The sequence below is a fragment of the Atheta coriaria genome, unplaced genomic scaffold (assembly GCF_025399875.1).
Source record: "Atheta coriaria isolate IRGN ID8LTWV9N9 unplaced genomic scaffold, Caltech_Dcor_3.1 hic_scaffold_6_pilon, whole genome shotgun sequence".
Taxonomy (NCBI): Eukaryota; Metazoa; Arthropoda; class Insecta; order Coleoptera; family Staphylinidae; genus Dalotia; species Dalotia coriaria.
The window spans coordinates 780,859-838,111 of record NW_027045448.1 but is presented as its reverse complement, the minus strand read 5'-3'; the positions used below and the strand labels follow the sequence as shown (position 1 = coordinate 838,111).

Below are 57,253 nucleotides of genomic sequence, written 5' to 3'. Positions count from 1 at the left end.
CACTCAATATTAATAAATAATTATTGTGTTTTTTTTTTCTTCAATTAGCGCCTAGGTGGAACAAGTGAAGATTCTAACACAGCATCACTATCCACACCTGTAATCGAATTGAAGGATGACAAAGAAGATAAACCTCAGATGATCCATAAAAAGAAAGTGGAAACTTCACCTATTTTAGTTCCTGACCAAGATTCGGATAAAAGTGATGATCGAATTGAGGAATCATTAACTCCACCATTGTTACCTACAATGAAAGTGGCACAGGTGCATGCAGTTGAAGAAGAAAAGAAAGAAAAGGAAAAGGAAAGAGAACGGGAAAAGGAGAAACTGAAGACAAATCATTGGGACATGTTTGCCGAAGAAGACAACGTCAAACACTCGGTAAGTTTGTGCTTCTGTTTCTAAAATGATGTTTTTTTACAATAGAAGTTTGTTTTTTGCAGTCCCCAAGCACTATAGTACAAAAAGGATCTACTTGTGAGAATCCTGCACTCACAGATAACTGGGATGATGCCGAGGGATACTACCGTGTGCGCATTAGTGAAATTCTTGATAGCAGATACATGGTGTATGGTTACACAGGACAGGGTGTATTTAGTAATGTCGTTAGAGCTCGAGATCAGGCGCGAGGAAATCTGGATGTGGCTGTGAAAATTATCAGGAATAATGAAATAATGTAAGTATAAATTTTCGTCTAAGCTTTTCTATAAGAATGTCAGTTAATACAATTTTGTGCAGGCATAAAACAGGTCTTAAAGAATTAGAGATTCTTAAGAAGCTGAATGACGCCGATCCAGAGGATCGTATGCATTGTCTGCGTCTCATCCGCCACTTCTTTCACAAGCAGCATCTGTGCATGGTGTTCGAGCCGCTCAGCATGAACTTGCGCGAGGTGCTGAAAAAATATGGCAAAGATGTCGGTCTACACATCAAGGCCGTGCGCAGCTACACACAACAGCTGCTCTTGGCGCTCAAACTGCTGAAGAAAACTGGCATCCTGCACGCCGATATTAAGCCCGACAACATTCTTGTCAATGAGAGCAAATTGGTATTGAAATTGTGTGATTTTGGCTCGGGATCAACAGTAAACGAAAATGAAATAACGCCATATTTAGTGTCACGGTTTTACAGAGCACCGGAGATTATTCTCGGCATTCCGTACGATTATGGCATCGATATGTGGTCGGCAGCGTGCACCATCTACGAGCTGTACACCGGCCGCATACTATTTTCGGGCAAGTCTAACAACCAAATGCTTAAGTTCTTCATGGACGTGAAAGGTAAAATGCCTAACAAGGTGATACGTAAGGGCGCGTTCCGCGACCAGCATTTTGATGCAAACTGCAACTTTTTGTATCACGAAATTGACAAAGTGACTGAGCGGGTATGTATTACAAAAACACACTTCCTCCCAACAATCCAGCTTTAATAATTTGTATTATCTATCTATTCGCAGGAAAAAGTTGTGGTTATGTCAATGGTTAGAGCGTCTCGTGATTTACAAACCGAACTTGTAGCTGGCCAGTCTCTACCTCCGGACCAGTTACGGAAAGTGACCCAATTGAAAGATCTGCTGGATAAGGCCCTTTCCATGGATCCGGTCAAGCGTATTGGGTTAAACAATGCACTAACTCATCCATTTATCCAGGACAAAATTTGAGGAGGATATGCGGCTGCGTGCGACACAGTGTAGGGTTTAGCGAGGTAAACATGCAAAACAATACCTACCACATGGGGTATATTCGCCGGAGTTCTTTTCTTTGTCGATTAATCATAAATATTAAGTGTTTTAATTTGGATGCTGCGTGTTGCAAATTAGCACTTAAATTATTAAGTCATCAATAAAACATTATGTGAAATGTACTAGAAGTGATTACCGTATATCAAATTGTGTATAATTTGGTTTAAATTTAGCGAAACGCATTACTATGAATTATTTTTTTGTTACAGAATCATTCGGAATGTGCTGGCAATATTTAGAATGGATTGACTACTTCTGTCAGTAATGTTACTAATTTGAGGTATTGTTCCATAAGGTACACTATTTGTAATCCTATTTTATTATTGACTATAAATCGCGTTTATGGTTATACGGATGACAAATTTATAAACTAAACGAAATATTATTTATATGATTTATTAAGTGTATAAAATAAGACTATCATCGGGTAGCAAAAACTTTTAATGCTGGGGCGTTCTTAAATGGCGTTAAATGTTTATTATTTTCTTGAATACCACAATTAAATTCTGGAAATAATTTAACACCGAAAATCTTTACACCGTTACTAAAATTTAGTATTCGCGCCAATTCAGGGTAACACGCTTTTATTATTTTACCCAGAGAAATATCTTTAAAATTATATTTAAAAGAAATACTATATTACACTAAAATTATTCATGTTGACACCGTGAAATTTTTATTTTTGAAATCAGTGGATTTTCTCAGCGGGCATTTTTTTAAAGAAATGTAAAGAGAAATGAAAAAAAATGCTTGTTACTTAACATTATACAACTTTTTTTCATTAACACGTAAATGTATAATACATGTCATGACACAAGTATTGCCAAATACGCACTATCATAGAAAAATTGTCCGTGTTCTATATAATTTAATAGGAGTTTTTAATTGGATTCATTAAACTAAACTGCGATTTAAAAAATGTTTCCCATAAATTGCGCACAAAGTACCTGACTTTTGATTTGAGTAACATCACCGCTAATCGTTCTGTTTTATTCTTACAGTCCTAGGATGGGGCGGGACGTATGACAACCCATAACTTGTCCTGAAAATGAGTATCCGACAAAGGCTGAATGTAAATACAATATCTCTGGAAGAAACGTTTTATTAATCATGCACTTTTGTTACAGACTTATAATACTGACTTGACTGGCCCTGAGGGTCAGACTGTTAGGACAACTAGCAAAAACACTTTGTATTAAAATTGACCACACAACCAATATGAAGACTAACGAAATAGGTAAGTATTGTAAATAATACAATTATTATTTGACAGGCTCATCACAATAATATCAATAAATTTAATCCCTCGGCATCGGATAAAATTGTACTAAATTCGCCGTAATCTGTTCGGCGAGTTGGGGCGTGCTGGCGCAAAGGACGCGCCTTGAAAATCTGTCGAGTTCACCTCCGGATGGATCTATAACTACACCACCCGCCTCCTTGATAAGTAATTCTCCAGCGGCAATGTCCCAAACGTGGATACCGAACTCGAAGTAGGCGTCCGCACATCCCAATGCCACCATTGCCATGTCCAATGCAGCCGATCCCAGGCAGCGTGTGCTAAAAAAAGCATTTTTATTGCTATTTGTTATTCCTGTCGATGATGTGATTTCGTTTACCCGTGAATTTTTGGTATAATATTCTGTTGATTGATGAATAGGTTTTTCATTTTTTCGGGGTCTCGGCTGGTGCCGTTTTCTAACATTATCAGCGCTTTCGCCAGTACCGCCTCCTTGGATGCGTGAATTTGTTTTCCGTTTAAGAAGGCACCCTGACCCTTTCTAGCAGTGAAAAGCTGTTCCAGCATGGGATTATAAATAATACCAATTTGCGGTTGCTTATCGATGAATAATGCTAGAGAGATACAACTGTGGGGAAATGCATGTACAAAGTTCATAGTGCCGTCTATTGGGTCAATTATCCACGTGGGCTCATCTGTTAAATTGCATGATCCACCACTGGCAACGGTTTCTTCTCCGATGAATTTGTGGCTGGGAAATTCCGCCCCAATGCCATCCATTAGCAATTTTTCGACGGCTTGGTCTGTTTCGGTTACCAGGTCGATGTCGCAGGATTTAAGATCGGCAACCAAACTTACACCAACCTTGCTTCGGATTAGCTAATGAAAGGAGGGATGCCATATAAATATTTACAAAAATATTTGACCTATTGATTTAAATTTGAATGAACACATACCTCTCCAGCCTGGTTTGTCAATTTCAGCGCTACATCGTAAAATATATCTATTTCTTTAGCCATTTTCGGGACACGACTTGGTAAACACTTCAAATTCGCAAGTTGATTTATCTAGTTTTTGCTACTGACTAAACACCGTGAGGCGCTTGCTGCCGGCGGCGGAAATGGTGGTGGTAGTGGAGCCATGTGAAAACGCCGGTTGCCGTCAGCTTGTGTCGACAATCGCATGCTAACGAAACACGTGGTCGTTCGAAAATAACAGGAGCGCATAAACGCGTAGATGTGTGGCTGCAAAAGTATCGTTGAGTAGCTGGGAAGGAGGGGACGATTGGAAACCGCATGACAAACGCGCGCCGGTATTGATTTTCATGTGCGTCAGCGCTTTGCTCCAAGGTCATAAACAGAAAAAAATAAGACTTGCATGTCCATACTTTCAATAGATCCAGCGAAGTATTTACTTTCCTACTTAAATATGGATAGTGTTCGTATGGATAATGCGTAAATATTAATTCAAATGTTTTTTCTTTGCCATGGAAAAAAACAACCAATGGAAAATTACTATTTCAATGGAATTCAGTTGCAAAGTCCATTTTTAGTATGTGCGCTTTTATTTTAGGCGCTTTCTAAATATGGTATCATAACAAATGTCTGAATTACAACTTATTTTGATAGAAGCGTTTATTTAAAGTAATAATAAAAGTCCCGATGGCGTTACATTTTGCTTATTCATTGCCTAGGCTGTGAATTCAAAATAATTATTTGGTGATACATCTAGATCGCACATGCGCGCTGCTGATTTGCATCTTGTATTTTGTATTCGTACATTTGTTTATTAACCTAACCTAAAACTTTAGTTACCTTCAGTTCATGAGTTAAGTAAGCTTATATCTAATTTTACTTCAGTTCTTGACATCAAATCACCTGACTATGACATCATCTGACTATGGATTCTTCCTCTGAGGACCATCAACTTATGGTAAATTATTGGCAATTGTTTTGTTTGTGTGTGGGAATAAAATCTTGTAACAACATAAGAAAATAGCATGACCAAAATACATCAGGCACAAACAAAAACACCAAATTTAGCCCGGTTAAAGCAAAATAACTGAAATTAATTACAGCTAAAATAATTTTATTTGTCATTGTTTCACATGTTATATACTTTGTTATATATTTTCCTGTATATACACATTTATACATTATAATAGTTTTATCCTCTAACATTTCCGTATATCTCAATCCATAAGAAATGATATGTTTTGTGAACAAGGCAATGGGAAACAACATTCATTAAGTACACCTAGAATCAATGTATTTGTCACGTCGTGCAAACTAACATCGCCAGCATCCATGTTGATCTTTCTCTTTGTGTTTTCAATAACATATGCTAATCTATAGTAAAATCGTTTGTGTAACAATTCTGTGCTCCTTTATCTCGTACAATGTGTGCGTCCCATTCGAACCTAAATTAGTTTACATACTTCTAATGTATTATATTCGCTGTTCTCAGTTTTGTCTGTTGTATATTTGTATATATGTAAGTATAATTATTTTTATTCGTGATCCCTATATAACTAAAGATCTATCATCAAACTTAACAATTAAACTTCACAATTCGAGTGGCGCGTGTTTCGGACGTCGTAAAAACAAGTCGTAGTCAATTTTCATTGTCAACATAATTATACTTCCTCAAAATTTGAGGGAATTTATGTTGTTGTCAAATTAGTTTAGTTTAGTAATTTGGTAAACGTGTAATTTCAAAATATTACGTAATATTAGTACCACACATCACCACTGTGAGTAACACAACTGTTTGTGCAGTTGGAAATACATATTCGCCAACATTTACTGATAACACGTTTAGGTGTGCACGGACATAATATTGCCTACGTCATGTGCATTTCCGTAGACATACATAACGGAAACAATATCTATACTCCACTATATTAACTTTACAAAAAAAACAATCGATAGAAATAAATATTAACAAGCTTAACCAATTGTTTCATGAAACAATTTATGCGTTTACTGGCCGATTTGCAAACAACTCCTCAACTACGCCGCTATCGGCCAATGTGCTAATATCACCAACGTCACGGTCGTTCACCGCCACCTTACGCAATATTCGACGCATAATTTTGCCGGATCGCGTCTTCGGCAAACCGGGTGCGTTCTGCACGACGTCTGGTTGTGCGAATGGACCAATGCGCTCACGCACCAATTTCTTTAACTCATTGAGTAGTGTTTGATCATACTGGACACCATCGTTGGTTGTAATGAAGCAATAAAGACATTCACCCTTGACTGGATGTGGTTTAGCAACGACGGCTGCCTCTGCCACACCAGCATGCTCAGTGAGAACTGATTCCACCTCAGCAGTGGACATCAAATGTCCCGAAACGTTGAGCATGTCGTCGACGCGTCCTGTCACCCAAAGGTATCCGTCCGCATCTCTACGAGCGCCTATAAAAATCGAGTGTTTTATAATGGCATGATATTAAAAACGTGCCGCGCAATTTACGACCAGTTTAATACGCACCATCGCCAGTGCAATAATATCCGGGGAATTTCGAGAAGTACGTCGTCTCATAACGATCATGGTTGTTGTATAGTGTTCGCATCATGCCAGGCCAAGGTCGGGAGAACACTAAATATCCTTCGCCTTCGCCTTGAATTTCTTTTCCGGACTCGTCTAATAGCACTGGCTGCACACCGAAGAACGGGAATGACTGCAAGGACAATAGAATTAATCAGAGCGTGCTCGGCTTTCACGCAGTTGAATTGAGTGACATACCGCCGCGCCTGGTTTCATCGGCGTTGCGCCGGGTAACGGCGTCAATACGTGCCCGCCGGTCTCTGTCTGCCAGAACGTATCTACAATCGAGCATTTTTCGCCTCCAACCAATTTATAATACCACATCCAGGCCTCGGGATTTATCGGTTCGCCGACAGAACCCAGGACTTTCAAGGATGATAAATCATGTCTGTGAAATCAAAATCGATTCCGGTTAGAATCCTGTTGAGGTTTATAATCCCCTCAGCGCACTAAGGAGATGAGAGGATTAAAGTTTTTGCGTATTCTTACTTCGTCACCAGATCGTCCTCGAATTTCATGAGAGCACGGATGGCCGTTGGAGCTGTGTAGAATTGATTCACCTTGTACTTCTCCACCACTCCCCAGAAACGGTCGTTATCGGGGTAGAATGGTGTACCTTCGTACTATAAATAGATTTAGAGTCAATTCAAGTTGCACACGATTAAAATCAGAGTATAGCTATAAAAGTTTCGTCATTAATCTTACCAATACAGAGGTTGCACCATTGGCCAACGGACCATATACAACATAGGTATGACCAGTGATCCAACCAATGTCAGCAGTGCACCAGTAGACATCATTTGGATGATAGTCGAATACGTATTTGAATGTAGTGGCAGCGTACAGTAAGTACCCTCCAGTGGTGTGCAGGACGCCCTTGGGCTTTCCGGTCGAACCGGATGTGTACAGCATAAATAATGGATCCTCAGCTTGCATCCATTCGGGATAGCAGCTTGTAGACGCTTGTGGGACGATGTCATGCCACCAAATATCACGGCCTTCCTGCATCTTAATCTGCGATAAAAAATTGGCAATAAGTTGACAAGCTGACAATGATTGAAGAACAGTCATACTTTATTTGTCTGGTTAGACGCCGCTTTGCCGGTCGGATCGGTGACGCGTTCCAGATGAGAGATGACGAAACAATATTCCACATTGAAGCCATTCTTCGAGCATTTGTCCATAGCTTGGTCGCAAATATTCTTCAACGCGAGATGTTTCTCCCCGCGCCAGACGCCATCAGCGGTGATCAGAACACGCGCTTGGCAGTCCGTAATTCGTTCGGCAAAGGAATCTGCCGAGAATCCTGCAAACTAATTAAATTCGTGTTTTGAGAATAATTAATTCCAAAGTTCTATTTATGTCATTATTTAATTATTTCCTAGTTAAACTAGTTGTGAGTAAATAAAATCAACAACATAGAATTTTATTGACTTTTTTTAGTATTTGTCATAATAATAATGGTTCCTCATTATTTCGTCAAGGAACATATTTGTGATAGTTATTAGTAATATCTGAACATGAATCTGAAGCATATAACAATTTAACCGAAATGCCGTTTGTTGTTAACAAGGTCAATGTAATGTGATTTGTTTTATGTTTCTTACAAGGCAAATATCGATTATTTTTATAAGTAACCAGGAACTAGTTTATCTATGGAGACAATAGCTATTAGCATATAGGTAAAGGAAACAAAAATAAACCAATTTACTTGAATTACCGGAATTGTCGTGTGAAATTGGAACGCAAACATTGTTATTTTGTTGTTGGTCATGCACAAAGTTGACTTGCCAATTTATCCATCACTAGTTAATTTAAAACGCTTTAAATGTTATTTTCATTCTAATCATCATTCTAATGCATAAATGCATGTAGGAGGTACTTGTCAAATATTCTAATTATTTCTTATCGTAAAACGCGGGTTTTGCATTATTTTACGTAATTAAAAAAACAGCTACTCGTTTTCGTTTTTATAAATAATAATCTGAAGGTTATTCTTGTTTGAATTTACTTTTTATTCACTTGAAGCATTCTTCACATTCAAATAATAATGAGTCATTTTAACCCAGATATTGAGAGTCTCCAAAATTCTAACTAGAACTAATATAATTGAAGTATTGTTAAAAGTTTATGTAGATAGTCAAGGTTTTTGTTTGTTCGATTAAATGGAAATAATTAAATATTTTTTTCAGAGATGTTGGAGCTTCTGCGCGCGTGCTTTACGTGTAGTTGTGGATTATACGACTGAGGCGCAATAACCCTTTCATATTGATGCTAATCAACTGGACAACTAAATTGGTAAATTATAATAAATGTTTGTCTTTGGTATGTTTATCGGATAATAATCTTCAGCATTGAATTTCATTACTATTCGAGTCTCCCTGTTAACCATGAAAATGATAATAAAACATGTAATTTCCATATAGATATAGATATAAATGGTTACTTTCCGAAAGTAAAAGTGAAGTAGTATTAATAATTGTACTGTCCGCTGTTCATTAACCTATCTGTATTAGTCAGTTAGATAAATAATCTCTGCCTTCGTCATACCAAATATATCTTATCTCACATTACTATTAACTTACCACGAGTGAATGAACGGCGCCAATGCGACTGCAAGCCAAAATCGCCACAATCGATTCGAGAATCATAGGCATATAGACAGCAACACGATCGCCCTTCTTGATGCCTTTGCTTTTTAGCACATTTGCGAAACGACATACTTCCTCCAACAACTTTTTGTATGTCAAGCGGCTATAATCGTCGGGATGATTGCCTTCCCTATAAAAGAAACAATTAAATTGCCATTAAATACGCGAATATAATCTATCCACGTAATGTGTATCGTAACTTGCTAGCGTCTTATTTTTGCAATTATGTAAATTAATCCTCAATACTTGAATTATGTATGTACTAGACAAAGCACTTTTAGCATACTACTAAAAACTCTGCGTGACTAGAAATATTTAATATCGCAATTTACTCCAATTGAATAGTCTCGCATCTATCGCTTGGTAAGCAAAAAAATTAAACTATTTCATGTCTGTCTGTCTATTAAAATTGCCTTGACCACGAAGAAAACAACAATTAAGTATCATTATACTATTTTTATATTTCGGAATTTATTTAATTGCTGGTGGGGACGGTTACGGTCGTTGTTCCCAAACATATGAATTTCATCCTTCATCTGCGATGTTACGTGAACTTGCAATTTATTGTTAAGTCATGAGCCGGTACGATAACACGTGTACTAATAGATCCGCGTTGAATAAACGCTACACGTTAGAATAATTCAAATTTATTTAAAAGCCAACGTCTAAAGTCAACATATGATGGCCGAGTAGAATATTCAATATTTATACATCGTCGCATAAAGAGTGTGTCAAATTCGTCCAGTTGACGCACTTTTCGCGCCTTGAATACGCGTTCATTGTTGCCTTCATTGATATGAGCCACCATGCGCCCGTGCATCCATACTGTTAAGTCACGGTGACTATTATTCATTTAATTATGGTCGCTGTGAGGATTAACTTTTACTATGTTCGCGATTCGCGATTTTAACAATGCTCCTCTCGAATGGCATATCGTTTTATAACAAGCGTATATACGCGAAAGTGCTTAAAACCTTTCGGACGTCGGTAAATATTAGTCGATTATGAAACTCATTTCTCATACTCGTCGTGTTTAACTTTGACGTACGTTTGACTGTTAATGAGTTATTGCGTTGGTGCAAATATTCGGCTATACGTTTGCAAAGATGTTACATGACACAGGATTATATTATATTAATAAGTATAAAATTTTGCTTTCTAATTGTTATCTACATTGCGGAAGTGTTTGTATGAATCATTTGCTCTTAATTCAAGTACCGCCGTAAAGTGGATATTAATAAAATTTTGATTATTGATAGAATTCACATAAGTGGATGAATATTATTAAAATTTGTATTTGTTGGCAGCGTGCTCCAAAAAGTGTTCGTGAATCGACCGGATTTCCAGCGCAGTCGCTGGAATACGGGATTTCCCGACCCCGACGCCACCCGTGCGGCGAATCCATCGACGCCATAAGCACGGCCAGCCAATGAGATGCGCCTCGCACTGACCTCACCTCATACAAACGAAAAGGTAGATTTCGAATAAATTATTCATGTCTAGCAAGAGACAAGTAAAATTGCGAAAACTAGAAATTCAAACATGCGCCCACGATTACGTACCAATAGAAAGCGACTTTATCGCCGTGACCATTACGGACGTTGCGATCCAACAAATTATAGGAAATGTTAGTGGTGGCACCGTCCAACCATTTGGTGAAAATAGGACCCTTGCAAATGTCGAAATTGTAGGTGAAAAAGCGATCGTAATTGATCGGACTCTCCCAGTGAAACTGTTTGGCGATATCGCCCCAGAACTCTTCGGGGTTGTCAATCGATTGCTGGTACAATTCTTTGTACTGCGCGAATGTGGAAATGTGCGCGTTCTTCGCGAGATTCTTATCGGGAAGGTAGACCGATTTTTCCGACGGCATCTTGACGGTTGTTATCTATCACTTCTTGTCAGCAAACGGTAGACTGTGTGTATCGCACGAAGGTGCGATTTGAAATGCCGCGCGCAAAATGTACACGCTTCACGGCAGAGAAGTAGGAGCAGAGTGAATGCGCGTGCCGCCGAGCGTGCGTACCGGTGGTGAACTCGCGCCGCTAATTTCGCTCCACTGCTACGATACGCGCAGCGCCGAAACGATGACTGAAAACAAGAAGCGACTTGCGCACTCTTAAATAAATTTCCTCCCGTAGGGAACTCCCGGTGAGCGGGCGGTTGGCGCTCCGCTCGCGTTGTGACTTTTTCAAAATCTTTTCCTACAGGGCCACGAACTTATAGTGTGTATTTGATACGATCATGATCACGTCAATTACATCCGAATTTTAAACTAATCGTACGCTAATCATGCATCTAATTGGTGCCCGCATCTAATCGGATGAAACATTCGGCAAACAAACTCCACGTTAGTTGTTGATAACGAAAATCACCCGACTCACGTGTTGCGACCGTCTGATTGCGACTGGTTGGTTACATGGTTACTAGCCGCCGGCGGAAAGCATGCGTGTTTACAATGCGCTATTTCGTGTCAATTTTTCGTACAGCCCGAATACGAGTCACATTGTAAAATTATCGCAATTTTGTCAATTTTATGGTTTGCGGTCAACGTCGCATGCTGCACACCCAAATACATAACACACGAATAAACGTATTGCGTAATATTCAATTTTATAGACCGTCTTTTGATGTTTGTTTATTTCTATTATATAAAACTTTAATTGATTAATTGCGTTGGAAATAAACTTGACGGCAACTTTAATTTTTTACGGTGTCATTCGTCCCGTTAACAATGCAGTCTAATAAATAATTTATGCGGCAACAAAACGAAAATGTGTTTTTTTCATTGAAATTTCAACTTGTATTTAATATTTATTTGTTGCGCAGAATGTTGAAAAACGTTATCAAAGCGTTGTGAAAAGCTAAATATGTCTATAGTATATTCGTAATCAGTTGTTTTGATGAACATATTTATGCCCGTGCACCCAATATCGATAATAGTGATTAAAAGAGTGCAGCAAGAAAATAAAGCCGTTAATGTTCGAGGTGATGCGTTCATAATCTCAAAATATAAAAAAAAGTTAAAGGTGGTGTGTGGCAGAGATAACGGTATCTCTGCAATTAAAGTTACTTTAATAACATTATAAAACGTCATGTCACTAGAACATTAAACTATTACGCATAGTGCTATTTTCGGTGTAAACGTCACTTATCAGATTATGCTTTCAAAATAGAATTATCTATCTTCATAGCAAGAATAGGATATGCTGCTTGTAATACAAGTTAGAGAGGTTCATATTAAAGTTATAATTTGAATTTATAAACCTTATATATTAATGTTTTTATCATTCTACACTATACGATGGCACACACATTAATGATCAGCGGTTTTCAAAAATTCCTTGTACTTCTCCTCGGTCATCAAATTTTTCACCTCGGCAGCATCTTTTAGTTCTATTTTGTACAGCCATCCTAAAACACGCAATTTTGTTGATCGTGCAATGAAAATTCTATCGCAGTATCACCTTTTTCATAGCATGAATTGTTGATTAGCGCCGGTGTGTCTTCAACGTCTTTATTTTTGGCCATGACTTTGCCGGATACCGGGCTGTAAATTTCACTGGCGGCTTTCACACTTTCCAACGCTCCACATTCATCTATAGAAATAAAGGAGCAATGATTATTAACTTTTAAACACAATTAAATTTCTAATCATACCTCCTCGGTTGAGTTCAGTAGCGGCCTCTGGTAGCTGCGCGTACACAACGTCGCCTAAAGCTTCCTGTAAAGCAGATGGCAGCGTTATACACAGCAAAATACAGATTTCTGTACATTAATGAGTATGGATTATATAAGCTGTTGTTTTATTCCATGCGGTCAACGAAATATTTTTGATAATTTCTGATGGTTTGCGTTTGTGGAAAATTGAGAAGAGAATAAAAACGCACCTGTGCGTATTGTGAAATGCCCACGATTCCAACATTTCCATCCACTTCAATCCATTCATGCTTGTCGGTGTAACGCCGTTCTAAAATGTCATAGTAACATTTCGCAAATTTACTTATTGGAACACCATGTCTTACCTGCACATAGCAGTCGTGCGGTGCTGATTAACCTTAATGTTTCACATTTGTTTACGTTCGCTATTTGAGAGAAAACCGTTTGGTTGATTAATTTGTTTGCACGGAGAACGATCCTTGGTAGTGCCATGTCGACGTTGATCACAGGGTCTGTATGAAAAGAATGTCGTTTGGTGATGTTTTGAATTTTATATGTTGAAGCGTAACGTTTCGCTCCGATCGTAAAACGGGACTCTAGATTGCAGGCTATGTCCTAATGTTGGCCCAGAGTCAGTGGCGTCTCACGTATAAGCAACAATTTTAATAAATAATGATGCAATACACAGATCTACGCCCACTTTTTCTGATATTTTTGATATTGTCAAATTTGACATGGTATTTTTTTACGTAAATTAGTAGATTCTATTTGTTTTTAAATTGGAGTCATGTGAATAATTTTGCTGCTATTTTTATATTAACCCGGTACTGTATGAAATGTATCTTTGGGATCAAAGGGTTATCCGGGCAAAAGCACCCCCCGTCAACAGTTTGCGAATAGTAGACGTTATAATGACCCAATAATTAAACAATATCAAGTCTACTTGTGTCGAGCTCACGCAACAGTTCACGTTTTGCGTGTCTTGTGATAACGAAACATCATTTGCCGCGTGACGATAGCGTTTTATTACATTTTCAATATCAGTTTTAATTATTAGATTATTGGGTCGTCAATAGTTCTTTCAGCATTTAGGCGCGTGCTGTTTTAATGGGAATCGTAAAATTAAACTAATTCAACGTATAATGACTGTGAACGTCGGTAATTGAGATTTGAAAATTTATACTTATTTATACTACATTTTCCCGGTTATGTGTACACAATCTATGAAGTCTTTGAAAATGTAAGTTGAAGATGTGCCATGAACACATTAACCAATAAATTTGATTTGGTCAAAGTGAATTTAAGCTCAATGACGAAAAAAGTCCGGTTTGGGGTATGCTACCCGAATGCTTAAATTGATTACAGTTATTAAATAAATGTCCGTAACGAGGGGTCAGAATGGTAAGAAAGGAAAATATTTTTCGTCGTTACACAGAGCGGTAACGCAATATCAAGGAAATGAATAAAAACCTACCCAATTGTACCTATAAATATTGTGGTTATACGAAGTTTATTACAAAGCGAGTCTTCATTGTAATGTTTTTTGTTTGAAAAAATCTGAACTTTTAATAATGCATTATCATTAGATCAAATCATTAGACAAGTAACAAAATATAAAAACTCCACAAAACGTTTTATTACTTATCAACGAAAATTAATATCAAGCATTTTTTAATGTTAGGTTTTGTTAATGCAAATTAAACATTAATTTATGTATTTGTATCCATTTATTAATCAATTGACCTTATCAATTAATGATTTTCAGATAAACAAGCCCAAACAACATTATCAAGTGTTTAAAGTTTGGTCACTTTGTGGGTGCCACCAACACCACGTTAATAGTTAATGTAATCTTTCATTCATTTTAATAATCTAAATTCCGAGACTCCTACCGCTATCATTCAGAGATGGCACTAGTTTGAACTAAAAATCATAAAATGGAATTGTATTGATTATTTTTATATTTATCAGCAAACGTGGGCATTCGGCACGAGAATTGTGTTTGTTTTGTACACAATTCCCGAGTGCCGTCGTTGAAATCCCTTCACACCGGATACAGCTTCTTCTAGTTTAGTTTAGATCGCAGGTATCGTGCCTATTGCGATTTGCGCACAAGGCCATCGACGCGCTTGTTTTGCACATCTCTTACTTTCTTATCGCAAACTGTCGCGTAGTTGCTTGCTAGGCTACGGCAGGCGCTATCGATGGGGTTTGCAGGCAGTTTCGTGCCGGTCGTCGGGTGATCGAGACGTGTTTTGACCGTCTCGTTTGTTTGTTCGGACTTCTGCTTTCTAAATTTGCATTATATTCGATTAATTATCAATCGCCTATTTCATTGTAAATACATTCTTTAGTAATGCTATTTATTATTTTTATGTACATAATTGTTCAAAAGTGGTAACTATTTGATTGCGTTTCGTGTGCACACTTATGCAAGTTACAAGGTTTGGTGTCGGTCGCAAATGAAACGGATATAGGATGGCCCCATGTAGATTTATTCATCATTACCCTTGTGTAAGTAACTAGGGTACACTAGGTACCTCGAAATACCCGCGAAAGTTGGCCCTTTTTCGCTTTTTTCAAAACTTTCGGTGGAAAACGGGTTATATCTCGGGAACCCTTCGTGATATAATAATTTTTTTTTCGGTTTCAAGTAGCTCAAGAATGGTTTTAAACGATACACCTCCTGCGAAATTTTGGGAATAACTCCTTTTGTCAGACTTGCGGAATGCGCAGGCGCTCGTTCAAAGTTCGGATCATGAACTTGCTTCTCCGCGCGCACACGACTATGCGTACGGCTATACGAAACTATAAGTGTAGAAATAGAATAGGTGGTTAGGTAGGTTACCTTGTTTGGTAATATTTGTGGGGCGCGGGGGTGGTAGAAGGGGCCGCTTAAGAGTACGGCGCGTACCTTGATACAATCAGAATGTCAGAAATACAGTGGAGTTGCGGTAATTCGGCCCCTGTCTAATCCGGTACCCCTTGTAATCTGACATGGTCATATGCCATATGTTTGTACTTCAGAGTACATATAGAATCTTATTGGATCTGTAATTTGTAGGATTACAAGGTAACCAAGGTAATCAAGTACAAGGTTTTGTAAAAGCTTCCGGACTGCAGGGGTCTTAGGCAGTCCTCTATAATCCGACACTGCCCTGCAAAGTGATTGTCGGATTACCGAGATTCAACTGTATTTGTTTATTGTAGTATAGTATTTGTTTATAGTAGTTACTGTATATGTTTTGTTTATAGTTTTTATTGCATTGAAGACTAGATTACGGTACTACGTATTATCCGGTCTATATCCGCACGACCTTCACCAAACTGGCCGTGGGGAGCGGGAGAGAGGATATTTTAGCGGTCTGCTAGCAGTTTCGGGCCGATTGTCAGCTGGTACGGTGGGTGATCCGCGTTCTTCACTCGCGTGTCTGCAGATACATTTTTTTTCTTTTCGATAGTTGTATAGGTATATCAATATTTTTAATATCAATTAAAGTGTAGCCGTTTCAAGAAGCGTTTTAAAAACATGGTGTGGAAAACGCCCAGAATCTCGTAAATTGTTTCACTTTTTACCGTTTTTTTTACCGTCGTGTTAGAGCGGGAGAGTTCCTCTACAAGATCCATACCCCTCTTACCAACCAGCCTTTTTGGAAGTGCCCCTAAATGCCCTTCAAAAATGAACAATTTTGGGAAGAGTTGAAAACATGGTGTGGAAAACACTTGGTATCTAGTGAACTAATTGACTTTCTTAGAGTTTCTCCACGCCAGAATACAGTTAGAGAGTTCCTCCACACGATGTATACCCTCCAACTTTCCAACTCTTCTGGAAGTGCCCTATAATGCCTTTCAAAAATGAGCAATTTTAGAAAAATTTGGAAACATAGTGTGGAAAACATTCTGTATCTCGTAAACAAATTGACTATTATTTGGTTTCTCTACGCCAGAAGAGAGTCAGGGAGTATGTCTAGAATTAAATTATCTATCAGAATCCGATTAAGAATTTAATATGAATTAGTAGTTCCATGCATAGTACGAGTACAATTCTTCTCATGTTCTGCAATACTACACTGAAAGTATCAGTGTTTACAAACAAACATGTTTCTTTTTCTCCTGCTGTTTCGTGCGGTCGCCACGCGGTTGGCGTGCGTACCACGTTAATCTCATTTTTGTCGTCAGGTGATCTGGACACACATTTTCTTTACAATATTTTGAGTTCCTTAATTTTTCGTCGCGTTATTACGTGCTGTTTCTAAATGCTCCTTCGATTGTGCGCGAGTGATGTGCGGCGTTCGTAGCGCGGATTGTACACACAATTATATTATGCGCATCTCGCCTTATCTTCTAAGTTGTAGAGTCAGCATTCTTCGCGACTACTTATGGCGCGCGTTGCAAAGCAGCGTCACTTATTATAAGTTATTATTAGCAGCTCGATCGATGCTGAGAATATGAATTGAAATTATTTATATTTCTGTCAATTACCAGAACATATAATCATCGAGTGTCCTCGTCAGAATGTAACTGTTATATCCGAAATATTGCTTGTATTGCAAGTCTATTATCTGACAGGACGGACTTTATTAGTACGCAGAGTATTATATATTTTGTTTTGTTTCAGCGAATTCCTAGATTACCCGATGCAGGGGTAAGTTTGTAAATATTATTACATCATTATTACATTTTGCTTTTTAATCGCGTGTAGTGAAAGTATCGTTATAGTTCAAAATTGTCGCGTGCCGTCGGATACATTTTTGACCTCGCTGCAGAAAGTTGGTTTTACTATCTTTATTCATCTCACATTTTTCTGTTGTTTTGCAATCTTTATTCTGCAATCGCGTTGATATGTCTAGTAGTTTGACAATTACTGTCCGTAAAATGTATGTAATACGCGATTTCAATATTTTCTTTCGCGTGTGCGTGCCGTCGGCCGGCACTTTGTCGGGAGATTGCGTCGCAAATATAATCTTTTAGTGGCATTGTTGTTGTGTTGCCTTCTCTTGCATTTTCCTTCGATATCCATTGTGAAAATTGTAACATTTTTATTTGACTGATGTTCTCCTTCGAGAATTTTGAGTTTTATTGTTATATGTAGAGATTTTCTTCTTATGTCACCCTATATATTACATTTTCCTGCTCCCTTACCAAGAGTTGATCAACCTTGTTAATTCCTGATATTTTTTGCTTGATCTGGGAATTTTCTTTTTAAATATTGTCATTTTCTTTTGGTAACACCCTGTATATTTGTTTTCTTTGATTCCCAATCAATCCTTGACCAATTTTTTGCTTTCGAATGTTTTCATTCTTAAACTTTAGATTTTCTTTTTGTAACACTCTGTATATTAGTTGTCCGTGATAAATTGCTATATTTTGGTACCTATGTGTTAGTGTTTATAATTTGGTATTTGTCTATATGTGTGCGATTATGCAGGTCGTAAGACTTGTTCCAAAATGGCGACTTGAATTTTCTATGTATTTTACATGCTTGTATTGAATTTGTAAATAAAGAATTATTAAAGGAGGTTATGACTAACATCATTTGTGCACCCATTCTATCATTTCAGGTCCAGGTCAGAACTTGTAAAAATATTTTTAATATTGAATTCTATTGTTATAAAAGAAACAGTAAAATATATTGACTTCTTTGATTTGTGTATCCCTTCTATCATTTCAGGAAGAGTTCCCTCTCTCAGGGGATGATTCCCACTATAAAAATGGTTAAGGTCTCCTGTATGATTTGCGTACTCCTTCTCTCATTTCAGGTACAGGTCAGAACTTGTAAGAATATTTTTAAGTGTCTCCTCTCTTGAGGCGACTTAAAACTTAGAAATATTTTTACAAGACCTTAAAGGATTGTCTTTATAAGGAATTCCCTCTCTCTGGGGGTGATCCCCCACCATAAAAATTGTTGATATGCCTGATAATTCCTGGGATGAAGCGTAGAGACATCGTAGCTGTAGGATGGGCCGGGAGCAACGGACGCATAGAAGCAGTGGGCAGTAAGACTGTCTTATAACGACACGCCGCCAAAAAATTTAAAAATTCTGTCACCTCTCTTCTCTTCTCTTTCCTTCCTGTATTCTGTTTTTCTTCTCTTCTTATTTCTTCTATTTCTGCTGCTCTCTTTAGTTACTTTTCTTCCTTACTCCTCCACTCTCTTCTACTTATTCTTACTGTTACTTCGTCGTACTCTGCTTTTCAAGTTTCTTCTAACATTTGAATCTTGAATTTTTGTGGTATGCAACCCACATTTCGTAAATTTTCTATTATTTAATAAAATTGTCTCCTACAACTGAGATTCGATCCAGGAACCTCCAGCATGCTAGAATATGCACATGCCACCTGAGCCACAACGCTCACTTATCAAACCCTATTCGTTTCAGGTATAAATGTTGTTCTTTATCTCCGCTTTTTAAAAACAACAACATTTATATATCACTTATACGCATTTCAAACACGAGTGCTAAAAACAACAACAAAAATTAAGTATGAATTTAAACCAAATCGATGGAAGCGCCATCTGGCCGTGGCGGCACAAAACAAAATAGATAGCGGACACTAGTGCAATCTATATGTGATAGAACAAAACATAGTTAAACAGGGCCCACTAGCGCCATCTAGTTTTGGGACTATGAAATAACTCTGAAATCAGCAATGCGCCTGCTTATATTTAAAATAACTAATTTAATTCATTTTCCATTGTATAAAGAATGATAATTACTTACGAAAATGATAAACAAATTCAATATTTACAAGCTGATGAAAAAATCGTTGTCCTTGGACATTTGGATTGCCTGCAAGACACCTAAAACAACCAAAAATTAGTACATCGATACACAAAAATGAGAGTTTCACGAGTATCTCGTGTGCTAATCACACTAATTACTTATGAATATCTTAGGATATTTTGTTTGCCCGCTAGACACCTAAAACAACAAGAAATTAGCACATGCAAATACAAAAATGACATTTTTGCGGGTTTCCCTTGTGCTAATTACACAAATTATATATGAAAATAGTTAACAAATTTAATACTTACAATTTGATGAAAAAATCGCTATCCTAGGATAATTCGTTGCCTGCTAGACACCTAAAACAACAAAAAAATAGCTCACCGTAACACAAAAATTACATTTTTGCAGGTTTCCCTTGTGCTAATCACACAAATTATATATGAAAATGGTTAACAAATTTAATACTTACAATCTGATGAAAGAATCGCTATCCTAGGATAATTCGTTTGCCCGCTAGACACCTAAAACAACATAAAATTAGCACATCGTAACACAAAATTATATTTTTGCAGGTTTCCCCTTGTGCTAATCACACAAATTATATATGAAAATGGTTAACAAATTTAATACTTACAATCAGATCAAAGAACCGCTGTCCTAGGATATTTCATTTAACCGCTAGACACCTAAAACAACAAGAAATTAGCACATCGTAATACAAAAATGACATTTTTGCAGGTTTCCTTTGCGCTAGTCACATAAATTATATATGAAAATCGTTAACAAATTTAATACTTACAATCTGTTGAATGAATTGCCATCCTAGGATATTTCGTTTACCCTCAAGACATCTAAAACAACAAAAAATTAGCACATTGTAACACAAATATGACATTTTTGCGGGTATCACATGTGCTAATCACACAAATTATATATGAAAATGGTTAACAAATTTAATACTTACAATCTGATGAAAGATTCGCTATCCTGGGATATTTCGTTTGCCTGCTAGACCCCTAAAACAAAAAAATAGCATATTGAAACACAAATATGACATTTTGCGGGTTTCCCGTATACTAATCACAAAAGTTATAAATGAAAATGGTAATCAATTTTAATACTTACAATCTGCAGAGAGAATCGCAATCCCAGAATATTAAGTTTGCCCCTAGACACCTAAAACAACATAAAAATTAACATATTGTAACACAAAAATGACATTTTTGCGGATTTTCCTTGTGCTAATCACAAAAGTTATAAATGAAAATAGTAAATAAATTTAATACTTACAATCTGATGGAAGAATCGCTATCCTAGGATATATCGTTTGCCCGCTAAACATCCAAACAACCAAAAATTAGCACATTGTAACACAAAAATGACAGTTGTGCGGGTTTCTCTTGTGCTAATCACACGAATTATATATGAAAATGGTTAACAAATTTAATACTTACAATCTGATCAAAGAACCGCTATCCTACGATATTTCATTTGCCCGCTAGACACCTAAAACAACACAAAAAATAGCATATCTTAACACAAAATGACATTTATGCGGGTTTTCCGTATGCTAATCACAAAATTTATAAATGAAAATGATAATCAAATTTAATACTTACAATCTGATGAAAGATTCGCTATCCTAGGATATTTCGTTTGCCCGCTAGACACCTAAAACAATAAAAATTAGCACATCGTAACACAAATATTAAATTTTTGCGGGTTTCCCTTGTGCTAATCACACAAATTATATATGAAAATGGTTAACTAATTTAATACTTGCAATCTGATGGAAGAATCGCTGTCCTAGAATATTTTGTTTACCCTCAAGACATCTAAAACAACAAAAATTAGCACATTGTAACACAATATGACATTTTTGCAGGTTTCCCGTATGCTAATCACAAAAGTTATAAATGAAAATGGTAATCAAATTTAATACTTACAATCTGCAGAAAGAATTGCAATCCTAGGATATTAAGTTTGCCCTCTAGACACCTAAAACAACATAAAAATTGACATATTGTAACACAAAATGACAATTTTGCGGGTTTTCCTTGTGCTAATCACACAAATTATATATGAAAATGGTTAACAAATTTAATACTTACAATCTGATGAAAGATTCGCTATCCTGGGATATTTCGTTTGCCTGCTAGACCCCTAAAACAACACAAAAAATTAGCACATCGTAACACAAAAATGACATTTTTGCGAGTTTCCCCTGCGCTAATCACATAAATTGAATGTGAAAATGATTAACAGATGTATTATCGACAATCTGATGAAAGCATTGCTGTCCTAGGATATTTCGTTTGCCCGCTACACACCAAAAACCACAAAAAATTAGCGCATCGTAACACAAAAATGACATTTTTGCGAGTTTCCCTTGTGCTAATCACACAAATTATGTATGAAAATAATTAACAAATTTAATACTTACAATCTGATGAAAGAATCTCTACCCTAGGATATTTCGTTTGCGCGCTAGACACCTAAAACAACCAAAAATTAGCACAATCTAACACAAAAATGACATTTTTGCGGGTTTTCCTTGTGCTAATCACACAAATTATATATGAAAATAATTAACAAATTTAATACTGACAATCTGATGAAAGAATCGCTGTCCTAGGATATTTCGTTTGCTCGCAAGGCACCTGTAACCACTAGAAATTTGCAGATCAAAGCACAAAAATGACATTTTTGCTGGTTTTCCGTAGCTATTCATACAAATCATATCTGAAAATGATAAGCAAATTCAGTACTTACAATATGATGAAAGAAATGTTGCCTTAGGAAATTTCGTTCGCCCGCTACACACCTAAAACAACCAAAACTTAGCACTTTCTCGGCTTCCCCGCAGAACATTGTCCATGTCCATTGTCCAATCCGTTGTGCAAGTAATAATACAACCAATATTGTGAGACGTTGCATGCAACCTGTATCTTGCAAACATGCAGTGTAAACAAGTTGATAGAACGCGGTCATCTTGCGACGATTGCAAAGAAAATTGCCGACTTTGTAATAAAATACTAACGTCAGTAATGGCTAAATGCAGTCGATGAACAATTGAAAAAACGCGATTTACCAAATTACAAACTCAAAATTAAATGATGAACACCCGCGAGAAACACGCCTGACCCTATCAACGACCGGCACAAAACTGCACTAGGAACACTAGGCAACACGATCAGCAACGGTGCACAACAACCCGCGATAATCCTGCGCGCACGCCGAAATAAAACGCGCACTATTTGCAACAGACAAAGTCGCATGCAGGATGGCAAACTCAATTAATGCAACTAGAAAACTTGTTTAATGGAATTTTGCGTGCAAAAAAAAATGTTGCTTATTTTTGAGAAAATCTAATTCGAATGCCTCAAGTAACGTGGATCACCATACGACTAGCCCAAATAGTGTTCGTCTTAATGATGTATAATTTTTTTGCTTCATTTTATGTTTAAGCCTATCTAGTTTTAAATTTCCAAATAAAATAAATTAAAGATGTACATAATTATTTACATCAATATCAATTTTCTATTTAATAAAATTACATTTTCTTTCGTTTTTATACCATATCGTTAAAGCCTCTTATATAATCACATGTTAATAATATTTGTAGTACGATGGATGCGCAGCATGGCCTAAATATTGAACATCGGCATTGAATCCATTGTGCTTATCAGCGGTGTAGTGAACAATACGAGTACGACCATCGGGTTGAACAAGCTTATAATGCCCTTTAACAACATCTCCATCACGATGTTCCTCTTGAGATTTAATGTCGTGAGTATGGGGATCCACAACACCGTATTTGTAGGCATATTGCGGATGATGATAGCCATCATAATGGTCATCGTGATGATTATAGTATCCCTCGTGGTGTCCACCATAGTATTCATTGTAATCGTCTCCTAAACCCGAACCATATCCATTTCCGTATCCGTAACCATAACCCGTGTAGGCAGAGCCATAGTGCGGTAAGTAATCATGATGGTCATCGTGATGGTAGTCGCCATGATGATCAAGGTGTTGGCTTATAGAAGCATACGAAGTTGCATAGGGTGCAGCTAGGGCACAACCAACAAGGGCAGCAAGAGCACAAATCTAAATAATTTACAATAAACATATTATACATTATTATATGAAATAAAAAAATAATATTAAACTTAGTTTTTACCTTAAAGTACATGTTTAGGTTTTGATTCGTAATGTTTCACGTTTTAATTGGTGAATGATTATTGGGCAGTATCTGAATCTTTTATAGTTGATATAATTTCCACCTCCAAGTAAACACACCACTTAATGTAAATTAATTATTGCGTTCTATATTTGGTGCACTGGACTTGTACTTGACTCTCAAGAATTTCTTGCTACATAGACTTAGCGCATTACGCAGCAATTTTTTTGCAAGTCAACGCAATGGGCATTACGTACAAATGTCGTAATTGACCATTGATTTTGCACTAAATTCCTGTGTATTGTTTATTCCAATGGCCGATTGCAGATTAATGTGTACAATTATTTTAATTCTTCAAGGTCATCTTGATATTTGCTACTAAAATTACTACAGACGTTATGCACTAATTATTTCATTATTTACTTGGTATAATAGTACATACATATAAAATTATGCAAAATTGTAATTATTTTAATGTATTATTTTTTTTTTCAAGAATTCTTTTTTCTGTGAATCGGAGGAAAACTTGAAATATTGAACTTTTAATTTTTTTCAGGAGAATTACTTGTAATGATTCAATTACACGAGCTGCAGCAGCGTCTGCTTCGACTTGTTTGACTGGCGGCGTATGGGATTTTATATGCTCTTGTGCTGTACCGTAGCAAATTCTCCCTAGACCTGGGCCGTGCGTGTTTAAAGTACCACTTTTTGTATCTAAAAAGGTGGAAAATCAGTTGGTGGAAGCAGAAATAAGAATTTTTTACGAGTTATAGGTTGTTTTGCACACTATGCTTCAAATTAAATAGAAAGTGCTGATTTGTATTTGCTAAGAGTATAGTTTGTTAAGAGAATATGTATCAAGCAAAAAGTAGTAATTTTTTTACAATATTCACCATAAATAACAATTTCGCCTACATGGTATCAATAGTGACTTTAGCTATGATAACATGAATAAATCACAATGCATTCAACTTGTCAGAGTTAGACATTGTTCTCATAAGAGTAAAAGCAGACACACCATTTCTCAATACCTAAAACCATTCATTAAGTAGAATTTAATGGTAAATTGAATGTTGTTACTAACGGCAAGATAACTCTCCAAATTTAAATCGTCCATGTTACCAATTTTTAGTTTTGGTGCTGCTTGAGCTCTCGCTATCATCAACAATACAGAATGACGAAAATCTGGTTGAGTTTTATACCACCAATCAAGATCATAAAAATGGTGTTCCATTGATTTACTCTAAAATGAAAATGTATGAATTACGAATGTATTTTATAAAATGTTGTATTTGTATACCTGTTCAAGAATGATAGTGCCTGCATAGCAAAATATTAAATATTGAAAGCAAACAGTGGTCAAAAGGCTGGCATATTTTGCTAGTACTTCAAATTTTGGTGGAATGCTACAAAAATAGAAATATTTATATTTCAAATATATTTCTTTGGAAAAATATTACCCATCCAATGTTATCATATACAAACAAAATATTAAACTAAACAACGATGATCCAGAATGCACCAACATCATAGGACTATAGAATTTATTAATTTCTTTAATAAACCTGTAAATAAAAAATCTTGTTTTTATTTAAATTTCAAACAATCGATAATTTTCTTACTGCATAACTTGTGCATGTTGTTCAACAATTTCCGTCAGATTGCTTTTCACCAATCTTTTTTCTTCTTCTGTCTCATAGCGTAAGTTTGGAGGTAAGTGATTCTTTTTAATCACTAAAGTCATTTGCTTTAAGGCAACTTTTAGCATCTCCAGATTGCAATATGCATATCCGATAAAACACACAAACAGTCCATCAAATCCCATAACAATGGGGAACAACTCAAAATAACAGAAATAAGTTTGCCAAACCATATTTATCTCATAACACGGACTGCTTTGCAAATTGCAGATATCATAACCCGGAAAAATTAATTCCCGGTTCAACAGACCACTGATCAACATAGAAAAAGCGGTACCCATTACAGCTGACGCAAAAAATTTTAAAGCAGCCATTGCGCGGTCTAATATTCCAGTTATGCGAGTTTCGGTATCAACATCAAACTTGTCAAATTTCCAAAATTTGCCGACTGTATTGATTAAGTTTAAAAGTTTTGACTGATTGATTGATATATAAATACATTTAGCAGCAAGCTACCGGCCCAAAAAATAAAATATAGTGTATTTATTTCAAATATGTAATTGGATCTTACTATAGATGTAGAAGATATCAAATGCACATCACCAAATGTCTCAACACCATGCCAATTAAGAAGTAATTCGAGCAAGTTAATTATAAAAACGGTGACCACTGACGTCCCATTAAGAAACATGAGTATTTTAAAGAAGCAGTTTTGTGTGGTTGGGTCCATACCATTTATGCGGAGCCCCACCAACATAATCTTCATCATATAATGCATTATATGTTTTTCGTTATGATTGTTTAGAAAGATTAACTTGCTAAATCTGCTTAACAATAAAAGGCTGTCAATTAATGGAAACAATTTATAGGCAATTATTAGGCCAAGCATGCAGTACACGTATGGGCAACTTAATTGTACGTTTTGATAATTATAGATGTGTACTATGCTGCACTATATTTAAGTGTTTAAAATCAAGGCAAATATAAAATTCAATCGAAACTGCAAAATTTCATATGGTATCTTATAATTGATACGTATCCGAAGTTCTAAAACTGAAGTTACAGTAATTAATTGGACAAATTTATGTTGGTTTATTTTTTTTAGTTTCAGAGAGATAATTAGTAGTTAAAAAAAATATTTAGTGTTATTAAAACAAAAGATATGTACATGTATAAACTAAGAGCCTCTCTAGACAGTGATTTTTTAAGTTTTTAAAAATTTATACCGCTATTTCAAATATTAGGCGCATCCGTCAAATTTGTACAAATTAGTTATATTCTTAAAGATATTAAAAAAAGCATAAATAATAAGTAATTGTAAATTGACTGGAAATATAGAGGATACACGACCATACTTATTTAAATAAATACAGATTAAATATAATCTTTACAACCCCAAAGACCTTAACAAAGCACAATTGACCAAAATTTTACTGTTTTGTTTACAAAAAATACTGATAGTATAGTTACACCGCACACCAAATACAGTGGATACTATATGTTGTGCATAAATAACATGCTAATTATCCTACAAAACATGTACGAATTTGTTCAAATTTGCATTATATAGACAAACAACATCATGCAGAATAAAATTTAGATAATGAATGATTTTCATTTGTTATTGCACTTTGAAAAATACAATACAGTCAAAAAATAATGAAATAATTAAACAACACAAATCTGCTAAAAAATACATATTTATTAGCAAAAAAAAATCACTCACGTTGAAAAATTTGCCTAGAATTTTCTAATGAAATATGACGTCTGATTTAGTTTGGAATACTTTAAAAACTAAATTATAATAAGTTTTAATTTAAATAAATTAAAATATTACGATTTGGAAATATGTATATAAAAGCGTGCCGAGTTGTAGAAAAAGTGGTGTTTTATCATACTCAAGCACGTCAATACCTTGGCACATAAAATTTATCAACTAAAATGGCTGCAAATAAGGCATTGGTGATTATTCTTCTCTTCACTCTCATTGCAGTTGTAAGTATATTTAAAGGAATTATTACAGCATTTGCATTAAATGTGATTTGATTTAGGTCTGTTCTAAAGCAGTAGCCGTTCCAAACAAAGCGGAAAGAATATGTATTGATTTACCATCGGTTCATTCCTTCCTTAACTACGTCTATTTGGGACTTGTTGGTGTATTGTTTTGCCCAGCATAATTCAAAAATCACACGAGATGCAAAACGTATGCTTTAAAATGGTATACGATTTATTTTTTATGGTATGATTTAATTACGGATATAATTGAGAAGGAAACTTTTCGAATATATTGATTGTCCCAATTTTAATACGTATTTCACATTTATTTTTTATTTTTTATGTTGAATTGCATAAACATTAGAATTATTATTAAGAAATCAATATGGTATAAAATAAATTAACAATGTACATAACACATTCAAAAAGATCTAACCTACTATGCAATTACACTCTCGAATAAGCAAGCTAGTTTGTAAAAGAAACACTGAGTTATTTTTATTACAATTAGGAAATGGCACTATGCTTTGAAAATTAGCATCAACACTTTGTTAGACATCAAACGCTTACTATATGGCATCATCGTCGCTTTCTGCTGACCTACTGAAGTTCTTTATTATTTTGTTCAATTTTTTTATAGTTACTTGAAGCTGTGCAACTTTATCTTCTAGAGATGAAATTCGTGATTGCAACCTTTGTTTTTCGTCAGGTTTTGTGACAGGCCGGTGATTTTCCGGTGCAGTACTATTATTCCCGTAACTTATTCTATCTTCATCAAATGTATGCCTACGGTTCCTTGCATTTAAACGACTGATTGTGTTCAACTGTCCCGAATATCTGCAATCAGTGCAGCATTCGGACCAGAAACTCAAATCGACTTTGGGTATGTTGTCACATTTCTCATAACCACCTTGGTGTTTAGGTAGCACAAACACATTTTCAGTAACATCAGTGATGTTATCGCCGTTGTCACAAAGTGCTCTAGCTAGTGAGTACTGTCTTATTTGGACTAATTGCTCTGGCTTAAAGGTGGATGGATTTTCGTACCAGAAACGATCACCGGCACGCAAACGATTAAACTGTTCGATTAGCAAACAGCGGAATAATGGCCCTACTTTACCACCAGCCACCTGGTCTTCCAAAATGCCACCAACCCATACGTCGATGTTACCCGGGTGACCATAGAGTTCACGTAATTTCTCTCGTACGTTAGGATCAGTTATTTCATTCGCTAGGTCATCGAAAGTTTCAACAGGACTCATATCGCATACTTTTCGGAATTCAACATAGCCGGGAATTGCATGATCCCTTGATCTATGAATATTGATAGCCGCTAAATCTAAAGCAACTGCATGTGCAGTTTCAAATAAACGTTCTGTCAGGTCAGTATTCAAATTTTCTGTAGGTTTCTTTAATTTGGCTGGTACTGAAAATAATCCGCGCATAACCGGATCAATACCGCCCTCATCAAGAATGCGCCACGGAGAAAAGAATGCTTTATGCAAATGTAAATGACCCTCTTTAATAGGTTCAAATGAAGAATTTAATCGATGTAGTATCGGGTTAATTAATGAGTGTCCGAAGCGTAGCGCAGCTGTAGCAAAAACGTTCGCAATTGACGGATTAATGCGTGGATTATATCCATCGTAAGCTCCTAACATTTTCATGCCCTCGTGACCTAAAATTATCGGCAACCAATGCGTGTACGTAATGTGCTGCATTGCGGCACCAACTATTTTCCTAGCTTCGTGATATATCATATCGCCCTCCCAATGTGGATTTAATTGTCGCAATTCCTTCGCTAATCTGTTATGCTCCCGGAACCACAATGTGTGCATTGATATTAAACCGGTTTGTTCATTCGCTCTGATATCACCCGCTAGGAAACAATTCACACTACTTTCGGATAAATCCCGTCTGCAATCCATTTGTCCACCGGAATATGGTAGCAGTGGTTTTCTACCAGGGAATGATACACCTTCACGGAGTTTTCCTAGGTCATTTGTAACATCCCGTAATTCACGTGCCAGTTCGTCTGAGAAACCATACACTTGGGAAGCGTCAATATAAGCAGTTAGTTGATTAATTTGCTCTCTAGGTTGCATATGATCGAAAAATACTGAAGTGATACCCGAACCGCAAATTGCAGATGAGCGGAAAAAATCAATACAACGCCTATTTTTTACACGTGGATCATTGGGTGGAACATCAATTGGGAAGCAGGGTGCAGAGTAATCGCATGATCGTTTACAGTCTATACCGTTCCAGCTTTCAGAACTAACTGCAGGAATAGCATGGTCCAAGTCATGATCTAAAAATTGTCCCCACTGCATAACCATATGAGTAATACGATCATCCGGTGTAATGTCATGGGTGGCAATCAATTTGGTTGATACCAATCGTGAACTAGGTTTGGAATATCCAAAATATTTTACATTTTTATCCCAACCGACAGGAGTGCTAAAGCCATTCTCATAAATGGGTTTTAACACTCGGCGGAATCCAGTAAGCGAAGCTCCCCACATTGGGTTCTGTAAGTTATTACAAGTGCCATCGATACTGCGGTACTTTGAATGGAAGCACATGTCTGTGCAGTTCTTTTTTGGTCGGTGTGCCATGCAGCCAGACAATTGCGCAACGAGATCCAAGTGGTCTGTCGACAAAATCTCCTTGTAATTGAAGTCGACCGTGTTGTTCATTTTCATGCCTTTCTGCACATGCTTTCTAATATTAATCAATGTGCGCTCATAAACTTCAGCGGCGCGAGCCAGCTCTCTAGCAGGCGCATTAGGATATCGAATGATGCGAAACAAATCGCCAACATTATGGTTTTTGTTCGCGAAGATATCCTGTAACGTCTTGTTAATAGCTTTATCCACCTCTTGAGAAGCTTCGACAAAAGCAATTTTAACAAATTTATCGCCCACGCTACCAAAGTTGCCAATGTTCAGTTTAGTATGCGAGTCTTCTTTTACGCTGACATAACCAGATGCAGTCGCACGTCCGTATTCGTTGATGGCAGTGCACTCGTATCTGCCTTGGTCTTCCAAAGCGATGTTGTAGATGTATAAATTACCGTTTATTGACTCCCGCCACCTACCAGTCCTTTGTAATGATGCCCCGTCTTTCCTCCATTGTACGCTCGGCGTAGGTTTTCCTTCGCCTTTGCATGGAATCTCAATAGTGGCACCAACCAGAGCCTCGACGTTGTATGGTTTATAAAGCAGCGTAGGCGCGCGGTATTGTGTTTCTTTTACTGATAAATTCGCATCGACAGTGCGCCTGCCCAACTCGTTTTTAACGCGACAGGTGTAGACATTGCTATCGGATTCACGAACATTCGGAATTTCTAACAACCTTCCATTTTCTCGAATTATATGTTTGTTTCCGTTCCGCAGCTTGGTGCTACCAAGGTACCATGCAAATTCAGGCTGAGGCGATCCACTTGCATCGCATTCAAAACGCACAGTTGTTCCAGCATCGACGTTCTGTGACTGTGGCAGTACAGTGAAAATTGGTAATGCTAAAAATTACATAAATGTTGAACCATTTACTTATATTAAGATAATAATTTATGAGACGCCTTTCTTGAGAATTGCCACTTTGTTGATCAGCTATTTTGGACTTGGCTGCAATTGCAACATTTTTGACTTTGAGTCAATAAAGCTGATTAACAGGTGCTTTTCATTTGTCGTCAGGTGTCTGCAACTATTTTAATAACTTACAATTAATTATTATTTCAGCAGTAGCTGATACTCTTCCTAGATTATTAGCAGCATCACATCGATAAATACCATAATCGCTTGGACTCAACGGACGTATCGTAAGACTCCCCTCCTCATCTTGATAATACCTACTTCTGATGTCTAAAGTGATGCCGTTCTTCGACCAAGTAATCTCCGGCTTTGGAGTGCCCGAGGCCTTACAGTCCAATTTCACCTCATACGTGTCTTCGCGGGCGGTGACGCTCTGAGGCGTGAGGATAAATTGTGGTTTACCTGCAGCGTATGCAAACAAGATGCGCATTTAATGAAAGTGCCACATACAACAAGTTTTACCGTTAGTTTCTTCAGCGGCCCGGCTCTCTGGTCGAAACACCACCATGCGTGCCTGTCGCGACTTAATTACACCATCGTTATTCTTGGCCATGCACTCATAGACACCAGAGTCCGACTCGACGGTGTGCTTAATTTTGAGGCTGCCGTCTTCGTCGATCTGAAAACGATCGTCATCTTCGGTCTGCAGTTCGTTGTCATCCTTCATCCAGGTAATGTGAGGAGAAGGATCGCCTTCTGCATGACATTTGAATACTGCTACGCCACCAAAAGATATTTCCAAATCATCGGGTCCTTCCATAATAGCAGGTGCTTCTACATATTAATTAAATTATTATAATTCAAATTCTAACACTCTATGCTTACATCTTGTTCGAAATCGACACTTACTGCAATGAAAGTCGGATGAAGCCATTCCCTTCAACGCCTTACCGTACATCTCATTAGGATATTTGCAATTAGCCGCGACAAGCATAGACTGCTCGTTAATCATGTTTGCCAACCAGGCGATTCGACAATCGCATACCAGTGCGTTGGAATCAAGGCGTAGGCGTGTGAGTTGTGGAAGATTTTCGAAAGCGCCATGCGGAATATGCTTGATTTTGTTTTCATACAAAAACCTAAAATTACGGCACGTCAATTAAATCAATTAAATATTCATAATGTGCAAATAAAGCTGAAGTTGAAAGCTTACAATCTGTCGAGGGACGGCAAATTTGAAAAGGTTCCCACTTTGAATTCCTCCAAATCATTATTGTATAAATATCTGAAAATATTTCGTTACTCAGGAATTTTACAACTTTACAAATTTAGCATGTGCAAAGATATAAAAATAGTTCTAAATGTAAAAACTACATAACTCAGTTCTAAACATCATAAACGCTTACTGCTCGGATTTATTCGAATTTCGATCATTTTCGAAAATACACTTTGTTTTGACAGAGCTCAAGCCGTCAAAATCAATATGCTCGAAACATTAAATAGAATGTACGCAAATATGAACCTGAGCAATGCGGCTAACGTAAATATCGCTATAAATAAAACAAATTTAGACGTAGGAATTATGTTTACACATTTGCATCATAACTTGTGATGCAACATCATAAAAATGCACATCTCGTTAAAAAAAAACATGTGCGTAGATCCGGAAACTTACAAGTGTTCCAATCGAGGCAGATTTTGAAAAGCATGCGCTTCGATGGTCCGGATGCGGTTCTTGTATAAATATAAATGCTTCAATTGTGGCAAGCCGGCAAATACGCCATCCTTCAGGGTCGTCAATAGATTGTTGCTCAGAAGCAAGCTGCGGATGTGTTTTAATCCTTTGAACGTGCCCGGCTCGATGTTGCGGATTTTATTGAAGCGTAAATCTCTGAAAACCCAATGCATTCATATAAATACAATCATTTAAACCAAAGTACATAAAAAGTGCCATTTTGTTGTGATATATCTCATTAAATCCCAGTACACAAGCATGCGGCGACTAAATGAGTCATTAAGTCATTACAGATCCGCGTTGTTCGAATACGCGGGTAGAGAGCGTGATTAAACGTTGTTAAGCTCAGCTTTGGCTTCCATTCGCTTTAATGCACTTTGATTGCGATAAGCTTTAAACTGAGCTCGATGACTCGAGCGCAAAGTACGCCACACGCTCACGTTCTACAACCTGAACATGATTCGTAATTATTTTCATTTCATATTTGCGACTGGCATGCGAAAGTACATGCAAAGTACTCTTACAGCAAATATGGCGTCTACCGCAGGAGACTTTAGTTGCCCTTTTATCTCAACTCACTCGCTTATTGCCTGAATTAATATTTATCATTTGTTGGTTTTACTAGATAGTTTTACAGTTTACCTTTACTTAATTTCGTTTGCGTTGCGTGGATGGAATTAATTGATTACTGAATAATAATGGCCCGAAAAGATATCCAATTACACCAGGGTATAATAAGTCTAGCACGCACGAATATCAGATTTTAAATTTACGATTTAGATTCAATCGCTAAACTCTACAACACGCTTGAAGTTGTAACATTTATCGCATACAAGAACTAACCTAAAAATATTTATATTTTTAAGGTTAAAATTTTATTGGTTATGAAACATGCAGTATTTATTATCCAGATTTCAGTTTAATCTTTAAACCTCTCATCGTGCGGTACACGAAGTTTGAAAACAAACACACCTAAACGCTGTATGAGATATGGCGTGTAACGTGCAAAGTAAACTCTAATCTCTAAATCAAACCCAATAACATATTTTAATGGACATGCCAAAGGTGCACCAACCAAAGGTGTACCTATATATTACCCGCGTTCTTGGCGGATCGTGTTTAGGCGATTATGAGCTTTCGCTTGTTACGAGCGGCCTTAAGCATAGTAGGTGCCTTACCAAAACACATAAATCGTTTCCGGCGATAGTTCTTGCACCGCGCTTCTCATTCTATTAAAAAAGAAGCGAGTTGTTTGTATGTAGATAAGTAAAAATGCTCATTGAATAGTTGCCTAATTTCGAATCATGGATAGGAATAAATGCGAGCAGTTCAGCAGATTTGTTTGATTCGTCGATTAATCCAAATTAATTTGCAAACGTAACAATTCGTGCGGTACGCATTCATTTCACAATGCAATCGCAAACAAATGCATTAATTTAATCGATGATTGAATGCAATAAAACGTAATAAGTGGTTAGACACAAAAATAAATCAAGTTCATTTCTTTGCTAATTGAATTAGACGCTTTTGAATTTGATTATTCAATTGTGGTGCGCCAAGGTTTATTTGACCATTAGTGTCGTTCGGAAATGTTTCAGTGCGTTGATTAATCGACGATACAAATCATACTGAAGTGTAATAGTGTGGTAAGCAAATAAATTTTATATTTTATGGCTTATTGATAATTGAAAAATTGCATGTGGCAAAGTTCTACATCTTTCATGTTGTAATGTATAATAATAAAATATATAAACATTTCTTGTTTTGAAAACAAATGTATGGTAATTACTTTTCGTACGTTTATATTTTTATTTCAGAATTTCAAAATTACACCAATCACAATAAATTTCATATATACTTATCAAGAGTGTTATTGCACCAAAATTAAATTTATGAAATTTCCGGAATGAAACAAGCATTGATTGCACACGATCTATTTAGTTGAAAAGGTCACAGAGCATTTAAATATTCGATAATTGATTGAATAGTTGAATTGAATGTAAATTCCTTCCTCAATCTGTACTTTTGAAATGTGTAACATGGATAACAACAAAGCCATTGAGCAAGTCACCCATGCGTGTAATTCTTTGGCAGTTCTGCCTAACGGGCAGGCAACTTTGTAGCCTGTCCGAGACTGTATAAAAACTACACACACACACACACATCAACTACAACACGATGCAAAAGTGACAGATTTTACATTTTATGGCAGGCGTATATAATGCCTATCATGTAAATCAATCAACTCTCTCTCTATCTAACTGATATATACCCGACAATTTGTGTTAATCATGCGAATTTGCACCATGCGGCACACACAAAGCAATTTTTAAGCAAAAATATATTCATGTAAATGCTTATTTTCTACTTGAATAAGTCACAACTCACTATCAATTTCCTAGACAGACAGTGTTATAAATTAAATCTAAGCGCGAACATATTTACAAACAGCGGGGTCTTCGCCATGTCGCTTTCGGCAATAAATTCTATTCATAGTAAACTATAGCAAAGTATATTTTGATGCTAAAGGCTAAGTATTGCTATTTTAGGTATTGCTTGATAGTTGCGCGAATATTCTTTGCTCAAATCAAAAATTATACACATGTTGATGCGTTTGTTGTTGTTATTTATTATAATATCGTGTGAGAAGCACTAACAGAGAGTACTCGTATATGCACACTTGGTTTGTACCAATTGATTAATGGATTCTAGAGAGTAAAGATCGTTTATTGTATTGTTACGAGTGACTTATAAGCTTATAAGTTATGGAAATCTGTTCATTATATCTCCTTCATTATTTTTAGATAATTCATAAAGCTATTAGCGTCTACTTCGAATGGAATTTATTTGAATATTAATGCATTAATAAAAAAAACATTAATGATTTATTGTAGGTAGGTAGGAAGGTATATATTTGATTATCTTATACACAGTTAAAGTAAAATTCTGTACAAAAAAATGACGAAACGTGTGGAAAAAATTAGTTTTCAAAAAATCTAAGCGGAAATTTCTTCACTGGAAAATATACTCGCGTTTTTTTTTAAAGTGAATAAAATATTAAATTCCAATTAGTTCCAGAAAACTATATAACCTTCATATCTCGGAACTGAAGTTGATGATTTTAGAATTATTAAAGTTCACAACTTTATGTTAACAAAACTGAGACACGTTTTAGTGCAAAAATAGTAAGAATCACTTATTAACGTATATTCCCAAGTTTATTATACTTTATTTAATTGTAAAATATTTACCATTAAAGCAATTATTACAAACATATTATACGAGTGATCAATCTGCGGTTGTAATTAATATATTAATTACAATTACCCACTCCTGTTAATAAAACTTCAACTTAGATGATTATCTTCCTTGATAAGTACCCAAACGCCTTTCAATAAACGCGCATCATAACTACTAGTGACTGGAGTCAGTTTTAATTATACAACAACAATAAAATTCGATCAACTCGCTAAAGTTCAACAAGAACTTTTTAATAGTTCAACTCGACGTCTTGCGCGTCTCCCGTCTACATAAATTCAGCGAGTGGCCGACTTACACAAACGGCACTGCCACACTAGCGAAATAACGTTCAGCTAGAGCTAGGCAGTAAAGAAAGATTACTTAATAATTAACAAAACGCACTTCGAAATCAATCATTCTCAATCAACGCAAACGAACGAGAGCGTATCCACAAAGGAGGCGCTCGAATGCCGAAGCAGTAAGCAGCGTGCTCCACACTGGATATTCAGCATACTCGAATGTCAAGTAAGATTTATGAGGTTATTATGGAGTTATATTTGTATCGCATTCGAATAATATATTGTTGATACGCGCGTTGATAGTATTGTGGCAATACACAAGCGCGTCCGTTAATTGATGATCTCAGTTCGTTTTCGCCATTCGTCACACATTACCAAATTGTGCGTAAGAGTGCGCAACGTGAGCTCCAATTCAGTTATCGATATGCATGCGCCATGAAATCATAACATTTAGAAACTAAAAATAATTGTAACTGTTGCATTGCCATACATAACGAGCATGAAGATAACCTTTTGAAAATTGTTTTCGCAAAAATTCGACCTGGTTACAGCTGGCGGTTAAGTGCAAACCTTCTGCCAAATAATTAAAAGGAAACCACATTCAATCATTTCAAAAATGCAGCAACGTTGTAAATTTAAAATAAACTTTATAAATCAACCAACATAAAGTAAAAATCAATTTTGATTTCGGCAAGAAACTATTAAAATTCAGTGCACAACTTATTTTGTGCACTTTGCGGCAATTCGCCTACATTATTATCATCCTAATCAGTAAATTACTTACGTAGTTATTATTATTTAATTTTCGCAATTTTTAGTGCACCTGGTTATGTGTAACTAATACTAAACATAAATAATTTCCGTAAATAAATGATTAACATTTCAATTTCGTTTTATTGCTTTCCTGACAGCTCGTTTTCTTCTTCAAAAAATTCAAAAAATCCAAACTTCACCGTCACCTCACGAAAAAAACTAATTCAAAGAGCATAATAAAAAACAACAAAACACGGGCAGATGTGTTAAGCACAGTACCAAAGTGTTAAATATTTACATACGAATGCTGCTTCCAACAGCTTTTTCAACCCATCACCGCGCGTAAATCACATTTTTTATTTATAGGTGCGCGTCGTTCCCACATTCGTCCAAACCAATTTCCATTCAGTTTTAAGAATACTCGCAGATGTAAATATTTCACTTCATTCTAAAATCCTATTTAGTCAAATACTTTAATCTCTAGGTTATGAGCGTCATATCTGTGATTTATTCCAATTTGATCGCCGTATTTATTACCTAAGTTATGACTTTAAATACATGTTTGTAATGTGTGCGTGTCACAATGTCCGAATTCAATTTCAGTCTAAGCTTTATGATGACATTCTTATATGATTACAATAATGCTATGACTTTTGTAACGGCAACAAACATAAAGATAATTTAAATTGAAAATGTGTTAATAATCAATTTTATAACACTGTTTGTACTGTTGGTCGCGATGCCATGCAATATATAAAACGTTTTATCGAGCGATAAATAATGTTATTCACTTAAGAATCGTGTTTTGGCCGTGGCGGGCTGAAACGAGTCAGGTTTTCGAACTTAATTACCGGTTGCTGTAAATGCTGGCGCGCTCGCTGTATTAATCGCCCATTCAGGCGCTAATTACGCGCATTATGGCCGAAACTTGTGACCGGAACACCATTTTACATCACATTAAAACCCAGTATTGAAGTACAGCTGTATATGAGTTGAAAAAAAGGCCAAAGTAGGGCGAGAAGAAAAGCGAAAGTAAGTAGGTACTACAGGGATTAATAAATTCAGAAAATATAAATATTTTCCCAAATCGAAGTCAAAAATATCATTTTACTGCATAGGGACAGAAGTGTAATTTGAAAACTTTCACCTTGAAAAGTAAAAGTAAAGAAAATAAATTCTTATTTGATGGTATGATGGATGACGAATGACTTTTGTTCTTCTTTATTTTGCTGAAAAGAAAAGTTGAGGTGCTTTAAATATGATTTGTGTGAGGTTTTAATTAAGATATCTTCTATTCAAACCGAACCATGCTGTGTTTCAATTATTTTCTTCTGAATGTATTTATAATTAAAAGTTTTCCAAGACTTCTTCATTCAATATAAGATCATTTACTTTGGTTTAAGGCTTGTTTGGTTTAATTCTGGTTGCGGAATAATATTTTCAATTAATTATTTGACAGTTTATTAAACATTTCAGCTCCTACCATAAATAAACATTCATATTTATAAGCAAATTCTAAATGCAGCGTAAAAATTGCATTCGACTTTATTTACTCAATTTGTCATCACTGGCAAAAGCTTGGAATCACAGTTATTTGATGTATATTATTCATTTTCCGGCACTGTAGTAAGTGGACCGTCTCGGGCCATTTCATCTATTTTAATAGATCGTAATTGTGTTGATTAAAATGTACGAGACACTCTTTAATTAAATTTAGAACGCTTATTTCCACGTGCGGAAGTGTTGCGTGCTGAATTGAGGCCAAGAGAACAATATAACGATGATACGCGCGACCAGTGCGTAGAGCAATAAATTCTTAGTATTGTGTCAATGGAAATATATATGATCTCAAAGAGAGAATGGAAACGAAAAAGAATTGCACTCTTTTACAGTACAGTAGATTTTCGCGTGCTCGTACGGCCGTCGTTATGACAACCCCGGATGGCGTTTACTTTCAGGCACGAATTGAAAATTGTATTACACCAGTGCCATCGCAGATGGAATATCGCATTACAACTCGCGACATAAAATATGAACGCAACAAAGCCGAGAATTGTCGGGACGAACTATGCGAAATCACAAAGTGAATGCCAAATAGACACGTTTTGTTGTTATAGCCGCTCGCAATCACCCGCTAACGCAATGCTGGCAAAACGAAGTTGGACATAATGGCGCACTTTGTTCTTATCGTGCAGAGCGTCAAACTTGGGTGCCTTCAAAGTCTAATTGAAAATTTAAATCAACGTCGCGAGCTCGTTTCAAAACAGACAAAACGCACTCCCGTCGTTTGGATTTGTTTGACTAAAGTTGATTTGTTCGTTTGGTGTTATGAAAGTTATCAAATTGAAAATGGATGTTATGTTAATTACGTGTTTTAAACTTCAACGGTTAGATATTTGGCCAAAACAGTGAGAAAATAATAATTTTGTTAATGTTTATTTTAAAAGTCTGCATTCAACAAAACGTAAAATTTTCTAGTATTTATTTTATTCGGTGAACTTTTATCCTTGAACAGTCGATGTTGCAAAGTAAACGTAAAAATCAAGCAAAAAGACAAACAGTCAGCATACCACATGACCATATAAGAATAGCAAAATATCTCTAGCATTACGAAGAATATAAGAATAGCAAAATATCTCTAGCATTACGAAGAATAGCATACTCTACGTTTCACATAAAGATAAGCGTTAAATAAACTGACAACTAAACGAAATTAAAAGTAAAATAAAAATTTGCTTGCTTACCGATATTATAAACGAAGTAACTTAATACGTAATTCGAAAATATTACATAGTCAACATTACATGACCGTACGCTGTTTGAATCTGGGAAGAACTATATTCCAGCGTTATAAATAACTACAAATATATTAGCGTTAAACTTGTGAAAGACATGCACGCCATAAATTATTATAATTTAATCAACTTATTAATTATTCACACATTCGAAGTTTAAAATTTTCTCACATCACTTTACCCATCCGCCAGTCCACCAGCTTAATGTAAATGTCATGCAGAAGAACTTCACGTGTGGTTGACAGCTATTAATGAATATAAATTAGCAGCGCCATTGATGAATTGTCAATGAGTCACGTTCGACTCATTAAGAGCTGCTTTACTCCCTGCGAAATGATCCAGGATAAGGACTAGGCATGCGTCGGAAGAACAAACTCAAAGGTAAGTACCAAAACATTAGTATACACACACATATTGATTATTTATTCTAAGCGGTACTTATTCACTTAACGCGATTCGCACATCTGGCGATAAATTCGCTGAATGTGTTTATTTAAATATTTAGTTAATTTATTTAAATATTCACACAGTCCTCATTAACTCATATCCTTCTTAACTGATAACATGATCTGCCTATTTAGGAATAAAAACTGCAGCTTAATTTAATGTTCGGCTCAGTGTGTTCTCAATTAGTGTCCAATGTCGATGAGAATATTCGCAATTACGCAACGACTAATTGAATTCTTTTGTGATATGTCGAATTGAGTTAAATATGCGCAGTGGAACGGTTGTAGTACTCGTATATGTAGTTTATTGTTTGCTATACGAAAATTCGGCCAGATGTTTAATATCTCGTTTCGAGTTTTTAAATTTTAATTACGCGCAGACATAACTCGCATGTGAAAACAATCCGCTGGCTTTGCTGGTTGTAAATATTGCATGACACAAACTTTAGGTCAAATATTGAGTTTGTGGCTGTTTATTTTTATTGCCGTTAATGTTTAAACCAACAAAGAAATGATTTGCTCAAATTTGTTCCCGAAGTTGGATAAATTTGCACTATAAACGAAAATATAAGTAAAATTTTGTGTGTAGATTAGTGCAAAATAATAACAAAACTTTAAAGGATACCAAATACTTTAGGATTGAATATTCCTATTATGCAACTTTTAAATTCCACTAAGAATTATGTATTTCACCAAAATACTTGCTCAATCAAAATTGGATTCTGATATTTACTTCGTAATCAAATCACTTTATATTCCAAGAACTTTTATAACATAATCCATTTAAAGTTCACAATTAATTATGTGCTGACATTTTTTGTCAACATTCAAAACTCGAAGCATCGCATCGCTCTTATTTATATTTATAAGAAGATTATAGATTACATCATTTGGCTGGCTGCGTATTTTGATACATCCAATTAATTATTTTCATTCGCATTAGAGTTATTAAGTGCTGAATATTATTATAGTAAATATAATAATAATTTAAAAGTTTTAATTTAATATCTTGGAAAGGATTTGTGCTCAAATTTTATCATCCTCCGTGAATTATTAATTCTATAGTTGTCTATATAGTGTAAGTATAGATTTTTTCATCAGATATTATAAAAACTAATAAAAATTAATTAAAGTTATTGCAAATTGTAGGGAAATAGTTCTGTTTAATATCTACTAAAATTTATTTTGTAAGTGGATAGATTTACGAATCATTAATTAAAATCTAATTGATGAATATAAAATTATAGTTGGGTTATCGTTAAAAAAACTTCTAATCATGTAAAAATTCAATAGAAACAAATTAAACAATTTTAAAAAATTGTACTTACAGTAAAGTAGTCTGTGATGACACCTTGGGCACCTCTTCCAAATTCAATTGCATGCATCTGATGGTTCGACGGAAGCAAACGCATTGGTCCGGACACGGTAAACTGGAGTAGTTCCGTTTCTGCCCATCGGTAAATCCGGCAAACACCGCGAGAACCACGATCGCAAACGCAGTGTACAGGCGCATTATTAGATAAATCGAATGGCAGTTATATATCTATTTGTGTTATTAAAATAACATGCTTCCCAATAATTTTGGAAACAATTTGAACTGGGTTGTTAAAAGTTCGCGCTTTGCACGTTTTTCACACGCACGGCGGGCGCGGAGCTGTTGCTGGTCCGTCGTCCCCGCAGAGACTGAAACGAGAAGTGGCAAAACGCAAACAACGCGCACTCCTGCTGCCAGAGTTGCCTCATTCGAACCTGCTTCGCCCGTCGTGCAGGCTCATATCGTCTTCTACCGTCGTTAAACTTCTCTTTTTCTCTTCCGTTGAAGAAGAATCAGAAACAGCAGCCGACCGTACGAAAACATAACAAAAACAAACATGCGCTTCGACATGGGCCGCCAGTTCTCCAGTCGGTAGTAACATGGTAGCGAAATGAACTTGCAACTCTTCCATCCTGCTTCACAGCTGATTACAATGTATTCAAGTCAACGATCAACCGGAACGTCATTACACACTCTCGCGGGTGGATTGTTTTCGAATGCGTGCTGCAAGCGCTTCCGTTGTTAATATTCGTCGCGCAGTTGATTGACTCGCTTAACTTTTCGTGTGTTGTTCTTTGCGCTGGCGTGATGTGTAGTCGTCGAGTCCTTGTGGTTATTTTCAGCGTCGAACGTGACATTTTGAAAAATCAACGCATGCACCACGCTTAGTTTCTTAACATTTGCTAGACCGGCCACGATTATGCCGTCTGCTTGTTGCGGATTTACGAGCACCGGCCTGACATTTCCCGAATTTTCCAGGTCAGTGAAAAGCGCGTTTTCGCGTGTTTATTTCGTGCTCGTTAAAATTATCCAAATACGAAACGACAACTGGTTGTTTCGCTTCGTTTGCATCAGGGGAGAAATATGTTTCCCGCTCGCACGGATCGCACATGTCGAAAACTATTTCCTTAGGAGCGCAAATTACACGAAACTAGGCGGCGTTTACGACGAAAAATATATATATATTAGGGTGTCCGTTATTTCCCAAAATGGATTTTATTTTTCAGACGCCCCTCAAACTTTTAGATTTTGACCTAAAAAAAAATATGAGACCCATTTCAGCCCTTAAAATTGATATTAAACCGTGCCTAAATCATAATCCTTTTCTCATTTAAATAACATGGGATTTCCTGACGTTTTGCATTTAATTTTATATCTCCAAAGTAAATAAACCTACAGCTTCGACAAAGACATATTCTAATGCAAAATTTTACCCTCTACAAAAAAGATCTCTTTGGTTTTTTGCTTAAAAACATTCCTGTAAAAGTTATTTGCGATTAAAGTTATACACATAGTTTATAATCTCATTTACAGCAAATTCTAACTGCGCCACCTATAATCAATTGATCGAAACTAGAGTTTATGTTACAATAATCGCGTATCGAAAACGCGACTTAATCTTTGAATAACTTTTACAGGGTTGATTTTATCGAAAAAAGTATTCAGACCTTTTTTGTAGAGCGTAAAATTTCCAACAAAATATGTTCCAGCGGTATTTTTAGCTATATTTGTTCCGATAAAAAAAGAATAACTGTAAAAAGTGCAAAAATCCCATGTTATTTAAATGGGAAAAGGATTATGATTTAGGCACGGTTTAATATCAATTTTAAGGGCTGAAATGGGTCTCATATTTTTTTTTAGGTCAAAATCTAAAAGTTTGGGGGGCGTCTGAAAAATAAAATCCATTTTGGGAAATAACGGACACCCTAATAAATATAAATATCATTTCGCAAAATCGGAAGTATCTTTGGAATATTAATAACTTCATCGTGTATAAGATCTGCTACCTCGCGGATGTCAATCATCAATCAGATATAAAACTAATTCCTCTAATAATGTTATTTTCAATTATATACAACAGGCAGATCTAAGTCATACATTCAGCGATCGAAATCATAATTTGTCATTAAGTTCTAAATTAAGTAACTTATCATTAATTCTTAATCAACTATAAACGTGTTTGTAATTTGGTTTGAAATGCGGTAAAAAAAAATCTGATTTAAATCTGTGCCATGTGAATTAACCGCTCCCTAATTCGCCTGCCTCGCGCCTGCTGAATAACGTGATAAACTTCCTCAGGGCTGTTAAAAATAATCTTGGCCTCGCCGGAAGGCAAGCCGTTCGCATTATATTTTCTGAGTACATTCTCGCCTGACACGTTATAGCTACCTAAGAAATTAAGAATCTCATCAACGCCCGCTTTGTACGGTACGTTTTCCATTAAGAGAACACAACCGGGCGGCGCTATCGCCTCGTCATCGTCGCAAATATTGTCATCATAATCCAGCTGCTGCAGTTGCGGATGATGCGGCTGCTGGTGGTGGTGATGTTGTTGTTGTTGGTAGTGGTGCGGATGCGGGAATCTGCGCATCAGTGGCATTCCGCGTCCTATTTCATTCATTTGCATCGGCATATGGTGAGGAGGAGGTCGAGGGCCACGCATTGGTGGGCCGTTAAATTGATTGGGATTCTGGAAGAAAGGACGATTGGAATGGTTTCCCTGTGGATGGTTCATGTTCATGCCGGGTGACGGCATCGCCCGTGAAAACTGCTGCGCCATAAGCGGTGGCGCTCCACTTGGGTGTGACTTTTTTGGCGCTTCATTAACCGGCTCATATTTCATACAGACGGTGTTATTCCCGAAAAGTGTGCCATTTTTCTGGAAACCTAGAATCGCATCGTCAACGCTGTAAAATTCGCAGATCGCCTCGTCGATAAAGCCCGAATCGTTTGGGACCATATTTATTTTCGCGGGCATGATACCGATATCCGAAAAGAAATCGATGATGTCCCTGTCACAGCATTTCGGCGGCAGACCGGACATTGAGAATACGTTTGTAGGAACTTGGACCGTATCGGTGCCGTGCTTGCGGGCGGCATCTTCGAACTCGCCGTCTGAGCATATAAATACATTGATCGGTTTGCCTTCAAATTGATGAGTGCTGTTGTCGGTAAACGCACTCTGAGCGACTTGCGGATTGTTAAATTTGATATAGGCCGAGCTGACACGCCCTTTGGGCTCGATAACAACCGCTAGCAGAGCATATTTGTGAAATATTTTGCGGATATCTTGCGACTTGATAAAGTTAGGAAGCGCATCTAGTTTCAAATGTGCAAAAACTATTTCATTCAGTCTCATATTGACGTCACAGTTAGGTTCTTTAGGAATTTGTACGTTTTTAGGATTAAGATACATATTGACAAACTCGTCATCACCAACATGCTCAATCGCAACGATCTGATTACGTATGCGATCACCGGATCGACCTAAAGCCTCATCTTTACCTCGAGCATACGCAAAATTGACAAAGATTTGACCATTGCGATTACCAAAGACATCATTAGAAAACCGCACACCGTCTTTGACGATTTCTAAATGGCCGAAAAAGCGTGTGATATCAGCCACCCCACCAAAGAAAGGAAACAACTTAATGCAATGATTTGGAACATTCGCATTATTGTTGCCGTTATCTCGCTGCTCAAAGTTGTTCTTATTCCTACCATTCGCATTAATTTCATGTCGATTGCCTTGATTCAAAGTGGGTACAATAGGCGCATTCTGCTGCGGTAATCCTGGTTGAACCAAAGGACGAAGCGGAGCATTATTACCTTGTAGCTGAAACTGTTCTTGTAAATTTACACCCGCTGCCGCGAGCGCTGCTAATTGATTAACATTGCCATTTCCATTGAGTATATTAGGCAATATGTTATTGGCAACAAATGTCGCTAAAAGATTGGCGGAATCAGCAGCATTCGCAAACACGGTCGGTGGTGGCGCTTCCCAAACGCCAACACGATGTGGTTGCGTCGCATTTCCTCGACCACCCTGCACGCTATTGCGTCGCTCGATAGACTTAGATCTTTCGCGACTCCGACTTCGAGTTCGACTGCGTCTTCGGTCTCTCGTGCGATCCCTGCTGTCCGATCGGCTGCGGTCGCGTTGCCTGTCTCTTCGATTAAAGCGCTCGTTCGACCTGGAGCGTGAGCGGGACCGCGACCTACGACGGTGGTCACGCTGGTCTGTCTTGTTGCTTTTGAAATCTGTTAGAGAGCTGGCGGTCGAAGGTACTGCGGTCGGCATTATCGGAACAATGGAAGGTTGCGACTGTTGTTGTGATGCGCCCAAGAACGCCGCCATCGATTGATTGCGGGCGGCTTCGATGACCTTTTGCATTTCGCTACGCGAGCTGAGCAACAAAGTGATGGGTGCGTCCTTAATTTTGCCATTGCTGCGATTAAAAGCTTGACGTGCGTCCTCGTCGGTGCTACATAAATGAAAGATTCAAATTGTTGTAATTAGTCATCTGCATTAAGTGCAAGACTGTGCGCACGCACGAATTATGCGGGTAGCAATCGAGTAGTACCTGAACGCAATGAATGCGTCGCCCTTTTCGCCGCCAACGATATGTACACCACCCTCGGGGATGCTCAGTCCATGAAAATATTGTCGAATGTCGTGAGCGGTGGCGGACCAAGGTAAATTTTGAAGACGAATTATCACGCTCATTGTGAAACCTATAATTAAACATTCCCGTTGGTTCCTTTTCATTTAGAAATGTGGACACCTAGACAGCTCAACAAAGTTCGCAGTGGCAAATATAGAATAAATTACTTTTGACCTTGCATAAATTTTGTTTAGTTCGCAAATATTTTTGAAATGTTTTATGACCAGGCATTTATGCACTTAATTTGTTCCAGAGCAGGTTTATAGTATTTTTGTTTATAAACGTTTGAAATGTGTCCAAGTATTATGAAAGTGGCAGCAAACAAAATTTTATGGGAATATTAAATATACGCTCCTAATAATCACAAAGATTTGTCAATAATTTGCAACACTTGGCAGGAAATCCTTCGTATAAATTAGATATAGTTTACGTTGCAACGTAACTTACGTTTGTAATAACTTTAAAAAATTATTAGTTTATTTAAAATGAAAGAATCCCGTTGCATGAAAACGTTATAAAATTAGATATGTATCTCCACATTTCTATTTTCGGATGGTAAACAGTATAGTGTATATTTTTGTTGATGTACTTAAAAATCATCAACGTAAACTCATAAACGCCAAGGATTTAGCTGAAAATTACATTTTCACGTACTAAGGTCGTGCTACAAAATTGCTCATACTGAAAATTTTATAGCAATCTGAGAAATGGTTGAGGAACTATGCATTTGGCAGTAAAAATAAGCGTTGAGGTTTAAAAATAAGATAGTCAAATTATTATATGGTCGCAATAAAAATAATAGAATGCATCATAAACTGACCTAAAAATATAAAACACTATTAGAAACTGGCGCTTAAAACTTCATAATAAATTGTCAGTGATTTTGATATTGTTAGTGTTAACTATTTTTTTATATTTGTAATAGTAGCAATATAGTAAGAGAATATAAGTTTTTTTTTGGATAAGCGCAATTAATTATTAAAATATCGGATACTCGCTAAATGTTATGTCAATGAATAAGTAAGGTAAACTTATTTTATCAATGATCAAAAATATATTCTAAATCAATTTTATTTAACCTTTAATTCATTGCCCTTCATAAAGCAAACCAAGTATTGATCAGCTTGATTGTTTGGGAAGTTAAAAAATATCTCAGGTCGCATTTGTTCCTAGTAGAAATCTGACTTGATGCTATCAAGGTAATGGTAAAGGCTTACATTGACCAATTGAAAGACATATCATACAAATTGATATATGCTTATTTTTCAATAATTGCCATTAAAAACCTTATTTAACGAATGCATCATAAAGTGGCAAGTTTTCCAATATCAATTTTATTATGCCACCCTCACAAGTACATTCTTGTTGTCTGGGCATCCATGCAACATCAACCTAATTGTTTACCCTTTATATTTACCAAACGGTAACTACAATTTTCAGATAAGATAATATATAATTCAACGATTATCTAAGTTGGTCGTTATTAGTATGTTGCAAGGTTACACACTGCACCTTATCTTTGTAACAATTAAATAGCTTATTAATTGTGCTCATTGCAACACAATGAGAGGACTACCTTCCTAAAACAATTCTGACATTATTTACTCATGAGCATTTGGGTTGCGATTAAAATAGTACGTAATATTATCGCTTAGGGAAAATCATAGATTCACCCAGTCCGCAGATTTGTATTCAGTTTGGATTAGTGGTTATCAACAACAGCGAGCGCCATACATGAGAATCCAATTTACGCGTTACACATATCGAAATTGTGCAGAGAATAATTCAATATATTTAGCGGTTTCGCTAACTTACCTTACAATGTATTACATTAATCTTCGCATCGAGAATTGATTAAATAATAATAAGCAAATTCGAACAAATATCTTGAGAATCAACTAAAAAGACGTCGGGATTGCAGATTGCAACGGCAAGTCGATGGTTGACGTTTGGCCCCACTTTCGCTCGCACGTATTAAATGACAGTTAGAGCATAGTTGTCGCATCCGAAAATGAACGTTGCGGTGCTGCCAAGTGTTTCAAAATTATTAGGGAAACAGTAAACATAAAATTTGTTATTTTTGTTTAATATGATCTAGTAAAATACATACATTTTTTCAGAATTATGTTAGCTTTTGTACTTTTGTATGACTTTTGTACCTGATTAACAGATTATTATTGCTGATATATTTTGCGACATCTGTATTTGGGTGCCATCTGTTGGCGGAAACTACAATTAATATTAATATAAATCACTTTATTACAGTATGTTTAGCATTAAATATAATTAACTAACAATTGATTTAATGCATTATATATTAATTTATACTTCTAACAGTTAAATATATTTATTATATGAATTAATACTTGAATGAACTATCTTGAAAGCAGGATCCATACAATATATATAAGGTTAATTCAAAAGTATCCACACGTTTTCAATTATTTTAGTAGTATAAACAGGTATTTGCTTTAGTTAATATTATATTATTAATATAAAGAAAGATATTTAAAATATAATTTCAATATGTTATGTTGATTATTGAATTGTTTAAGTTTGGCGCGAAGCAAAGCAAGGCGTAGCCACGCCTTGACTACGTGTTTTCTAGTTGTTGCTGGAAATTTCGAGTGAAGTTAGCGCGCATCAGTTTATGTCACTCTAAAATCTGTTCTAAATATATTGGTGACATTCAAATTGAAAAACGTTCAAAAAGCATACATATGCATTGCGATACTTGATTTAAATTGAAGTCAAAGAAATTTACAACGAAAAACTTCATTCACCAGTATTCTGGTTTAAATTTTTGCGGGGAAGGGAGGCAAGTTGCTTGCTGCGTCAACAGACGTTTACGCCTGACGTAACGACATTTCTCGCATTCCATTTAAAGTCGCTTGCCCGCTCTACCAGTTTGCAGGCATTTCGTAAATCCGTTTGGATGTATGTAGGAGCGTCCGTTGCATTTACATTAGTCGAGTTCGTTCGCTCGGTGAAGGTTGTAGAGATGTGTACGTGCCGTGAGTCAGGAATTGCTTTCTTGTTGTAAGGAATCAACGTGCGTGTGCGTCGGGACGGTCTCGCGCCACACCGAAAATACCCAAACAAGTGGGATCCAAGAGGATCGAGCGGCGGCTACCTACGCGAGTGCGGGCGCCGCACGAAAATCAATAGTGTTTGTGGGTTGTGTGCACGTTCACGTGTTCGCTCATGCCGTTTCGCCGTGCGTTTAGTATTTGATATTTCGCGTGGCAAGTTTCGTCGACAGACAACCTATGCAACTAATGGAAATGAGGCTGAGTAGTCAAGATAGGAAGGACTTGGACAAATTCACCAAGTTCTTGGCGTTCAAATCCGCGCAAGTGATTGTACAATCCAGATTGGGCGAGAAGAAATCTACGAAATGCAATCCACAACAATCCGGAGCAGATTGGGTGAGTAATATGTGATTACTTTGTTTATTATCAAAGTATTTTTGTTACAATGACGATGAAGTGTAACACAAACACAGCTGGTGACGACAATGTAACTTCAGATAAATGCATTTACTCATGCTACAACTATGTATAAACTAGGATTAAATGTTTAATTCCTGTATATTGGATTTATCAAATGTGCATATGGTTTATTTCAGTTCAATCTAGCCATCGAAGATCTTCCCGAAGTGCTAACAGAGACGAAGAAAGCGTTAAACGGCGAAGTGGTGACAAACTGCCTACCACTTTGCGTGGAGATATCCTTAAAGACTGTTGAAGGCGATCAAATGGTGCTGGAGTCCTGGTGCCTTGATATCCTACCGGAACAATGTGACCCTGCTGTGCGGGTGACGCACACGGTGTACAATCGCATGGGCATCTTGCTCAAATCGCTCGTCTCAGTGACGCGCGTCACACCTGCGTATAAATTATCGCGGAGACAGGGGCCCGACTCCTACGTCATCTGTTATCGCATCTACATGGACGAGCCGCAGATGCACAACTTGGGCGATGGATATAAGCAAGTGAGAGTGGGCCAGATTTGCACGCCCATCGGCACGATTCAATTGACCGTGTCGTACAGGACGAAAATGACAATATCGCCCACGCAGTCTGGTCGCGAGGATTCCATCATGCTGAAGAGCGATCACTTTAACACCAACTGCAGTCCGCGGAATATGCGATATAAACAAAAGTGAGTACGTTTTTTCCAACCTGGGATTTACCCGTGATCGGTTGAGTTGTATTTGAATAAGCCGGTTCTAAAATTACTAAATTAACTTGTCTGGTAATGTAAATGTTTATCTATGCATAGTTTTACCACTAGTCGTTTGGAATATTTTTGGTTTTCTACTGTATTTAGTGTGTTTAGTGCTGATATACTTTACGGGCATGCATTGAATTGAATTTCAAATTTTTAGAGAGTTTAAATCAAATATGTTGCATTGTTTTTATAACATGCGACAACCACACCAGGAAATTCCTAATACTTGCGTGTAAACAATTGATATTATTGTCTCCTCGTTGTCTTTTAATCGCATTGCATGCATTCTATTCGAATGTGTCGTCGCTGATTCTAAATTTATAGTTTGGTAGCACTAAACTGTTTCAACAACATTTTACACAATCAAATTTCGACTAAAGTTCACTTTGGTGGACTAGTAAACAAAAACATTTGCAGTTAAATGAACTTTTCGGAAACCAATTGATTCTTTGATTTGTAAATTCACAACCGTGTAATTATTTCATGAGAACATGCGTTTTAGAAAGATCGCACACATATGGGAACAAATAATCGCAGAGGTTTCCCAGCAAACTTAGAGCAATTAAGAGATTTTACCTAATGATACGGCATTGCAAGTCAATTACGTTTTTAACTTGTTCAGAGTTCTTAATGCAAAAGAGAAGCTGCAACTCTTGTGAGTGCGCCTTTCAATTTCACTCGACGAAATTTCCAAATTCATTCAATCAGCAACGCGCCGCTTAAATTTCAATTGGGTAAAAGGTAAAAGTAAAATGGAAAGTTGTCAGGTGAACGCATGTAATAACGCACACGCATGCATTAATTATATGGCGATAATTAATCGCAACTTTATGCACATGCGTTGATTTGCTTGTAAATACCTCGTTTTTGCTTACGTAGAATGATTTTGTTGTTGTGCTAACAAGGGAAAGTGATAAGATACTAACAGCTAGCTTCGTCAGAACATTCAACTTTGGTGAATGTGTGGATGTGGGATCATCACATTTTGCATTCGATCTGCCGACGGCGAGAATTTTGCACTTGCGTGTTGCTAGGCTGCACACATTCCCGGCAAAAAACTTGTCCACCTTGATGTGTACGCGCGGTGTATCTAGAAATAATCTGTACCTCTGGCGCTACGATGCTACCAGCAAAAAATTGGCAACGTATTTACAGTGCATTGTATTTATTTGCACAGAAGGCGTTCTCGCGTTCTAATAAAAAGTATTTTTATCAATTTGAATCGCGTCCAATTGGACAGTCTAGCTAAACTAAACGATGACGAAAAATCAGACGGGAAACTGAGGCGATGGGTGTGTAGTCTCGCCATATGTGTTGTGGTGGGTTGAAATGCAATCCCAGCCTCATTAACAGTCGCGACCATTGCACGGACCACGCTATAAATAGTATTATTTAGCATAAAACCGCGTGCGTTCGACTATCGGCTTCCACAGCCCACATCCTATATGAACTCTCTGTCTGCTGTTACAAGGCATTAATTTCACATATAGGACTTTAACAATGTCAAATAGTGCATAACCCGGCCATTTTTATGGATTGTATTTTAAATTACTTCATTCATATTCGCGAACTCGTTAAAAAAATACATAATTTTACTGATATTGGCGACTATGAGTCACTCTGTACCAGTTGATTGTGGGCTGCGGTAAAATGAAAACTCGGACGAAATGGCAGTACCCACGCATGAAACACCAGCGTCATGCTCACATATGGCTTGACTTGGCTGACTTATGGTTTTTCAATTTAAATAGGCTTATGTTGTCAAGCATAAATCGCTAGCACTTGTCTGGACTTTCTTTCGATAGTAGTCTGTTAAACGGATAGAGAGAGCATACGTCATATGTAATACGCAGTTTTACCTTCGAGTCAAATTCGGATGTAGAAGGGACCTTGAGCCACGTTCAAACTTCAAACTTTCTAATTGTACGTTTAATGGAATCTGCTTTTTTGGTGCATTTGACTATTTTTAGCACGTACACCATGGGTACGACTCGTTACTGACACGAATTGCATAACTTTTTTATGATTCATAGACATAATCTATTAGAGTGCCAAAACTGGACGAAACTGCTTGGGTTAATTACCGAATTCGTTTTAAAACGCACGAAAACTATTGACACACTTTACTAATAGATTTATAAGTTATGTATGACTAACTGTTGTGGTTTTTTTGTTGATTGCAGCGAAGAAAACATTGCATCCTTAGGTAACACAAGAAAAATTGGTGCCTTTGCTGCCAACGGCAACAAGCAGAACTCAAAGCAGTATCCGATGCCTGACTTTATCATTCCTGAAATTCCTTACACGAAACTCTTTGAAGATCAGCTGAAACTGAAAGTGGACGAAGAAGAGAAAGAGTTGGAGAACAACGAGGAGCAGCCTGCGGATATCAACGACTCGACTACCACTATCAAACCGGACGAGGACAAAAATGGGAATTCGACAGACTCGATCGATTCATCACCACCCAGTCAGACGCGGAATCGATTTACGATGATGTCCACGCTCAAAGACGATTTCATTATGGTAGAATTGGTAAATTATACTTGCTGAATGCTGCATGAGTTACTAATTACATCCCATCGCATACAAATAACACATTTAGGACATTTGTTACGCTAAAACTTTTTTGAAGTTAGGTGTTAAGGTGTTGTTTTTAACAAGGTATGATTTTGTTGTGCACTTAGTTTGCGAGACGATTTGTGGGTGAAGGATGGTCGCTTTTGAGCACATGGCTGTGACAAGCGTGCCCATTGCTAATTATACATCGTTTGTGCATCATCATGTTCCTCTGTTTGAATGCGCGTCGTACGAACTCCAAACAATGCACGCGGTCATACTTTCAAGTCATGTTTGCTCGCGTTGAATTTCAAATTTTCTTTGAATTGTTTAGTTGTTTGTGTTTGCGTGTCGAAAAATAATGGGATGATCGATAAAATACACGAAACTCTACCCGGACGTTGATAAGATATTCACGTAACAATAGAGAGATCAAATAATCGATGGTGGCCCGTATAATTTATTACATGTGCACAAAACTGATTTATTTATCGTGTTGACTGCCACCCGTGCTCAACGAAATCTAATTAATTTGGTTATTGAATTTATCGGCATTGTATATTCCATTACTTGTTTTGCGTGATGATATTTTTGCATCGTGTTCGCATAGATAACGACGCGTGTTTACAAAAACAACCTAATTCGATAAGTGATAGAAGAAATAAAAGCGAGTAGTAACCCTGAACAAGGTCACCGCGCGGTTATTATGGAAGGTTATTATTAGATATTTATGAGCAGATTCGCGCACACGATTCGGTTATTTTGCATCGTGTGAGGCGTCGAGACTTGAAAACACCTTTGGATGAATATATATACGCTAGTGTAGTAGCGGTAGGACAGTTCACTTCCCAGCCAGCCATCCTTGGCGCACGTCACGTACACCAGACCACTAATCCTGAAGCATTACGTGCTACCAATTAACTTCCAACCGTCGGCGCCCGTAATTAATTAATTAAGGCGCTAACAATGAGTAACATCAACAACTCTAATATCCACCTTTCATCGGTAATCGACTTTTTTGCATTATTAATTGAGCTTAGCATGCGCCTCTTACACTCAACTAGTAGCTGGATTTCTACATCATTTTTATGCCAGGTGGCGATGATTAACCGTGTCGATTTTATTTGTTTACAGAAAACACCGTTCGCGAGTTCGACCGCAAACAGCGAGCTCGGCGAGATCTATCGTGAATGGAAAGAGGCGCCGCCGCTTCAAACGTTCAATGATATGCCGCCCCTCGTTGATCAAGTCCCCGATTTGACGCAGCAGCTCGAGAACTACGAGTCTGACATGCGAACATACGAAGACGTTCTACAATCTCTGTGTCAGTCGCCTAACAATAACTAGCTTGGGTAAACTATAGGATAGATTTATTTATTTATTACGTTTTCGCCGATTTTGTTATATTAACAAAACACGAGAACACAGCAATCAGACTGGCAATTGAGTTAAAAATGATTTCGCCATATTTGCGTGCTTGTGAAGCATTTCATTCCGCGCGGTGAGCAACAAGACGCACGTAATTAAGACGATTTACTAATTGCCGTTATGATTTGTGTTTTTAATTCATTTTGTGATTTAGTGCGCAGGAGGTCGAAATTGAACATTACTGTTCTTGTATATAGCAAAGGTGGTTTATAAAAAAATTAAATTGCTAAACATGTTGAATTTATCTGCCAAATTGAATTGATTGTTAATGGTGTAAAGAAAGTCAAAAGACATTATAATTGAATACTTTATCAATTGTTATAAAGTAGGATGCGAAATTTTAACAACCAAACCTATGAGGCAAAATATCATTTGCTTTTGTATTGAAATTAAGCTTACAAAGTGTTTGTGTCTGTTGTCTGTTACGATGTACCCGCTATGAAAACCTAACAACACATACAATGAAACAAACGCAAACTGTACCAAAGACTGATAAGAGATAACGTAGGATTAACGGACTGTAAATAATAACATATATACAATAAAATTACAAGCTCTGCATACAAACAAGACGTGTAAACGATTATAAACTGAGCGGAAAACATATTATTATTAACAATAAGCATACATGAATCTTGCTGAACGTGTTAATCACAAAATTGTTAGGCGCACAGTTTTGCGCTGTGGAAACAACTGAGATCTTTTTCACACATTTGTTACTCATGTTTATAACAGTAATGCATTAATGGCGTTACGCCCAAAGCAGGTGCTAGTGTTTTTACTTTGCATACTATCGATTGATCGATAATTACAAGTTACAACCGTTGGTAATTAATAAACAAGTCGAATCAGAGCCAAGTTACATTATGCACACATGTAATGCTTCGTTGACAACATGTCAACGAAACACATGCTATCCAGTTGCGCAATTTTCTGATTTACAAACGGATTTCACAGTTTGTCCTCACTGTGCTCTGAATACTCTGAATTGATGTGTGGTAATAATGTGATAGGGAAGTAAGCAGGAGGCGCGTAGCAAATTGCATTTGCTAAGATAATCGAGCAACAAAGTGTACTATGGTTCAACCAATTGTAGAGACAGGCCTTGACTTTAAAATAAACTCGGCGCCGCAAACATAACGCATTGTGAATTCCTACGCCTTGCAACATTTACTATGCTCGAGTGCCATTTCGCAATATTGTTTGTGCGTTAAACAACAACATTATATATAAATTGCCAGCTTGCTGCATTTTCCAGTCGTTGATTAGCAAAAACATTCATCGCAATCAATCGGCACAACTAATTTGCCTTTGATCACTAGCGTAACATTGTGTTTAAGAAAGATATGACGCGCTTTTGTCGCTGATTGGAATTAAAATTGCAAATGCAATTGGACTGCAGCGGGGAAATACTGATTTATTTGTTTACGTACAGCTCATTGTTGTAATTGCAAGCTGATGATGCATCCCGTCTGCATAATGGGCTCAAAGCGCATTCGCATAAATATTTAATTTTGCTTCTGAATGCAAGTCACGTTCACATATCCACTGATTTTATTTCAACTACTTACCGTACTATAAATATAGGTATATAGTTTGCCCCTACGATGGCAGCACGTAATTTGAGGAATGTGTTATTATCCTTTCATTCATCATCTCGACGTCAACGTCGGCGCAAACTGAAACTTTGGGTCTGATTTGACTGGTAAATTGCGGGTCACCAACCAGCTACCGCAATCATAACAGCGTAGAATAATTATGCAATATCTGAGTTTGCATCACTATGATAATATCGAACGCGCAATGAATGTACATCTTATACAATCAGGAAATCATAAACCTACTCAAGTCGATTAGGTAAACAAGACTTTCATGATTATTTGTTCGACAGTAATCATTTACATACATCTACATCTATCTATAAATTACTTCTGGTTTACTTATCTCTACGTTTAAGTATTATTGTTGTGAAATTGAAATTAAGAGAGTTTATGAACGAAATTCGGATATGAATGCAACGAGTGCATCAAAGATTCATATCTTGAAAACATATTCAAAGTCCACGCCGTTAATGACACCGGTGACGCTATACAAACAGACCCAATAATCTTACAATACTTTTTTGTATCGTTTATATATTGTACTTTAATTTTTATCGGTTAATATTAAACATGCATAAAATGTAAAACAGATTCAACAAAAGTTGCTCAATACAATATATTGCTTGCTAATGCATCAGAACATACGAATAATGCGATAAACTTAAAGTTTATGCGAATTTACCTATAAAACATTGATTTTATTGTTCATAAAAATTATTTATGTTTATTTTTGTTAAACGAAAGATATTAAAATGCGTTATTTTTGGATGAGAGACATTTTGTGATTTTATTTAGGAGAAAAGGCAATGCATTAAAAACTGTAAACTACACTAATGAACACATGCACATATGCAAGTAAACAACAATTTTTACAAATCAGAAGTGGAAATTATCATTTTATTAATCAACATTATGCGTATTATGTACCAACATACTTCATTACATAATTATGCCTTATTTATTATGTACTATGTTAATAAATATTAATTATCTATATAATACAACTGTCTTTAACTCTTTTACATCCTCGTCACATGTGTCACAATACTACTATTGTTCATTTTTATACTAAGTTTAATAAGCACACAATTACTGATTGTCGTTTCGCAATTTCATACACATTGTGTAATATTTTCACCGTGAGAGTTATAGATAATATACAATTGATCGTTAATTGAGCCATTATTTTGTTTTGTCTGGAATTTGGTTGTGTAGTAATTACAGATATTGACACGTGCGTTTTGAAGGTGTCATAA

The 57,253-nt window shown here is 36.6% G+C and overlaps 9 protein-coding genes and 4 long non-coding RNA genes across 22 annotated transcripts in view; 4 read left to right on the top strand and 9 right to left on the bottom strand.

The window, feature by feature from the left end:
- Positions 1–3,063, top strand: part of Prp4k (Pre-mRNA processing factor 4 kinase) — a 4,754-nt gene extending 1,691 nt beyond the window's left edge. For 2 of the 5 annotated variants that reach the window (XR_010548922.1, XR_010548924.1), the window contains exons 3-9: positions 49–381; positions 444–676; positions 739–1,384; positions 1,457–1,704; positions 1,951–2,036; positions 2,743–2,813; positions 2,869–3,063. Coding sequence is in view for 2 of the 5 variants with exons in the window: in XM_065305938.1 (XP_065162010.1) it covers positions 49–381; positions 444–676; positions 739–1,384; positions 1,457–1,660 (1,416 nt within the window). In the remaining 3 variants the exon portion in view is untranslated. Of the gene's footprint in view, positions 1–48; positions 382–443; positions 677–738; positions 1,386–1,456; positions 1,705–1,950; positions 2,661–2,742; positions 2,814–2,868 lie in introns of those variants that run through there. The other 3 variants (XR_010548923.1, XM_065305938.1, XM_065305939.1) reach the window with 3 other exon arrangements.
- LOC135794607 (inositol monophosphatase 1-like) lies at positions 2,828–4,209 on the bottom strand. Its single transcript, XM_065305942.1, has 3 exons — positions 3,938–4,209; positions 3,361–3,860; positions 2,828–3,301 (listed from the first exon to the last, which is right to left on the bottom strand). The coding sequence occupies exons 1-3, from the start codon at positions 3,998–4,000 to the stop codon at positions 3,040–3,042; spliced, it is 825 nt and encodes a 274-aa protein (XP_065162014.1). The 5' UTR covers positions 4,001–4,209; the 3' UTR covers positions 2,828–3,039.
- Positions 4,210–5,052: 843 nt separating this feature from the next.
- On the bottom strand, positions 5,053–11,291 carry AcCoAS (acetyl coenzyme A synthase). Its single transcript, XM_065305940.1, has 8 exons — positions 10,747–11,291; positions 9,119–9,314; positions 7,607–7,846; positions 7,239–7,547; positions 7,023–7,156; positions 6,732–6,921; positions 6,477–6,666; positions 5,053–6,400 (listed from the first exon to the last, which is right to left on the bottom strand). Exons 1-8 carry the CDS (start codon positions 11,055–11,057, stop codon positions 5,955–5,957), a joined length of 2,016 nt encoding a protein of 671 aa, XP_065162012.1. The 5' UTR covers positions 11,058–11,291; the 3' UTR covers positions 5,053–5,954.
- A 1,145-nt stretch (positions 11,292–12,436) lies between these two features.
- ppl (glycine cleavage system H protein, mitochondrial) lies at positions 12,437–13,467 on the bottom strand. The gene is made up of 5 exons (XM_065305943.1): positions 13,210–13,467; positions 13,075–13,154; positions 12,845–12,908; positions 12,652–12,783; positions 12,437–12,598 (listed from the first exon to the last, which is right to left on the bottom strand). The coding sequence occupies exons 1-5, from the start codon at positions 13,334–13,336 to the stop codon at positions 12,501–12,503; spliced, it is 501 nt and encodes a 166-aa protein (XP_065162015.1). The 5' UTR covers positions 13,337–13,467; the 3' UTR covers positions 12,437–12,500.
- Positions 13,468–14,473: 1,006 nt separating this feature from the next.
- LOC135794609 (uncharacterized) lies at positions 14,474–17,820 on the top strand. The gene is made up of 2 exons (XR_010548925.1): positions 14,474–15,358; positions 17,463–17,820. It is a non-coding gene; the product is annotated as an uncharacterized lncRNA (long non-coding RNA).
- Positions 17,821–19,578: 1,758 nt separating this feature from the next.
- Positions 19,579–20,579, bottom strand: LOC135794172 (uncharacterized). The gene is made up of 5 exons (XR_010548820.1): positions 20,540–20,579; positions 20,375–20,426; positions 20,210–20,261; positions 20,045–20,096; positions 19,579–19,931 (listed from the first exon to the last, which is right to left on the bottom strand). It is a non-coding gene; the product is annotated as an uncharacterized lncRNA (long non-coding RNA).
- Positions 20,580–20,863: 284 nt separating this feature from the next.
- LOC135794011 (uncharacterized) lies at positions 20,864–22,726 on the bottom strand. 3 transcript variants are annotated; one of them, XR_010548767.1, is made up of 9 exons: positions 22,348–22,726; positions 22,184–22,244; positions 22,019–22,070; positions 21,687–21,738; positions 21,522–21,573; positions 21,359–21,410; positions 21,195–21,246; positions 21,030–21,081; positions 20,864–20,909 (listed from the first exon to the last, which is right to left on the bottom strand). It is a non-coding gene; the product is annotated as an uncharacterized lncRNA (long non-coding RNA). The 3 variants fall into 3 exon arrangements; XR_010548768.1 differs by having other exon boundaries at positions 22,184–22,317; positions 22,400–22,726; XR_010548769.1 differs by lacking the exon at positions 22,184–22,244.
- A 421-nt stretch (positions 22,727–23,147) lies between these two features.
- LOC135793176 (adult-specific cuticular protein ACP-20-like) lies at positions 23,148–24,171 on the bottom strand. Its single transcript, XM_065304004.1, has 2 exons — positions 23,759–24,171; positions 23,148–23,685 (listed from the first exon to the last, which is right to left on the bottom strand). Exons 1-2 carry the CDS (start codon positions 23,768–23,770, stop codon positions 23,185–23,187), a joined length of 513 nt encoding a protein of 170 aa, XP_065160076.1. The 5' UTR covers positions 23,771–24,171; the 3' UTR covers positions 23,148–23,184.
- Positions 24,172–24,306: 135 nt separating this feature from the next.
- On the bottom strand, positions 24,307–26,598 carry LOC135793175 (odorant receptor Or2-like). Of its 2 annotated transcripts, XR_010548549.1 has the most exons (7): positions 25,970–26,598; positions 25,381–25,910; positions 25,219–25,323; positions 25,059–25,164; positions 24,843–25,001; positions 24,652–24,789; positions 24,307–24,472 (listed from the first exon to the last, which is right to left on the bottom strand). XR_010548549.1 is itself a non-coding variant. In XM_065304003.1 (6 exons), the coding sequence occupies exons 1-6, from the start codon at positions 26,285–26,287 to the stop codon at positions 24,715–24,717; spliced, it is 1,293 nt and encodes a 430-aa protein (XP_065160075.1). In that variant the 5' UTR covers positions 26,288–26,598; the 3' UTR covers positions 24,572–24,714. The 2 variants fall into 2 exon arrangements, 1 of the variants encoding a protein (XP_065160075.1); XM_065304003.1 differs by lacking the exon at positions 24,307–24,472 and having other exon boundaries at positions 24,572–24,789.
- Positions 26,599–27,280: 682 nt separating this feature from the next.
- LOC135793177 (uncharacterized) lies at positions 27,281–27,809 on the top strand. Its single transcript, XR_010548551.1, has 2 exons — positions 27,281–27,393; positions 27,450–27,809. It is a non-coding gene; the product is annotated as an uncharacterized lncRNA (long non-coding RNA).
- Positions 27,699–41,898, bottom strand: Pxn (Peroxidasin). The gene is made up of 7 exons (XM_065304000.1): positions 41,526–41,898; positions 32,605–32,820; positions 32,143–32,214; positions 31,839–32,068; positions 31,452–31,763; positions 31,119–31,391; positions 27,699–30,916 (listed from the first exon to the last, which is right to left on the bottom strand). The coding sequence occupies exons 1-7, from the start codon at positions 41,708–41,710 to the stop codon at positions 27,963–27,965; spliced, it is 4,242 nt and encodes a 1,413-aa protein (XP_065160072.1). The 5' UTR covers positions 41,711–41,898; the 3' UTR covers positions 27,699–27,962.
- Positions 41,899–43,307: 1,409 nt separating this feature from the next.
- Positions 43,308–48,202, bottom strand: LOC135793173 (uncharacterized). 2 transcript variants are annotated; one of them, XM_065304001.1, is made up of 3 exons: positions 47,992–48,202; positions 46,096–46,246; positions 43,308–45,996 (listed from the first exon to the last, which is right to left on the bottom strand). In XM_065304001.1, exons 2-3 carry the CDS (start codon positions 46,236–46,238, stop codon positions 43,731–43,733), a joined length of 2,409 nt encoding a protein of 802 aa, XP_065160073.1. In that variant the 5' UTR covers positions 46,239–46,246; positions 47,992–48,202; the 3' UTR covers positions 43,308–43,730. The 2 variants fall into 2 exon arrangements, with proteins under 2 accessions (XP_065160073.1, XP_065160074.1); XM_065304002.1 differs by lacking the exon at positions 47,992–48,202 and having other exon boundaries at positions 46,067–46,193.
- Positions 48,203–49,047: 845 nt separating this feature from the next.
- On the top strand, positions 49,048–57,001 carry Atg13 (Autophagy-related 13). Of its 2 annotated transcripts, none has more exons than XM_065304309.1 (4): positions 49,048–49,604; positions 49,805–50,340; positions 52,593–52,944; positions 54,103–57,001. In XM_065304309.1, the coding sequence occupies exons 1-4, from the start codon at positions 49,446–49,448 to the stop codon at positions 54,313–54,315; spliced, it is 1,260 nt and encodes a 419-aa protein (XP_065160381.1). In that variant the 5' UTR covers positions 49,048–49,445; the 3' UTR covers positions 54,316–57,001. The 2 variants fall into 2 exon arrangements, with proteins under 2 accessions (XP_065160381.1, XP_065160382.1); XM_065304310.1 differs by having other exon boundaries at positions 49,049–49,604; positions 52,593–52,935.
- The last annotated feature ends 252 nt before the right edge of the window (positions 57,002–57,253 follow it).

Bases quoted from the DNA above. Each gene is read 5' to 3' on its own strand.
- LOC135794607 (XM_065305942.1), bottom strand. From the start codon at position 4,000: ATGGCTAAAGAAATAGATATATTTTACGATGTAGCGCTGAAATTGACA. The intron at 3,861-3,937 runs GTATGTGTTCAT...TCCTTTCATTAG, and splicing joins TGACAAACCAGGCTGGAGAG to CTAATCCGAAGCAAGGTTGG. The intron at 3,302-3,360 runs GTAAACGAAATC...TGCTTTTTTTAG, and splicing joins ATTATACCAAAAATTCACGG to CACACGCTGCCTGGGATCGG.
- AcCoAS (XM_065305940.1), bottom strand. From the start codon at position 11,057: ATGCCGTCGGAAAAATCGGTCTACCTTCCCGATAAGAATCTCGCGAAG. The intron at 9,315-10,746 runs GTACGTAATCGT...TTTCTTTTATAG, and splicing joins GATAAAGTCGCTTTCTATTG to GGAAGGCAATCATCCCGACG. The intron at 7,548-7,606 runs GTATGACTGTTC...TTTTTATCGCAG, and splicing joins CGTCTAACCAGACAAATAAA to ATTAAGATGCAGGAAGGCCG.
- ppl (XM_065305943.1), bottom strand. From the start codon at position 13,336: ATGGCACTACCAAGGATCGTTCTCCGTGCAAACAAATTAATCAACCAA. The intron at 12,909-13,074 runs GTGCGTTTTTAT...TCTGCTTTACAG, and splicing joins GCATTTCACAATACGCACAG to GAAGCTTTAGGCGACGTTGT. The intron at 12,599-12,651 runs GTGATACTGCGA...TGCGTGTTTTAG, and splicing joins CAATTCATGCTATGAAAAAG to GATGGCTGTACAAAATAGAA.
- LOC135793175 (XM_065304003.1), bottom strand. From the start codon at position 26,287: ATGCTTGGCCTAATAATTGCCTATAAATTGTTTCCATTAATTGACAGC. The intron at 25,165-25,218 runs GTAATATTTTTC...CTATTTTTGTAG, and splicing joins TATATGATAACATTGGATGG to CATTCCACCAAAATTTGAAG. The intron at 24,790-24,842 runs GTTAGTAACAAC...GAATGGTTTTAG, and splicing joins ATTTGGAGAGTTATCTTGCC to GTATTGAGAAATGGTGTGTC.
- Pxn (XM_065304000.1), bottom strand. From the start codon at position 41,710: ATGCGCCTGTACACTGCGTTTGCGATCGTGGTTCTCGCGGTGTTTGCC. The intron at 31,764-31,838 runs GTAAGTGTCGAT...ATTAATATGTAG, and splicing joins TTCATCCGACTTTCATTGCA to AAGCACCTGCTATTATGGAA. The intron at 31,392-31,451 runs GTAAAACTTGTT...CATACGCTGCAG, and splicing joins GGCCGCTGAAGAAACTAACG to GTAAACCACAATTTATCCTC.
- LOC135793173 (XM_065304001.1), bottom strand. From the start codon at position 46,238: ATGAGCGTGATAATTCGTCTTCAAAATTTACCTTGGTCCGCCACCGCT. The intron at 45,997-46,095 runs GTACTACTCGAT...TCATTTATGTAG, and splicing joins GACGCATTCATTGCGTTCAG to CACCGACGAGGACGCACGTC.
- Atg13 (XM_065304309.1), top strand. From the start codon at position 49,446: ATGCAACTAATGGAAATGAGGCTGAGTAGTCAAGATAGGAAGGACTTG. The intron at 49,605-49,804 runs GTGAGTAATATG...GGTTTATTTCAG, and splicing joins AACAATCCGGAGCAGATTGG to TTCAATCTAGCCATCGAAGA. The intron at 50,341-52,592 runs GTGAGTACGTTT...TGTTGATTGCAG, and splicing joins AATATGCGATATAAACAAAA to CGAAGAAAACATTGCATCCT.